Below are 56,163 nucleotides of genomic sequence, written 5' to 3'. Positions count from 1 at the left end.
TCCTCTCCCTCTAACCCTCTCCCTCTCTCTAAACAAGCCATTTTTCGTCCATGAATAGAACCGATCATAGTGGTGGATGAGCCTGTGCTATCTCTCTTCCTCTCTCATCGCTTAAAAGATATGGATATAAAATTTTAGTGTGTTTTTTCGTTTGGAAAGGAAAATTTGTCAATCTATTGCTTTCCAACCACCTCTAACCTACACTCACCGTACCATTGGATTCTTAATCTCATCTCATCGATCTACAAGGAGCAAGAAGAGATGTTGCAAAATGGTGGGTGAGTGTGCCTTATACGTAGTCCAACTGGTACATGGGCCCCACACACCCCCAATCGCAGGAGCTCCAACTGTCATACGTGCAACTTCATACGATTCCTACGTCTCAGATCTTCAAGATCTAACCATCCATGCCCATTCACAGCTAGTGCATGGACCCCACATGCTGAGTTCTTCATACTCTATTGACCCCTCTGACGATGTGAATGTCAACTCTTCCTAAAGCTTCGAGTCGATGTACTCGCCTATTTAAGTCTGTGAAATAGGAGACGGAAACCTTCTTTGACTCAAAATTGGTGGAACCCCATCTATGACACTCTCTCATGGCTGCAGTGGAAACTTTGAGCAAACCCTTTCAAGAAATGTGAAAAAAAATACCACATTTATGTTTGGTCTTCCCTTGGACCATATTCCAGTTTATTGACCAAGAGAACACACGACCTGGCTTATCCTGTTAGCCCCAATTTTTCCCTCCTTATATTTTCTTTACGCTTCTTTGACTGTTTAGTACCTAAATATGATATTTTTTTGGGGGGTGGGGGGGGGGGGGGGGGGGGGGGGGGTGATTGTAGGGGTCCCTAACCCCCATCTACCATGCTTTGGATTATTGTAGTGAAATTATTTGCTTAAAAAAAATGGTGAAATACCTAAGCTTTGGTTTGGCTACCAGATCGAACCAAATATCGTACTAACCTCCATCATCTTATATTTGATGAGTTGATGGTACTCTATTAAATAGTGGTTCTTTTTGGTCAACTTTAGTCAAGATGAATTTGAGGGGTTTCTAATGTATAATTTAAAAAAGAAACTCAACAATTTGATTTCATAGTAGGAGTTCATAAAATTACGTGACACTACCATCTGTTAGTGCCACATCAACTTTAAAAAACTGCAGGTTTGATTTCTAAGACAATGTTGCCCAATATCCATTTCTTCCCCTCTTCCCCATCATTTTTCATCCAACCCGACTTCCCTCTCTACTTAACTCTTCTATTCATCGTTGCATGTCGCCTTCGATTTCATCCATCGTCGATCTCACACAGGTACAACTCACCCATTGTGCTTTATCTCTCTTGCTCCTTCCCCTTCCCACCTAGGTTTCAACCCTAACCTCTACCATTTTCTCACCCAACCAAGCACCGCTCCCCCATCTCACCACAAAAACAACGCTGCAACATCTTATGTGACACTTGATTATGTGGTTCCTAAAGAATTTTATGGTTCCCTCAATGAAATTCATCCTTTTTGCTCTTTTCTCACTTCAGTGCACTTGCTTCTAGTTTACCTACATCTCGAATCTCATGTTTCTCTATTTGCTCTATCAATGCATGAAGCTTTTCTCCAAGTTTCTTTACTCATGGTGTTAGCTCTTTTCTATGTTGCTTTTCAGTCTTACTCATTGATTTAACCACCTTAGTTTCCATAGTGCAACCTTTGGATGTTTTAAAGTTATTATTGGACCATTGGTTCCACCTTTTTTGGAGTAGCTTCTTCTGATTCTCTTTCATGCTTAATCTCCTATGTTTTTCTTATGCTTCAACATCAAAGGGCTTCTTTCGCAATTCTATTATAAGGCTCTAAGGCTTCTTTCTCTCTGTTAAACTCTTTATTGGCTACGGTTGGCATTGTTTATAGTTTCTCTCTCCCAATCTTTACTTTCACAACCCCGACAAATTCTTCCAACTTTTTAAGTTACTCAATCTTCTCTAATACTTTCTCTCCTATATATTCTTTATTATAGAACTCATTGGCTAATGTTCTTGTTGTTTCAAGCCCCCCTTTCGCCAACCTGCAATTTGATGTGGAATCTTGGGCTCTTTAGTTTTCTCATGAATCCCCTTTTCATAATGTCGTTTCTTAAGACCTTTTGAACACTCTTCAATTCTAACTCACCTCTATCTGTCTCCTTCACCACAACTTGTTCATTTTTGCTCATTCTCTTAATTTAAGACTTTTTAGATTCATTCTGAATTTTCACTCCATCCTTGCCCCTTTTAGAAACCTTATTCCATCCCTTTAGAAACCTTGCTCCATCCTTGAATTTTCTCTTCATTTTGGTGAGATGATAGAGTGACACTTGGCTAAGTGAGAAAGTGGGAGAGGATACAACAAGAATCAAGGGAGAGAAAGGGAGCAAGAGAGAGAAAGAGCAAGCAATCCATGCCTAATGGCTTGTGGTTGAAATAGGCGATGGACGATATCGACACTGATGAGCAATAGCCGATGGCAAAAATGAGCAAAAATAAATGGTGGGCTAGGTGAAGAAATTAGAGGGAGAAAAGAAGAAATGTGCATATTGGGTGGGGATTGTTTCAAAATGCAAAACCTACGATTAATAGCTAACGTGACATTTTTTTATACATTTTGTGAACCTAGCAAGATTCCTTTTTTCTTTTTTTTTTTAGAAGCAATAAGTTTTATTCCTCAACAAAATGGATTACATCAACTCATTCAAGACAATAGAATGAATGCACTCAGGCATTTCCTCAATGTCTAACAAATCTTCATGAAAATTAAAAGCATCTTTGGCAAGCCTATGAGCAGCAACTTTAGCCTAATGTTTTACATGTTGAACCGACCAGTTTGATGACAAACTCAACATAGCTCTTGTATCCTTAATCAGTAAACCAACCTCGCTCCAGTTACTAATCTCTTTGTGAAGAGCATTTACAATGTAAAGCGCATCCCCTTCAAGGAGAATCTAGTTGAGGCCAAGTTCCTAACTAAAAGTAGCTACCATCATAACAGAATAGATTTTTTATATTAGAGGATTTGCATTCAATACCCTAGTTGCTCAAAGTGTTCCAATGACTTTTCCTTCAGAATCCCTTATAATGACCCTAATGCCAATTTTACCTCTAGACTTATCAATGGTTGCATCTCAATTCACTTTGTAGCTTCCTATTGGAGGTTTCTCCCATGGCTGAGCCATTTGTATAGTGTTTGGTCCGGAAGAAAAGAGATTATCTTGAGCACTCATAAATGCTTGTAAGTCCTTCTTAGCCTGCTTAATAAACAAATTTGGATGAGTGAAGCCTTTCCCATGTGTAACTGAGTTCCTTCTCGTCCAAATCAACTTAGCAGTCAGAGCTACTTTTTCTAATTCATCCCCATTCAGTTTGTGAAACCACTGATCCAATATCTCCATAAAAGATTCACTTTGCAAGGACATTTTTTGGATTTTGTAGCAACTTTGACTCCAAACACCCTTAGAAGCCATACAACTCCACAGAACATGTCCCACTGTTTAAGAGTTCTTGTTGCATTTGGTGCAAACATCATCTCTTATAACTTTCCTTTTACTCAAATTGGAGAGAGTGAGAAGAGCATTTTTGCAAGCTCTCTAGATGAACAATTTCACAGCATTGGGGACCTTTAATTTCCATATAGCTTTCTATAGCCCCTTAGAACTTTTTCCTTCAAATGATTCTCTTGCAGATCAAGTTGTCAACATCATCTGTAGATGGTATGCACTTTTAACAGAAAACAGGTTATTATTTGAATAATGCCATACCAATTTGGCCTCTTTACCTCCTATACTGATTGAGATACTTCTTATAATTTCAACTTCAGTGAGAACAGATTTTGAAGGAGATTTTCCTTCCACCATTTAAGATCACCATCTATTAATTGAAATACCTTAGCATCAGCATCTAATCCAATTGTAGGGGATTGGATCATATGTGTGGATGGTCTTGGGATCCACCTATCTTTCCAGACTTCCACTTTCTTTTCATTTTCAATCCTCCAAATAATTCCTTGCTTCACAAGTTGCTTGCCTGCCATAATACTCATCCACAATAGAGAGGGTATGCTTCCAAGTTTAGCATCCAAAAAATCAATTTTTGGGAATAATGTGTGTTTGAAGATACAAGAAGCTAGTGACTCAGGGTTTTGTAAAATTCTCCAACTTTTTTTAGCAAACATAGTCAGATTGAATCTCCTAAGATCCCTGAAGCCTAACCCTCCTAAATTTTTTGATAGCCCCAATTGATTACATTGCACCCACTAAATTTTGGAATGATCTTCAGTGTATCCCCACCAGAACTTCTTCATTAATCTGTTCATTTTCTTTGTAGTTGAAAAAGGAAACAAAAAGATCTCCATGGTGTAAGTTGGAATGGCTTGGAGAACAGATTTGGGGAGAATTTTCTTCCCTACTGAAAATAAGAAATTTGTCTTCTAGTTGCTCATCTGAGCCCAAATCTTATCAATGAGAGAGTGAAAAGTTGAGGTTCTTGATCTTCCAATTACTGCAGGTAATCCAAGATAATTTTCGTAGGAGTCGTAGTTTTAATCCCTGCAATCTTCACAATGTTCTTTTGAATATTAGGAGTATTTCTGCTGAAGAAGATAGAAGTCTTCTCTTTGTTAAGCATTTGACCAAAGGTTTTTTCATAGATTTCTAGTATGTGGTTCAAGCGGCTTCTAGGGAATTTACTTTGCAAAAGAGAAGGTTGTCATCAACAAATAGAAGATGGTTGATGCACAAATGACTCTTCCCAATTGGAACTCCTGAAATAATCCCTCTTTCCTCTGTCTGGTTGAGAAGAATTGTAAGAACTTTAGCACACAAAATGAAAAGATATGGTGACAGGAGGTCTTCTTGTCTAATTCCCCTTGAGAGATGAAAAATTTGCCGAGGAGTCTCATTAATAAGGATTGAGTAGGAGACAATGGTTATACAATGCATCAAAAAATTAGTTCACATTTGATCAAAGCCCATCTTACATTACATTACTTCTTCAAGAAAACTCCATTCCACTCAATTATAAGCTTTATTTATGTCAAGCTTGATAGCCATATATCCAAATTTACCATGCATTCGAGTACTCATAGTATGCAAAGCTTCATAAGCTACAAGGATAGTGTCAGCTTATCAATCTGCCTGGGATAAAAACACTTTAGAAGAAGATGTGGTAGAAAGATAAGCAAAAAAGTCTGTGAATACTTCACCAATTCTTGAGAGGTCATTGACAAGAAAGCTCTGGTTGTCCCTTAAGTGAGAAATCTTGTTGGTCTTTCTTTTTTGATTTACAAACATGCGATAGAATTTTGTGTTCCTGTCACCATGTTGTAGCCATTTATGTTTAACTATTTGCTTCCATTTTAATTCTTCATCTTCTAGAATTAAATCCACATCCCTTTGTAGTTGTTGGATCACTTCAGTATGATCTCCATCCCTTTGTTAGCAACACCAACATTCCATTTTTTAGGGCCTCTCTGCAATTCTGTAGCTTTGTTTTGATGACATAGTTTCCAGCTTCTCTAGTAACTTGTTAGCCTTATGCTTCACAAATGGTTCTTGCACAATCCTCTTTCAATGACCAAGCAGCTTCATATATGAAGATTTTCCTCTTACTCATTGTGCTATGTTTTGTGCTTGAGTCTGAAATGTAGAGAGGACAGTGATCATATTTCTGAGATGGCATTACTAAACAGCTAACATCATTGAAATCCTAATACCATTTAAGATTAGCCACCAGGTAAAATTCTACTCCTTTGTCCATTTGTCACTGAGTGAGCAATATTCAAAGGTGTCCCTAAAAGCCTCCATTTGTTTGCAAGGGCTTTTAGCAGCTCTAGATTTTTCATGCTAGTTGGTAATCTCATTAAAGTCCCAAAAACAGATCCACGGTACAACCTCCTCAGGGTTCAGGTGCTTTAACAACTAGTCAACCTCCAAGATAAATCTCTATTCCTCTCAGTCACCATTGCATTGATGTTCCATTTGGTATAATTATTTAATTCAACCTCAATACCATGTTTCTAAAGAAAAGCTAAGCCCCTACTACTGTCCAAACTGTCCACAACAAAACAATGATCAAACTTCAGTTTCCTCTTTATAAACTCAGTTTTATCCTTGGTACATTTTTTCTCCATGAGGAATATCATGTTGAGGCACTTGTCTTTATTCAGATGACTAAGGACCCAAACTGTTTGAGGGTTCCCAAACTCTCAACAGTTCCAATTTAAGAGATTTATTGGTACTGACGAGGTTGGTTACCAACCTCCACCAATATTTCTACATGGACAGCTTCTAAGTAGGTATAAGAGATCCTACCTTTCTTAGTTGATGGAGATGTAGTAACTCTCATCTCTACTCCCACCACATCTGACCCTAGGGAAGTGGGGATCAACCTTTTTGAGCGTGGACAATATCAGAAACCTCCTAAATGTCAGAGTTCTTTTTATTTCTTGCTCTTCTTTTCCACTCAATAGTTGAGCCTGATTTGCTTCTTAGATCATCTTGTGTTTGCATGAAAATGTTTACCTCATGAGCTTTTCTAGTCATATATGTCTCATTAAGGGAAGCCTTAATAAAAGTAGCTCCCAGTCCTTCATAATTCTCTATCCGTCTCAGCCCAACTTCAGATTTAGTACCATCACAACAAAAATGTTTGATTGTTTTTGGCAGGTCATAACTTCATGAATTTGTGGGGATTCCTCGATGCTGACAGTTTCCATATTTGATGCATCTGGCTCAGCTTCCTTATTTAGTGTAGATTTTATATTCACAGGACAGGCCTCCACCATATCTTCCTTTCTTTCCTTTTAAGGCTGCTTGTTGGCGATACTATTTTGCTCTCATTGAGGCCCTTAACATGGCAATCAACTCCTGTTTTGGCAAGATCTCATAATTCAACCTTATCTGTTGTGCTTTTGGAATTTATGTCATATTGTGTATGTCCCTTACCACATCATCATCTTCTTCTTGTAGGGCTATCGACATTGCACCAGAGTTCACCTTACCACCAATGGTATGCTTACTGACTTTGTTATTGGGTTTTTGAGATGGTGCTCGAAGCCATGCACCATTGATTTTGGTTCCCATCATGTAAAAATCTGGCTAAAGATGCCTTTAAGTAACCTGACTTTCCATGCTTGATAATGCCACATTTAAAACAAAAATTGGGCATCCTTTCGTATTTAAACATTAACCAAACCTTATTGCCCTTAATATTAACAAGGTTGCCTCTTAGGAAAGGTTTGGTGATATCAATATGCACCTTTACTCTAAGGTAAGAGGAATGGATGTTTACACCCCTACCAGGCTGGGCCTAACTCATCCTAGGCGGCCCAGTAACCGAAGCATAGTCAACCCACGAGTCAGGTTAAGAAGAAGGAGGCCTAAGGCCAATACAGGAAGAGCCATTGGAGCTAGTTGCCCTGAATCTGAACCGCCCCAAGAACACTATGAGACTTGGGACCAGGATGGAGCCAAAGATAAGGCAATCAATGAAGCAACTCTTGACTGAGCACCATGATGTATTTGCCTAGAACCACAAAGACATGCCCAGGATAGATAATGCAGTGATCGAACACCACTCTGTGTAAACCTTAAGGCTAAGAAAGTTCGACAAAAGCGCAGAAGCTTTAGCCGATGAAGTTGACCTCCTTTTGGCCGCAGGGTTCATCCGAGAAGCACACTACTCTTAATGGTTGTCCAACGTGGTGTTGATGAAGAAGTCGAATGGGAAGTGGAGGATGTGCGTTGACTTCACTGACCTAAATAAAGCATGCTCGAATGATAGTTTCCCATTACCTTGCATTTACCTAATTGTGGATTCCATTGTGGGCCATCACATGCTGAATTTCATGGATGTTTATTCAGGGTATAACCAAATTCAAATGAACCCCAACAATGAGGAGAAAATGTCGTTCATAATGGACCACGTGCTGTATTACTACCGAGCCATGCTATTGGGACTAAAAAATGCGGGAGTCACATACCAAAGGTTGGTCAATTGCATGTTCAAAAACCAGACAGGGCGCAACATGAAAGTCTGTGTGGATGATCTGCTTGTCAAGAGTAAAGTGCCCGAGTAGCACCTGGTGGATCTGTAGGAATCCTTCGCAGTCCTACGATGAGACAAGATAAAGCTCAATCCTAAAAAGTGTGCTTTTAGTATGGAGTCTTAGAAATTTTTGGGCTTCATGGTTTCAGAGATAAGGATAGAAGCGAGCCCAGAAAAGGTAAAGGCTATAATGGACATGTCACCACCTTGGAACATAAATGAAGTACAGAGGTTGGCCGGACAAATAGTATCCCTCAACAGACAAATGCCTACCGTTCTTCAAAGTATTATGAAAGGTACAAACCTAGGGCGACGAATGCAACTGGGTGTTCGGGAAGCTCGAGGAGTATCTTACTAGCTTGCCACTCCTCAGCCAAGTTGAGTCGGGAGAGGCTCTATACCTGTACCTATATGTCTCCCCATACGTTGTCTCATCAGCTTTGGTATGGGAAGCGAATAGTGCCCAGAAACAAGTGTATTACACTAGTTGGGCCTTCCGGGGAGTGGAGGCGAGGTATCCTCGGATGGATATACTGGCCTTAGTGCTGGTGATGACAACCCGGTGCTTGAGGCCGTATTACAGATGGCTTGGGCCATTTGATGAATTGGGAGATCGAATTGAGTGATTCTGACACTGACTACCTCCTCCGCAATGCTGTAAAGGGTAGATCTTGGCCGACTTCATATCTGACTTCACCGATTTTCTCAAGGAACTTCGAGGTACACCTACAGGAAGGCCCTGACAGGTCTTTGTCGACGGCTTGTCTTGCTGGGCTAGGGGTGCTTATCACTACGGACTCTGGGAAGGAACAAAACTACGCGATTAAGCTCTCTTTCAAAGCTCCCAACAATGAGGTCGAATATGAAACATTGCTAGTCGGGCTTTCAGTAGCTAAGTCACTAGGGACCACATAAGTGGCAGTGAGAGCCAACTCCCAAGTAACCGTCAACCAAGTCCTTGAGGAAGCCACCATGAAGAGTGAAAAGCTGAAAAAATAGTTGCAGCTGGTGTGGAAAAAATGTAACCATTTTCGGTATTTCCATATCCAACAAGTGCTGAGGGGAGAGAACTAAAGGTGCATCTCGCTGGAAAAGGCACAATACATACTAGCCGAAATACTTGATGGGGTATGTAGGAATCATTCCGGCGGGAGAGCATTAGCTGAAAAGGTGGTAAGGGCAGGGTACCCGCACATTCTCAAGGATATGGAAGAATTTATCAGAAAGTGCCCAAAATTCCAGTTGTACACCCCAATACAGAATTTCCCACCGGAGGAACTAACGTCGATCATGGCGCCTTGGCCATTCGCACAATGGGAAATCGACTTGCTAGGTCCTTTGCCCCCAAGTATGGGGGTATAAGGTTTGTAGTTGTCATAGATTACTTCACCGAATAGGTGGAGGCCGAAGCCCTAGCAACAATCATGACGAACAATATCACCCGATTCCTGTGGAAGGTCATGGTTTGCAGGTTTGGAACCCCTCGTAACATAATCTCAGACAATAGGCGACAGTTCAATTCAAGCAATTATCGTGGCTGGTGCACGGAATTAGTTAAAAAAGTTCAAATACTCTTTCCCGAGTCACCCATAGGCCAACGAACAAGTCGAAGCAACCAACTAGACATTACTCAGGATATTAAAGAAGAAGCTAATTAATAAGAAAGGAAGTTGGGCGGAGGAGCTCCTCGGGGTCCTATGGTCATACCGAACTACAATCAAAACAACAACAGGAGAAACCCTTTTGCCTTCACCTACGGGAGCGAAGTGGTGGTACTGATGGAAGTAGGGACGCCAACCTATAGGATTTAGCACTTCAACCAAAACTCTAACGATGAAAAATTGGAAGAACGACTAGATCTGTTGGAAGCAAGGAGACAGGAAGCTGAGATGCGAACGTCGATCAACAAAAGAAAAGCTTAGCACAATTTCAGCAGGAGACTCAGACCCTGGTCCTTCAAAGTGGGTGATCTGATTTTGAGACAAATAGGAACGACCACGCAAGAGGAAGGAGGGAAAGTTAGGGCCGCGATGAGACTGAGTATTTGTTGTCACCACCAACAACAAGCCTGGCTCTTATCGACTCAAAGACGCTCAAGGAAACGAACTACCACACTCGTGGAATGTAGAGTTAAAAAATGTATTGACAAACATTGGAAAATTGTTAATAAAATTATCTTTTTTTTTTTTTTTCCAAATTGTGTGTTTGGTCTTACAAGATATCCACTAAAAGCTGAGTCACTAGACTTTCCACGACCTAACAGGCAGTGATAGTCCCTCGACTACCTTACCTTTGCGCACATAAAAGCTGAGGTACTGGACTCGTCGTGACCCTACAGGTGGTGACAGTCCCTTGATTGCCTGACCTTCCGCACATAAAAGTTGAGCCACTTGACTCGCCGCAACCTAACAGGCGGCGACAGTCCCTTGACTGTCCAACCTTCATGCACATAAAATCCGAGTCACTGGACTCGCCGTGACCCAATAGGCGATGACAACCCCTTAATTGCTTGACCTTCATGCACTTAATAAGCTGAGTCACTAGACTTGCCGTGACCCAACAAGTGGCGACAATTCCTTGACTGCTCGACCTTCACACATATAAAAGCCGAGTCATTGGAATCGCCTCGATTCAATAGGCTATGACAACCTTCATCCATATAAAAGCTGAGTCACTAGACTCGCCATGACACAACTGGCGGTGACAGTCCTTTGACTGCCCGAACTTCATGCGCATAAAAAGTCGAGTCACTGGACTCTTCACGACCCAATAGGCAGTGACAATCCTTTGATTGCTTGACGTTTGCATGCATAAAAGCTGAGTCACTGGACTCACTTGACTGCTCGACCTTCACGCGAATAAAACCAAAAGAAAAGGAACGCAACATACACAATGAAAAGGAAGCAAATAAGTTGGGTAAGAACATCTTTATACATTGAGAAAGTACATCTTATTGACATTCAAAAATAAATATACAGGTGAATAAATGTACAATTAAGAGCCTAGAGGTGTGTCCGGTAAAGCGTTGAGCATCAGGTCCTTGCCCAAGGAGTTGATAAATTGTAGCGTCTGACGGTCCGACTAGAGAGACATCAGATTGAGAGTCCTCGGGTAGGTCTAGGGGTTTTCCAGTAAGTGGCCCCTGAGCCTGTCCAGGCCCTCTTTGTAGCTATAACCCTAAGCCTGGTTGTAGATTGTCTTCGTCATCGAAATCTGCGCAGAAAGATGAGCAAGGGCCCCTTTGGTGTCAACTAACTCGGACCATAGGGCTTCAACGTCCATGTCTTGGGAGACCTGTTCTTCTTGGCAAGTAGCTAAACCCGAACTCTAGAGCCTCTACCTACAGATCTTGAGAGTGTAGCTCACCCTTGGTCGAAGCCAACTTAAACTCCAAGGTCTTAACCTGCTTGTCCCAAGATTTGAGGAGGGTTGTCTTACGCTTCCAAGACTTGGTGAGGTCCAACTAGGTTTTCTGCAACCAGTTGTGCGACCTCACATCTGAATTATGGTGTTTGACCAACTTGTCCTTCTCGCCTTGGAGGTCGCGACCTAACATTTGGAGCCCCTCCAACTCCACCTCTTGGTGGTCCCACCGGTCTCACAAGTTGACCCGCTCCTCTAGAAGGTTGGTCTCGAGGAGGCATCAGGCAACCTCATATTGAGATTTAGCTAGGTCGTCTGTCGTCTTGGAGAAGGGCCTTTTCTTGGCAAAACCTGGCAATCTTTTTCTTCTTAAGCTTTCGACTCGATTACCGTAGGAAGATGGCCTCCTTAACTTCGTCCCCCTCCATGTTCTCCTTGCGGACCTCCCTGCAGCCGCAATGCCTAAACCTCATCTTCCAACTACCCCCCTTTGTCCTTGATCAAGGCGGCCAATTGGTCAATTCCATGGCAGGCCAAAAAAGTTCAGAAGAAGCAAAACGTAAATGGGGAAGAAGGACTATGGCACATTATAGTAAGTAACAACAAAAATGCCTTATTGAGAAGAAGAAGTTTATGAGTTTGTCAGCTTCCTGAGTAATGGCTTTGGTTCGAGCTCTGTCGAAACCCAGACTAGTCCTTGAAGCGCCACCCTCATCAGCTCGGAAGATTTTTCCCTTGCTTCCCACCCCCATCGTCAAGTAGGGTTTCAGTGCCACCCACGTCCCCACCAACTGGAGCTTGTTCAAATGTCCCTGAGGCGTCTATGTCACCCGCCAACTCCGATTCGGGCATCCCCTTGGCTCCAGTGATAGCAGCTATCTTCAGCTTAGTCATCGAAGGGGTGTTCGTGTCATCTACTGGCGCCTACCCAAACACCCTTGTCATTTATGTTAGCCACCGACCTTGACTCCGGCATCACTCTGACATTCTCACCGGTGGTAGTGGTCTCCTACACAGTCGTGGCTTAAAGGACAACTGGCACCTACTCAGCTTTCACTAGGGCATCCATATCAACCACCAGTTCCAACTTAGGACCTCATGGGGAACCCTCACCGACTGTCAAATCATGTTCGACTTGAGCGGTTGCCTGATCAATTAGGGTGGCCGTTAAGACACCTCGAGCCTGCTGCTCACCCGGCGCGACTATATTGACCAAATGAGGGGTTGTCCCCGCAAACTCTTCTAATGCCACCGATGAAACGATCCCAGGCTCAAGAGATGTGCTAAAGGGAGAATTAGGTATGGAGACCCTCTCTTTGTTGAGATCGACGACTAAGGGGTGGCCCAAGGATGACCCCGTGGAATGGGACTAGCATGGAGAAGGGGCATCCCTATCGTCGCCTGGGAATCTCGACACCTTGGTATCGATCATTGTCTCAGAAGCAACGACATGCACCTCAACATCAACTTTTAGGGAGGGAGCCATCTCCTGGATATCCTCGAATGGCATGAGGGGAACGCAAGATTCTCTCAAAGCAGGGGAGAGGAAGGCCAGGAAGAAGGCTATCTCGAGCTCTTCCTCTTCACGGCTAAGGGCCCCAATTGGTCCCATGTTGCCTGGCTGGGTAGAAGATGGGATCAATGGCCGCAATGAAGTAGGAAGTTGGTCGGACCGTAGGACGTCTCCATGATCCGAGGTAGGTCATTGACCTTGGGATGTCTCTGTGGTCCTTAATGAGGACGGGGCTCGTGAACACTGGCCTGGGGGAGGCATTCCAAAGGATTTTGAGCTACCACTACTTGACCCCTCCTCGTGAGCCACCACGTCCTCGATACGGGGCTTTTTCCCCTTCCCCTCCAATGGAGGGCTAGGAGGCCTTTTTCAATCCTGAGAAATAGGCGCCCCCTTGGGATACGACTGCTAGTGAAATGAGGCTGACTTGGAGACACTAGGAATCGGTTGATGTTGGCTCTAGTTAGCAGGGCATTGGTATGGAATTCCTCTTGACGCGTCTCCACCCAAGCATAGACTGCTGCTAGTTGAGCTTGCTCCTACTCAGTCAGAGCCATGCATATCTCCAAACGGTACGAATGGAAAACTCGTGGTGGACTTCTCTAATAGGAAACTCCTAACCTTGACCCGGCACAAAGAAGAACCATTTGAACCAATCATTGACAAGAGAGAGAAGGGTTTCCAGGCGGGCAACCCTGTATCCCATACGGGAATGAAATTTGCACATATTGCCATCGAGACGTTGCATCCTGTGTGTGAAAAGGAACTCCCTGGCAGTCAGGTCTGTGTAACCCTCACCTATGGTCCCCAAAACCATACGCCAAATAATGTAGCAAGACATCAAGATCCCCCATGCATTGGGGCAAAGTTGAGACGGAGCTAGTCGGAGGAAGTCCAAGATAGGGCGACAAAAAGGAAGCTGTAGTCCGTTGGAGAACATCAAGGGTACAATGCCACCTTTGCGACAAAACCCTCCTAGTCTACGGCCTCCTAGTGAGCCGTTGGAATCTCTAAGTTAGTTGAGTCAGGCACTTAGAAAGAAGACTTTATCGACCTTAGTTAGGCAGGAGAAACGATTGAGACTCAGTGGTACTCCTTAAAGTACTGAGAGTCACCCCGAGCCTCAAGAGGACCCAGGCCCTTGGGAACCTTGAGGGCCCCTCCAAACGAGACGAAAGTAAGCCCCAAGATGTGAAATGGGAAGTGTTCTTGGTGCCATTGAAGAGAAGAAGAATGAAGATTAGGGAAGGTCGAAGGGTGAAGGAGGTAAGGGAGCAAGAATGCTGGGGACAATGACATGAATGGGAGAAATGTGAAAAAGGAAGACGAAAGAGTATGAGACTTGGGTTTAAAAAGGGGCCTGCGTTCACTGGACTGCCTAGACAGGAGAGTGTCACTTGTCACTAAAGGTAAAACAATGGGGGACAAATCCCACAATTTTTACTACACGGGGGAGTGTGGGATTGAGCCGTCACACGCAACCCTAGACATGTGAAAATGGATAGGCGTACGCAACAGGAAACCCATCCGTTGGGCATTATAAATCATTGGAACTTCAAGGGTTTTAAAAAAAAAAGGAGAAAGAAGAATGAGAGAAGTGAGAGAAAAGAAAAGACAAAAATTTCCACTGCATATGTGCGGTGGTAACTGAAAGGGATGTTTACACCCCCTATTGGGTTGGGCCTAACTCATCCTAGGGGGCCCAACGACAGAAGCATAGTAACGAGTTATGTTAAGAAGAAAAAGGTGCAAGGCCAGTGCAGGAAAGGAGTCGACGTGGAAAGATGGGATGATAACCCCACTGACATGCACATAGTGGTAGGGCCACAACGCATTAAGGGGTTAGATACATGACGTGGACAGGGATCCTAACAAGAACTCATGTCCCTAACATAATGCATGGAAGGTGGCCACACTATCCAACCTACTACTTAGGACTCAACCCGAGGAAGCCACGACTCATTAAAGGCAACGACAAAGTACCCAATATAGAAGACGGGAACAGGTTAGCACCTGCCTCTCGACTCTATGTATATCTTGTTCATACTGGAATTCTAAAAGAAACAGGTTAGCACCTTCCTCTTGAAATTGTACCCGTTATTTTGGGTTCCATACACTTGGCATGGTTGATCGAGCTTCCTTGTTTATTAACTTGTCTGATACAATTAATCCGACCAGACTAAGGCTTCCACATCTCACCATTGCCTCTTCTTCCATATTCTATAAGAAGTCCCTTGTAGTTTTAAATTATTTTGGGTAATTATTTCTTGAGTTTTAAGAAACTCTCAATTAGGACCTTTAATTAGTCTTTCATTAGTTTTTGTACAATTCAATATGTCATTTGAGCAATATTGCATGTGTCAACCAATAAAATCTGACACCTAATATTTTAGTTCCACATAATCAAATCTATATAAAAATAATAAGTATAAAAATATAAAATTAAATTTTAGAACCCAAAAAAATCTAAAAATCTCAATTTCTTTAAAACTAAAAAATTAAAATCAAAATAAAATTACATAAAACTACATATGAAAAGAAAACTAAAAAAACTGCAACTGATCTACAGAAAAGGAGGGGGGGAGGGACTCTACCTTCTCGAGAATTTCCTCCATGGCTTCAACTCTTCCACATAGATTGTCATGAGTTGCCTCGCTTAGAGAGCGACTCCCCCGCCAACAAATTTCATAATCACAAAGTGACCCACGGCCAACTTATGAATGGAATTGTGCCTTACAAGGTGGCTCACAACCGTCCCACGAGTGGTCTATGCTTGGTGAGGAACCTACTTGCAATTTTCTTAACATTTAAAGATTAACTTTTGGTGAATAAAATATAGATTAACTTAGAGTGCGAAAACCAGTGTTTTAAATTTCGTACCGTACTGCCGGTACAGTCGAAATTTTTTGTTTCGGCCGTCCGGCCGGTACAGGTACTATATATGTTCCGTACCGGCCAAAATACCAGCCAAACCGACCGGTACCGGTCGTATCGGCCTGAATTTCGGCATGTACCGGCCTATATTTCGACCGGTACTGGCCGATATTTCGGCCTGTGTTTTTTTTTTTTTTTCGTTTTTTCAAACTACAAGCTTATTTTTTAACCCACAATTCAGATTAGACTATTTATAATTTTTATATATATGTATTTATATATAATTTATTTATATATAGACTATTATTTTAGAATATGATTTTTATATATATTTATATATATAATTTATTCATATATCGACTATCCTGAAACATTATCCCGAAACGCTATCTCGAAACGATATCAGTATCGAAATATTTCGTTCCAGTGCCTTGACCGGTACGGCGTCCGGTATGGTATTCAAAACATTGGCAAAAACATAGGGAACTTTTAGTGAATACCTGAAATATAACCATAAAATAAAAATATATATGTTCTGCTAGTGTACAGTATCAGTTTATTGAAAAGAAAATAGTAACTCCACAATCTAATAACGTTTAGTTCAGCAACATATAATGTGATTTCAAAATCAAAACCATACTATAAAAGAAGGCCGATGATCAGCACTATTGAACTTAGTCTAAAGAGGAAAATGGATCATATTCTAGAAATGCAGCATTATTCTAATATAACATTTTTTTAGTACTCTTTCTATTGATACAAAGATTTTATCTATTATCATTTTTATTATTATTGTCTCAATATTTCTTAATGTATTTAACGAATCGTGAAATAGTGAGTGGATAATAATAGAAGGGATGATGAATAGCATTATTTTTTTTCATATTGATGCGTATGCATTAGACGTATTTTGAATTTAATTGACATGTTATTGCTAGAAAGATTGGAAAATGGGTATGAGAGAGATACAAAATCCAATTTCTTTTTATCAAATGGTTGGTTGCTCACAAGATTAGAAGAGCTAGAATTCCATCTTTCACTTCACCATATGGTGTTTTATCTACGGATACATATGCATGCCATTTTATCTAGCTAGCTGCTATGTATTCTTCTCATTACCATCTATATGCTAAGCCTATTTCTAATTTTTCCTTTTCTAATGAGCAAGGGTCTGATAAGGTCCCGTTTAGATATAGAAATGGTTTCATCTCATCTTATTTTATTTCATCATTATAATTTTTTCAAATTCTCACATAAAATATAATAAATAATTCAATTTTTTCAAATTCTAAAACAATAATAATATTAAAAAATAATATTCTAACAATATTTTATTCAACTTTCAACTTTCATTTAAAATCATCTTATCTCATTTTACTATCCGAACATGGCCTAAATCTATCCTACAATGGTTCAATTTATTGTTTCATTAGCTTACTTTTGTATTTCTCATATTTTTTTTTGCAGATGATCGGTTCTTTTTTACAACGAGGAGTTTTAGTGCTCATTTTCATCTTCTCCCTTGATATGATTTTACTTTATGATTAAATAGTAAACTACCACAAAAGCTTTTTTCTTTTTCTTTTTTTTAAATGCATGAATCAGGTTCTAGAGCAGGAAGGCAATTACTTACAGAAACTATTGATTTTGGGGAAGATTTTTCCCTTTTATTTATTTGTGTCCTTCCCTTAATTGTTGCAAACTCAGGCCATGTATGAATCTTTGTTAGCTAAGATAAGGAAAGAGGTTGCAAGATGGAAAAGAAAACTATTATCATTTGGGGAAATTCACACTTTTTGAAAGCATTTTAACCTCGATCGTTTGTTCATAGGCACTCCCAAAAAGGTTCTTGATCTGCTGCATCAAGTTTTTGCCAGTTACTTTTGGAGTATGTACACGAGAGGGTCATCCTACAAAAAATGGATTTCAGTGTTTAAAGTTTATCACTTTCAATAATAAAAGAATGCTATTTATCATCTTTTGTTTTTTAACAATAGCAACCATACGTATGATGGGAATCCATCTTAATTCCTCACCCCACATCCATGGGAGCGAATCCTCTCTTCCCTCACCCCACCTCAGATCCTCTCCTCCCTCATCTCTTGTCTCGTTTGGTTACACAGTTCAGAAAAAATGAGATGAGATGTTTTATTAAAAATTAAATAAAATATTGTTATGATATAATTTTTTAATATAATTTTTATTTTAAGATTTGAAAAAGTTAAATTGTTTATTATATTTTATGTGGGAGTTTGAAAAAGTTATAATGATTATATGAGATGAGATGAGATAGTTTGATTTTGTGTAACTAAATCTGTAATCAATTTTCTTTTCATTTAAACCTTATTGTTTTTCACAAAATTTATATTTTTGTTTTCTATGGTTATTATATGTATCTTATCGTGTTTTAAATATGAATTGTATTATTAATTTATTTATGATTTTTAGGTTTTTAAATTTTGTTACCTTTCCAATTGGTTTTGGCTTTGTTGTGAATGCTATGTTTTGATTTTTCTTCTCAATTATTTATGAGAAATGGTACTCTTCATTTTAAATTTTCTCATCCCAAATCAAACCTGTCATGTGACACAATGTAAGTGGCTGCTATTTAAATGATGGACACATAAATTCACTTAAAATGGAAAACACTTTAGAGAGAGATTAGAAGTTTACAAACTCAAAGTGATTTGATATGATATATTAGATTATAAATATATTTTATTGTAAACTAAATCTAACGTATCAAACTAAGTCACGTTAGTTTGTAAACATTTTTTTTGTAAGATCTCTTTATAAATTTAAATATTGATGATGCTTACAAAGGCAACCCATGTCCTTCTAGTTGCAAGGTATACTTAGGTCATTTGATTGCTCTATTATTGCCAGTTTTTCTAATTTTTTATGCTTTGATACTAATACTCTTGCAGAATTATCAGCTCTAAAATCTGGTCTGACTGTGATCTATCAGTTAAGTGTTTCTGAGCTCATTAAATTATATTCTCTCATTATGGTTAACTGATTTATTTAGGCCTGCTGGGTGGGCCCTCGTATCCAATCCCTGCTCGGGCATGTGGGGGCATCCGCCTACATATGGCGGGGGGACGAGCGACTGCTTGCCTTAAGGATATGTCAGGGGTGGGTACCGGGTTGTGCCTTGGCCAGCAAGAGTTTTCACTAGTCCAGCCGACCCAATATATATTAAAAAAATAAGATTTATAATGAAATGACGGTGTTTGGGTACTACAAGGGTTAATAAAACCAATTTCCCCTTCCCCTCTATCTCAATCTCTCTCTCTCTCTCTCTCTCTCTCTCTCTCTCACTCACTCAGCCTCTCTCTCACTCATCGTTGTCCCAACCAACCTTTGCCGTTGTTGCAACTAGTTGCTCCATCTTACCTTGTAGTTGTAAGTATCTTGAACTCGAAACCCTACTTTCATTGAAATTTCGAAATATATTTGTTTTATTTTCTGCAATGAAGGATGTGATTGTTTCAATAGAGGATGTGGTTTTATTTTAGATGTTGTGGAGTTAATCCACCCTTCGGCATCCGGCGGGGGCACCCGCCCAAGCAGGACAAGGCTGGGGCTTGGGAGCCTAACTCGCCCTCCCGCCCATACTGGGGCAGGGCCCTTGGCTGTTCCCTACTAGGGGTGAGTAGCACTCACACATTTAATATTGAATCTTAACCCTTGGTAATATTTTGATATTTGGAGTAATAATTTGCCGTTAAGCATATTTTCTTTTCAGTCTCAAACATGTTTAAAGAGAAAGTAATGATGTAGTAGATAGCCTCACCTCATTTGGAGCTTTGGACAACACGATAAGTTTCCCACCTCTAATCCAATTGCCTAAACATATGCTTGGTATGTTTGCTTGCGATTGTGCAGTAATCCAAGCCTTCATCATTAACTCTAGTTCTTTATTTTTTTATAGACCCATTGTAAATATTTTATTATCAATTTTCACTTTTAATTCCCTTTAGGAGCTTGGTTTTGAAATTTTGGTTGTAGCCTCCATGCTTTCTTTGTATAAGGTATTCATTCGCCAAAAATGAGAGTTATCAATATAATTGGTGTACCGCCTCATTTTTAAAAGTGAAATATTTACAATGGGACATGCAACATCAACCACCGGTTTTTGTTATAATTTCAACAAAGATAAATGTTATTTATTATCTTCACATCATACATCAATATGTGATTTGTCATTCTATTTAAATACATATATTTACACACCAATATGTGTGTTTAAATAGAATGAAAAAATGGCAAATCACATATTGGTGTATAGTGTAAGAGATGATAAGTATAATTTTTTTTCAAAAAAAATATCACCTGCTAAATAATTTTTTTAAAAAAAAAAAAAAATACAAAACCTAAGAATTATAAGTTTGCATAGACTAGTTTAATTCTTCATTCTTTATAAAATAAAAATTGGGTCCTTTTTTTACAACCGTATTTGATCTATTTTTTAAGATAAATTACAAATCCAACTAAATAATTATAATAGTTTATTATTTTAATTAGATAGTTATATTAGCTTTATTATTATAATTAATAAATGGATTCCTTCAAGATTGTTTGAATCTTGCAAATAATATTTAAGGATTATTAAATTGAGAGATTTTTTTATTTTAATTACTCAAGGAAAATTGTATACTATTATTTCACTTTCATAGAAATATACTTTTTGAGAAATTTTCGTCAAAACCTGACTAGTCGAGACCTCTTCTGGACATTCCTGGAATAAAATAATAAAAAAAAAGTTTTATTAATGTAACTAATGAACAATACAAGAAGCTCTCTTTTCGTTTGGACTCTGGAGCCATAATAGTCAGTAGCAACGTGATTGTGTTTTTTGAATTGGAGAAGAAGAGGACGGAGCGTTGGATATGGCGTACCTAAGTATGGGAGAGGCACACCGAAGAATCACGGATTACCTTAACCGCTTCTTCGATGCCGTATCTTCCCAAGACGGAGCTTCCCTCAGTCTCCTCCTCTCCCTCTCCTCAAACTCTCCTTCCCTTCTCTCTCTCGCCGATGCCCTCAACCTCTTCCAGGTCTACTTCTCTCTCTCTCTCTCTCTCTGTCTCTCTCTTACTACTGTGTAAATTTAGGGAAATGACTTTTTTTCGGTGATTTTGTAAAATTATTGCAGGATACTAGTAGAGTGATCAAACAGTCCGATAAATACTCTCAATACACAGAAATTTTCATCCATCTTTTTCGATCACTGCAAACTTACCGACTTGGAAACCTTGCCGATGCCTACCAAGCCTTCGAGAAATCTGCCAAGTAATTTTTTTAGCAGTTTTTTCATGAGTTTTTATTTTATTTTCTGGGATATCTTGATCGAAAACAATTCTTTAATGGTGGAATTGAATTGCAGTGCTTTCATCCAGGAGTTTCGAAATTGGGAATCGGCATCGGCTTGGGCTTTGGAAGCCTTGTATGTGGTTGCTTATGAAATTAGGGTTCTTGCAGAGAGAGTATGTTCTTGTACTTCTAAATTATACTATATGAAGGCGTTTGATATTTATTGGTGATTTTTAGAGAGTTAAATCTGACTTTCTTCGTGTAGGTTGACAGGGAACTGGCTTCGAATGGAAAATCCCCGGAGAAGTTAAAGGCTGCCGGTTCGTTTCTGATGAAAATGTTTGGGGTCTTAGCTGTATGTTTCTCTGATCAAGATCTCAATCCATGTACAATCACATATATATTCCTTAAGAAGTAAAACAAAGTGTTATTTGGCCTAAAAATCGTTGCTGGTCTTGTTTACATTTGCATTTTCTATGCATTCCTCCATTTAGTGATAATAGATTAGAATTATATGTTGGTCTTTGCCCTGTGCAAAAACTATGGCGAGGAAGGAGGTCAACATTATGTTTGCAATCAGCAGCACAAACCTATATGCAGTTTTTCATTATAAATTTGGCTTCAACAAATTCACAAAATAAAATGTAACAGTTTTGGTTCTATGGATTTCCTTTCTCCTAACTCTTTAAAAGAATGTGTATATTGTAGGGAAAAGGCCCAAAGCGAGTTGGAGCACTATATGTGACTTGCCAGTTGTTCAAAATTTACTTTAAGGTGATTTATGCTTCTTTCTGCTGTCTGATGGTTCCTTGCTGTTTAATTTTATCTTCTAATTCGTTTTTGGTGGGAAGGTCAGTTAGATTCATAAATGTAACTTTATCATGAGCTCTTCGTCCGTATGTTTTACTATCAAGAAAAGAGCAATGCATGATTTAATGGCTGAAGGCATATTTACCTTTTCAACATGCTGAAGGAAACATGAGTGGGCTGAGCTACAACATGATAACCTTTTTTCATTTCTTTGCAGCTTGGTACAGTTCACCTTTGCCGCAGTGTAATAAGAAGCATTGAAACTGCTCGAATATTTGATTTTGAGGAATTTCCTAAAAGAGACAAGGTTAGAGTTTATTTTGTTAAAAAATGTATTTTATTCACAATATCTATATCTAGTTGCAACTATTTGTGGGCAGTCCGACTCCTATACGTTCTCTCCCGCCTCATGCTTCAAACAGAATTGTCTTGGATTGAGTTTTGAAAAAGGTAGAAGAATTACGGGCATGTGTGTGGATATCTTGTGTAGGATTTGAAGAGCAATTTAATGCTCTTCTTGTTGCTATCAAAGCTGGTTGCTCATTGGCCTTGAAGTCAGCTTCTAAGAAGGAAAGGGAGTTAAGAAGATTAGAATGTTCCATTAATTATGACACAAAGGAGGGTAGTGTTGGGAGGGACAAATTGAAAGGGAGGGAGTCTCATTTTTCTCATGAAGCCTAAGATTCTCTCTTGGAATTTGAGGGGGATTAATGATGTTAACAAACGTCTTAGCATTAGGTCCCTTCTTCGTATTTGGAAGATTGATATCATATGTTTTCAAGAAACGAAGCTGGGTTTTATTGATAGAAGTATTATTCATAGCTTGTGGGGATGTGCTTTTGTGGGTTGGGCGTATTGGGCTTCTTCGGGAGATTCAAGAGGTGTTCCGTTGATGTGGGATAATAGAGTGGTGGAGTTAGTGGAGGAGTGTATTGGGAATCTTACTGTAGCATATTCTTTTAAAAATATTGAGGATGGGTGGAAGTGGGCTTTTGCGGAAGTTTATGGGCCAAACTTGGATAGGGATAGACGTTTATTGTGGGAGGAATTGGTGGGTTTGTATTATTTGTGGGAATTGCCTTGGTGTATGTGTGGGGATTTCAACATTATTCGGTTCCCAAGTGAGCGTTCAGGAGAACCTTGTATGTCTTCAGCTATGGAGGAATTTTTGGAGTTTGTCTTTGATTTGAATTTTTTGGATCTTCCCCTTGTAGGGGAGCATTTACTTGGTCCAACGGTAGGAGCTGGTCGAGACTGGATAGATTTCTTGTATCTCCATCTTGGGAGATTCATTTTCCTGAGCTATGTCAGAAGAATGCTTCGTGTTTGTTCAGATCACTTCCCAATTTTGCTAGATTGTGGTGGCATACATGGAGGTCGGCAGTATTTTAAGTTTGTAAGCTTTTGGCTTGGAGCTGATGGTTTTGTGAATAGGGTTAAGATTTGGTGGAATTCATATCAATGTACAGGAACACCTAGTTTTATACTTGCTCGGAAACTAAAGGCCTTGAAGACAGATTTGAAGCAATGGAATGCTAAAGTATTTGGGAATATTGATAATCAGAAAAATTCTGTTTTGGAGGAATTGCTTGCATTGGAGGTTGGGGAGGAGAATGAGGTTATGAATGAGGTGGCATTGTTGAGGAAAAAAGAAGTGGTAATCGAGCTTGAGAGGATTTTATTGATGGAGGAGATCTTTTGGAGGCAAAAGTCGACGGCCCTATGGTTGAAAGAGGGTGACAAATGTACCAAATTTTTTCACAGATTGGCTAACTCACATAGGTGTTGTAATGCCATCAAGTTGCTTCAATCTGATAACAGACTGCTTTCATCCCCTTCCGTGCTTTAGGATCATATTGTGCAGTTTTACGAAGCTCTTCTAACTGAAACATCTGAATGGAGGCCCAAACTTGATGGGTTGGCTTTTGATACATTGGATCCTTTTTCTGCGAGCTAGTTGGAGAGACCATTTGAGGATAATGAGGTTTATCAGGTGGTTTGTGGGATGGATAAGATAAAATCCCTGGTCCGGATGGTTATTCTATGGCATTTTTTCAAGCTTGTTGGGATGTTGTGAAAGAAGATGTGATGTGGGTTTTTCAGGAATTTTATTCTTGTCATAAGTTTGAGAAGTCTCTTAATGCCACATTTATTGCTCTCATTCCTAAGATAGCCATGGCCTTTATGTTGAAGGATTTTCGCCCTATTAGCCCTGTAAGTGGGGTTTATAAGATAATCTCAAAGGTGCTTGCTAACTGTATAAGTACGGTGATAGAGAAAATTTTTTCTAAACCCCAAAATGCTTTTGTTCGGGGTAGGCAAATACTTGATTTTGTGTTGATTGCTAATGAATGTCTTGATAGTCGATTAAGGGAGGGTGTTCCTTGTGTTATTTGTAAGCTGGATATGGAAAATGCGTATGATCATGTGAATTGGGACTTCCTTTTCTATATGCTTGGGAAATGTGGATTTGGGGAGAAGTGGTGTGCATGAATTAGACATTGTGTCTTTACTACTCGGTTTTCAATGTTAGTTAATGGAAATCCTTGTGGTTTTTCCATAGCTCTCGCAGTTTTGAGACAAGGGGATCCATTATCATGGAGGCTCTGAGTTGAATGGTGGAGGTTGTTGTTTTTTGTTTTTTTTTTTTTTTTTTTTTTTTTTTTTTTTTTTTTTTTTTTTTGGGGGGGGGGGGGTTCCTTTCTGGTTTTTCAGTGGAAAATGCTAACAATGGTTTTATCGCTCTTTCTCATCTTCTTTCTGCTGTTTGTAATGTTGATCGTGGGTAGATTCAAGCCTTAAGGGCTGTATTATTATGTTTTGAAGTTGTATCTAGCCTTAAGGTGAATTTGGGTAAGTCAGAGTTGGTTTCGGTGGGGGAGGTGCGGAATATTAACTGTTTGGCAGCTCTATTGGGTTGTAAAGTTGCTTTTTTACCTATGAAATATCTTGGCCTTCCGTTGGGGTGTCTTTTAAGGCTCAGTCGGAATGGGATAGTTGAGAAGATTGAGAAAAGGCTGGCAGGTTGGAAGCGAATATACCTATCTAAAGGGAGTAGAATTACTCTTATTAAAAGTACTATTTCCAATCTTCTAACTTATTACCTATCCTTATTTCCATTGCTTGCAGGGGTGGCAAACCGGATTGAAAAATTATTTTGTATTTTTCTGTGGGGTAGAATCGGAGAGGAGACTAAAATTCATCTTGTTAGTTGGAATAAAGTATGTTCTCCTATTTCAAACGGAGGTTTGGGGGGTTCGAAATTTGAGAAGTCTCAACAAGGCTTTGTTGGGGAAATGGCTGTGGAGGTATCAATTGGTAGGGAATCATTGTGGAGGGAGGTTGGGAGATTTTTGCTAAACATATAAATTTTGCTGTTGGTGAGGGTTCAAGGATCCGTTTCTGGCTTGATGTTTGGTGTGCTGATTGGGCTCTTTCTAGTACGTCTCCGGTTATCTTTCGTTTGGCAGCCAATCGGAATGCTACTGTTGCTGATTTGTTAAACCGTTCTAATGGTACAGTGCAGTGGGATGTTTGTTTAACTACAACTGTACAGGACTGGGAACTTGACGAGTTCTCTAATTTTTTCAGTTTCTTACACTCCTTGGGGATTGGGGGTAATGAGAGGGATAGAATGTTATGGAAGCATATGGGTAGTAAAAAGTTTTTAGTATGGTCTTACTATAAGGCATTGACTGCTCAGCATTGTTATCCTTTTCCTTGGAAGAGTATTTGGAGGTCTCATGTGCCTTCCAGAGTTGCTTTTTTCATATGGACCGCATCACTTGCGAACATTCTGACGATCAATAACTTGAGAAAGCGTGGCCTTGTTGTTATGGAGTGGTGTTTCATGTGTAAGAAACATGGGGAATCTGTGGATCATTTACTTCTGCATTACGAGGTGGCAAAGGCATTGTGGGATGGTGTTTTTAGTAGAGTTAGGATGGCTTGGGTGATGCCTATGAAAGTAGTGGATCTGCTTGCATGTTGGATTGGACTTCAAAGTCCTCCTCAAGTGGTTGTTGTGTGGAAGATGGTTCATTTGTGTCTTATGTGGTGTATTTGGTGGGAAAAGAACGAGAGATGTTTTAATAATAAAGAGCGCACTATGGAGGAAATCTGGAAATTCTTTGTGTTCTCTTTATTTCAATGGTTTTCAGCTATAGTGCTTAATGGAGATTCAGCTCATGATTATAGAATATAATTAGGTGTTTTCTTTTGCATACTTCCTAGATGCATGGGCTTCACCTATTTCATTCAATGAATAAAATTCTTTTTACTTATAAAAAAATTTGTTGCTAATCTCACTCCAAGAGGCCGTAACTATTGTAATTTTCTATTCAGGTTACCTACATGTATTATACAGGTCGGCTGGAAGTGTTTAATGAAAATTTCCCGGCTGTAAGTGCTTTAACTTTTAGGCCCTGTTTGGATAGTGAAAGTGACATCTCATCTCATCATTACAACTTTCCCAAATTTTCACACAAAATATAATAAACAATTCAATTTTTTCAAATCCCAAAACAATAATAATATTAAAAAATAATATTCTAACAATATTTTATTCAACTTTCATCTCAACTCATCTCATCTCAACTAAACTCACTATCCAAATGGCACCGTAAGCTAATGATATAATTCTTGCATGTTCGGTGATGTGTTGTATGCATGCACTTGATATAGTTAATGAAATTAATATGATATTAATTTGTTTCTTGGCCTTCAAAAACAGAAAAGACAGAAACAAAGGATGGTTGGGTGGCAATAGTGTGTGACCACAATGTGGTGAGGAACACATATGGAGATCAGGAAATTAATACTTTGCCCCTCCAAATTACCCCTGCTTTTCCAATGTACACCTTAACCTACCAAACTTGGCGATTGGCATCCTAAAATACCAAAGGTGGCAATATGTACCCTTGTCAATGTTCGTAGTAGGGGTGCAAATTGTCAAAACTTTGTAGTAAGGGTGACAGTCGTCAGTTTTGATAGTTTAAGGTGCAAATTGAAGAATGGTGATAGGTTAGAGGTGCAACATGTAATTTCCCCATATCGATAAGTGTTCCTTGCTTTGTGTCAACTTTCTACAAAAAATTTCCAAGTGTGCACAGAAGCCACTTACTTGTCATTATAATGTCAGCTTGCACCAGGCTGCTTGCTGTAATGTTTGATCCAATTGGATTAATTATAATTGCACTGTACGAAGTAGATTCATTTCCTTGCCTGCAAAGTTCTTATATCAGACATTTGAGTTTGTTCCTCTAGTCTACTATTCACATGTCTACTTTTCTGGCGTGGCAGGCTGATCATAAATTGTCATATGCCTTGATGCATTGCAGTCCTCACCGTGAAGCAAATATAAGGTTTGGTTCAGGTGTGCTTACTTGCATATATTTTGCATCTGTATGATGGAGAGTTTAATCCTCCATAATTTATAGAGATTTTTTGTACATCAAACATAAATATGTATTTATGACTGGGTAAGTATTGATCCAAGATACGTATATTTTAGCATTTATGATTTCCCAAAGTGGTGAATAGTAACTTTAACTTTAGAAAGTTCAACGATTATGATGGCCAAAAAATTGGGAAATTAAAACTTTGAAACTGCGATCTTGTTGTGGTTCGATAGCTTTAAAATAATGACCAATATGATGGCATTCCAGAAAGAAAACACAGTACATCGATGATCAGTGTCACTTTACCCAATTAAATGTTGTTTTCACTTGACTTTTGAATTGACTGATTCTTTTTTTTTTAATCAGTAAAAAAAAAATTGACGTAGAATCAATGTTTATGTCTTTTAAGTTTATGCCTTTTTACATCAGAGATTTTTTTAGTTTGTCTTTATTGATGTAGAATCATCCAAACATAATTTGATATGTTTTTTCAACCCTTGGTTTAAGTATAGGCTATTACTTTAAATAGTCTTGGATAATATACTGTCAAATATGAGATTAGTAGGAATATAATTTCTTCTATCCGGGCATCCCTTACATTTTCTGTCTTTTGGAATAGGATGATACTAAAATATCTGATACCTGTGAAGCTTTCCATGGGTATCTTACCTAAAGATTGGCTGCTCGAGAAGTACAACCTAGTTGAGGTATGGCCTGCCTGTTGACTTTTTTCTTTTCTTTTCTCTCTAAGATCTATAAGAGATTTTTTTAATGCTCCATTATTCTCTCAGATAGAGATATTCTAGTGTTGTCTAGTTTGTTGCACATTTGATGAGTAATGGCAATATTGACCTGTACTATTTTCTGGAGAAAAGTTTAGGAACCAATGTTGTGTGTGCTTGTTTGCATTGGGAGTTTGAAGTTGAATCCACAAGGTTTTACATGTCTTACACCATCATGTGCCTAACGATTTTTATTTTTGGGTTACAATATACATTGTTGTTACTTTCTCAGTACAGGGATGTTGTGCAAGCTCTAAAAAGGGGAGATCTCAGACTTCTTCGCCATGCTCTCCAGGAGCATGAAGACCGGTATGTTCTCTTTCATTTTTACAAATTAGGAGGAGAAAGAATTTCTGGAGACTGGAGACTGAGTTCTTTATTTTTATCAGTTTCTTAAGATCAGGTGTATATCTTGTCCTAGAAAAGTTAGAACTCCAAGTTTACCAAAGACTGGTGAAGAAAATGTAAGTTGCCATGTCACGTGCATATATTCCTGAATTGAATCAGGTGCTAGAAGTTTTACTCATGGTTACCACATGCTTGTTGTGCAGTTACATTATCCAAAAGCAAAAGGATCCAAACAAAGCTCACCAGGTGAAGTTGGAAGTGATTGTTAAAGCATTGAAGTGGCTTGAAATGGACATGGATGTGGATGAGGTAATTATATCTCATTCCCCTCTTGTTTTGAGTTTAAGGCTATGCTGTAAATGAACCGAGTCATTCATGAAGAGTTTGAGCTCGACTCATAGATACTTGACTAGAGTTTGATTCATTTAATTCAATCTCATTTATCAAACAGGCCAAACTCATACAAACTCAGCCTTACTCATTTTAACTAGCATAAACTCATAATTTCGTATTTATTATTTTTAATAGTATTATTCTTAACTTTAAAATGAAAACACCATAAATATTTATAAAAGTGAGAAAGGATCTTGCTCCTAATGCTATGGATGTTATTAAAACTTTTATGAATATAAGTCTCGATATAGATATGTATGAATGCATATAGAATCTATATAGAGACTTTTATATAAACTTAAAATGGGCTTGTCTAAAATTAATATGTAAATTCATAAGATATAATATGAAAAGTCTATTTTTGGTACAGAAAATCATTATGATTTACTGGAAACACAATATTAATTAATTTAACACTTACGAGTTCATATATATACTTAGATGATATAGTTTTATCAAGACACGATCTTAATATAATTAACTAATTATTGATACCAAGTTATGACAGTATCTAAGGTTTCTGGATTTTTGCCTTTTAAGGAAATAATAGATTAATCAAGCAGCTCATGAACATACTCGAATCTGTTTAAAAAATAAATAAAATTATTGGGAACATAAATGTAACTTGGTGATAAGCTCGAGCTCAGCTTGTGCTTAAATAAAAATTAGACGAACATATATTAAACATTCAATGTTGGGCTTGACAAGCTTATTTACAACCTCATTTATGACACCTTACTAGATGTCTCTCACTCGGTTGTTTTCTTTGGTAGGAAATCTTATAAGATATTTTTTGGAATTTGTAGGTGGAGTGTATAATGGCCATACTAATATACAAGAATCTTGTGAAAGGGTATTTTGCTCACAAGAGCAAAGTGGTAGTTTTAAGCAAGCAAGATCCTTTCCCTAAATTGAATGGAAAGCCTGTTGATTCGTAGTGTTTGAGCAAAGGTTATTTTATTTTATGCTTAAAAGATTTTCTATCCTGAGGGCAATAGGCCTGGCATGAGTTCCATTTGTTTACCCTTATGGATTCTGTTGTATTTTATGTAGAAAAGTTGGTTTATTGTGACTGGCTTGGGCAAGAAAGGACAATTCAGCATTACATTGTGCTGATTACCAAATTATTTTCTTACTATGACTAATGAAGTTATTGAAGAAACTCACTTACAAATATTTTGGCCTATTATCCTCATAAATAAATTATTTATTACTTGTTAAAAAATATATTGATTGATAGCATGCACTATGCTCATTAATTACTTGTATGATCTCTTTTTCTTTTTGAGTGTTAGTTTTATTCAAGCACTCATCAAACAGCAATCTTTCAGCTCCATACTTGCACCAGAAAATACAAATCCAGCCCATTGACCATTAGTTTGATTACATTATGCTAAGGTGCCTAGTTTTGTGAAGAAAGAGATGTGCTAGGTTTGCATATAAATCTTACATGAGAAAGTTTACACACTGATGTGACCAAATGTGAAACATCAAATCTACTTTACAAGAAAAATAGTTTTACAATCTGACGGAACATATTAAACCATCATGTCAATATATAAACTTTTTTGCCTAAAATTTCTGTATAAACCAAACACTTATCTTATGCATAATCTGGCTTGTATTCTCAAGTTACATGGTCAAGCTACTGTGATGTTATAACTGACTAATCAGTATTTTAGTCAGTATCAATGTATCTGTGATTCTGAGTATATCGGATAATTATATTTTGCACCTTTGAACTGTTATTGTTTTTGAAATATGCACCATAATTTCCAAAACTGGGGATTGACATATTACTCTAGCAAATTTGAATAATTTTTACCCTCGTTTAATATTTGCTAGTCAAGATTGTGTTAAACTTCCTGTTTCTAACCTATATATTTTTTTTAATAAAAAATGTAAATTAACAATATTTGATACTCTTAAGGTGTAATTGTCAGTTTTGTCAATTTAAGATATAGAATGATAGTTTGGAGTTGTAAAATGTCATTTTCTCTAATTTATTTCGCATCAAGTATCTCCATCAAACTATTGTTAAAAGACTAATGGGATGCCACATGCCAATCCTTGATTAGTTAAAATGTGACATCAATATCCACGGTAACCAATCAAAGGTTGACATGTGGCATACTGATGCTACGCGACAATCCTCCCATTAAAAGAATAGTGATTTTTTTTTTGTAATAATTATAAATTTTTGTAAGTAGCACGATTCTTATAAAAAAAGAAGAAGAAGAATGATTTATATGAATACAAGTTTGTGTGCTGAAACCAATTAACTAATGTATTAATCAATTAACTAATGATTTAATTAATCAATCGGACTTTATAGAATCCAAGAAGTTCTTCCTGTTTGTGCAACCTGTTTCTATTAGAGACAGACGGTTTTTGAAAACCTGAAATTCCATACATATTATAGTCCCATGTAATCAAATGTTTATTCTTAGATTTTTTTCAATAAATCAGATAGAATAATATTAAGACTATATAGTTTTAGGATGCGTAAGCTTTTAGTAGGGTCCATCATTAAAAAGTAAATTTTTATTTGTAAATTTAAGACTTATCTACTTTTTTTAAAAAAAAAAAGTGTGCGAGGTAATCTTCTAACAATCCCAAAGTACACCCACTAAGAGCTTTGAAAAGTATTTAAAATGGTTTAAAAGTGCATTTGAAAAAAAAGAAAACAATATGTTTGATAAATTTATATAAAGTGATTTAAAGATAAAAAAAAACACAAACTCGAAAACCTATTTTTTTTTTTTTAAAAAAAAAAAGAAAAAGAAAAAGAGAAAAAAAACTAAGCATGCGTACTTGGACATTCTTGTTACCAGCCACACTTCTTCTTCTTCTTCTTCTTCTTCTTCTTGTCAATAAATCCTAAATGAATTCAGCCTCGTTTGCTCTTATGATGGTCTTGGACACTGAAAATTTTCACACTTGTTTGCCCAAACGTGGTATGTGTTTACCCCATTTTTGGGTTTGACTTCCACTTGACTCAAAATTCTTTTTCGTCCTATTTACAAGCCAATATGATGGACACACCTTTCACACCGTTGACGTAATTTGATTTGTAAAAGAATTTAATTTTAAAATTTTATTACGAATCAAATCTCACCATATAAATAGTAAGGAGAGTGTGTGTTTCTATGTGCGAGTTCGGGAATAAAATAACTCAAACATTCATTAATAATAATAAAAGAAAAAACTCAACAAAATTGAGAGTCTTTATTAAAAACAGTTGAGATGAAAAGTGAAAACCGAAAAAAGAAAAGAATAAATGGAGATTTCAATTGCAACGGTTCTAGCTTCTAATGCTTAAATAGAGGTATAAAAACTCTACAATCCTAAGAAGCAGATCTTAAAACTGTATAATACAAGAACTTGATGCTCTTAACATTTTCGGCTAATCCACTAACTCGTTGGTTTCTTTGACATTGTCGACCTATATTAGAACAGGTTAAGATCATCTAACCTCTTGGGCTCAAGACCCCATGGAAAGGCCACAAGTACTAATTTATTACAATTGTCTTTGTCAAGATATCTTGCAAGAAATTGCCACTGCTGTCATGGCTTATTTCTGGTTCCTTATGAGGTCCTTAAATCAGAATCACATACCTGTTGCTCAACATAAACGGTGCATTTCTGTCCATTTAAACATGGAAGTGGTCATCTAGGCTTAATAAAATTTTTCTTTAGAAATGATATTTTCCTTGATGAATTTACATCTGGATCGGAGAACTGCACGACCGCATCCTCTTTACAAATGAAATTTGGGCATGCTTTCACCATATTTACTTCCAATCAAAACTAACTAGAGAAAAGAACTGGGGAAAAACATTTTGTGCATACAAGAAAGTTCCTTGGCATGATGACGAAGATTGATCAACAGCAACTTTTATCTGCGGTTCCTGAGTTAATTAACCAATGTGAGCATGACATAGAACAAGGCGTCGATATGATGCAACCCCTTAAAAGCTCAAGCCTGATACAATGTTAGATTGCACTTCTAATATGCACTGAATTATCTAAATCTATAACCTTCTTATTTCAGATGTTAGGAAATGATATGATGTCCTGTGCATTCTTTTAAGGTCATATAGCAATTAGCTTTACTTGATTACATGTGTAGTCTGCTGAATTGTGTTGATTGTGAAGGACAAAGAGGCAAACATTGGTCATTTACTAAATCATGACAACATATAGCAGAACAGCGCAAGATACTTTAAGCAATTTACGTATGACAGCATACAGTAGCTGTCAGTCATTCTGAAGCTAAACTTGGATATCTCAACATTGGCTAACCCAATTTCTTAATGCAGAAGTTTGGGACGATCAAGGCAGTAAAAGGCATGGAATAGAAGTTTAACACATTTGAGATAAACACAATTTGAATGACAAGGATATTACCTGTTATTCTTTTGTCTGGTAAGAAGAACAAGCAATCCAAATCCTATCATGATTGCAACTTTTACTACCTGGGAAAAGGCAAACAGAATCTCAGAATATTTCGATTATGGGTCAGAGAGGAAGTCATTGAAGTGCAGCTCAAATAAAATTGAAGTAACCTGTCCCACCGGTCCTCCAGAAGTTTCAATATTCTCTGATCTTTCATGTTTTGAGTTCCTTATTTTGTGGCAAGTCTTCTCATCTTTATTCACCTTAACAGCAATTCCAGCATCCACACTATGCTGAAGATGATGCAAACACAATAACCGGATCATCAGATTGGTTCCCAGTTAAAATAAAGAGAACCATCTCCAACATGGCAGGTCCAAGGTTCCAACTAGATGGAACTTCTTCAAAATATAGTTCCACAAGTAAATTAGTCATTCACAAAGTCTTTAATTCTGTTACATAGACGGTTTAGATCAAAATAATGTATTGTGTCTACTCAAACATTAAGGATAGAATGCTGGCATGAAATTGACATATTTAGAGCGAAACATTAAGGTTTGATTATACAAGATAATATGTCCTGTCCTGAATACTGCAACCATGCAAGTAGCATACATCACAGCAATAAGTAAGATTTTGGGACAACATATGGCACCGGGACAGAATATATATTATATACATATATATATATATATATATATATATATATGGTTTACTACAGATCACACAATGTAAGATAAGAGTGTCTTAATTAGAAGGTTGTATCTACAACTAGTTCCATGAGACACCTCTTCTTACAGTTCCAATACTTAACATAGGCTCCCGGACTCCCATTAAGAAAATAAGCTTATAAAAGTGGACTTATACTTTATCAAGATTAGCGTTGGCAGGTGGTTAATTCTTGACAACGTTTGTAGAATAATTTTTCATTTAACCACTCTTGGCAAGTCTGACATCAGTTATCCACTGTTATAGGGGAGTTCCATTAACTTATATAGCAGTGCTAACTGTCTTTTGATGAGGATGATTACAAATTTACATAAACACCCGTAGTTTGAAGACTAATTGTATTCACTGTATCTTCACTCCTTTCTCATTCTCTTTTACTTCTATTCCTTACACTCTGACACCGGCACAATCAGAACTTTTTGGTTATGTTTGATATCTATCTTCTCCTTTTTTAAACTATGGTTTATACATGGTAAAAAGATTTACCAAGAGAGAATTTAATAAGAAGGGAAAAGTGTCAAATACTATCATTTGAATTTAGAGAATTTGAAACTCAATTATTCACAAATGTAAAGAAACCAAAGGCTTGGAGGAAAGTTCAGATACCTCTTCCACAATGTCTCTCGTAGAGAGATTTAACTTCCCTTGATGGACCTCCGGCTCCATACTGTAACCACCCATTAGATCTATCATTTTTGTACCACCAGTCGTTACACACAAGCGTCTTGCTTCAACTGGAAATATCCAGACACCAGAGCTTTCAAATAAGGAATGCTTATTTACATTATATTCTACTGATTCCAATCTATGTCTTGAAGCTCCTTCACCATCCATTTTTTGAACATTTTTAGTTTGAATTCCCCTTCTACTCTCCTCTATGACTGGATTGGAACAAGAATCTTGCTTATCAATAAACAAATTATGAGGGTGTCTACCTGAATGCTTATCAAGCATCCTCCCTGATACTGTAGGTGTTTCAAATGTTGATGTTTGCATCGAATCTTGATGGCATTTCTCTTCCTCTTTATCTACTTCTTTATGCACTGCCTTGAATTTATTCTCAAGACTTGGCATTGTTCCAATAATCTGAAATTTCTTATTGTTCAACTCTTCCAATTGCCAACTGTCCTGAGATGATTTATGTCCAAGTAAGCTAATTTGCTCCTCTCTTTTCCTGAAATAGGCTGGGCCATGTTTCAACTCCTCTGCAAAAAAAGGATTAGTTGGTCTTCCTGATATTGAGTCTTCTGCTTTAGTAATTCGTTTTTTGCCTTTGTTTAAGTGCCGACTTTTTAAAGGAGCTTCTGTTATAGACTGACTTGACTGAAATTCTGTTGGTGGTGGCTTCACTTGAGACCACATATCCTGCTTCAACATTTACCATCATGAATCATGATGGTTACAAAAAAGAAATTAATATGGAACAATGTGTGGAGAATACTATTGAAGTTGCATGCTAAATGTACCTGAGATAGACTGCTTTCAAAGGCACTTATCATTTTCCTTACATTGCTACGGGTTTTCCCAGGCTGAGTCCGCTTTTGATGGCTATGAGCCATAGTTTCTTCCAGATCATGAGATATTGAATTGCTTGTGGCAGCAACGTCTAATCCTGATTCTACAGAAAGCACTCCAACGGAACAAATGGCTCTTGTAGGAGATTCAGCAGGAAGTGTCTTACTCTCATTCTCCTCCACTGGTTCCCTGTGACTTACTTCAGTAAGATGGACATCAACTCCTTGTGATGCAGGCATTGCCAATAACAACTCTTCATATTGATCTGCATCATTCTAAAACAGGTGAAATAAAAATCAACTGTACTTTTCAAGTTTCTTTCTAGTAAAAGAGTTCAAAGATTACACTGCAAAAGTGGTAATGCTTAACTGGGGCTGATTGATTCTGATCAGGATGTATTCCTTCTATGCTCTCAGAACCAGATTTTTCAACCTCGCTGAAAATAACAGGATTTGATACCAAACAAGCTTTGGAGGCTTCCTCTTTGACACTTACTGCTTCAATTTAAAGAAACCTTTCAGAAAAAGGTATATTCAAGACCACATTGACAACTAAAAACTTGTCATTATTTCTTCATATTGCAATTCTTTTTCTACTCAAAGCTTTCACAATTTTTTCCAATTGGGTGAGTAAGATCTAACCTGAGGCCTCATTGCTTAAGTCCAAAGACAATGCAACATTACCACCAGCAGTAGTATCACTCTTAGGACTATGAATACTATGCTTGAGAAGCTCATCATGTTTCATTTTCAAAGCTGATTCTCTCTACAAAAAGATGACAACCCGCATTCTAAATAAAAAAGTCAAGAAATACCTCACATAGAAAAACTAAAAATGCCAACTTTGGAGAACAATTGAGATGTGGGAAATGAAACAACACCATCATTCGAATTCGGTTGCGCTCGTCTTCATTGAGGACAAACTGCAAATTCATCTGCACGTGACCACCTCCTTCTAGGGGAAAAAGGTCATCCCAAAGACCTCTCTCCACTATAGACTTGGTCTCAACCCCTGCCACAAAATATGTTGATCCTTAAGGTTCCATACTAGATTATATGAACTCAAATGGAAATATCTCTATAAACCTGCTCGTGATATTTCTTTCCCATCAGCATCCAAAAGTGCAACAATCAAGTTGTCTCGGAGGGTTGTTAATGGGCTGTGAAAATCAGAACAACTTTGGATATGTCATGGCCAATAATATAAAGTAGCAAATGTTGAAACCAATAAAATACTTTAAAGTTTAAATACTGAGTGAATGCCGTAATCCTTACAAAGAGAACTCTTCCTTATCTGAAGTTTGGTACTCTATTTTCCCCATGGAAACTGAAATTAGAATATACACTCCATTAACTTCTTTTTTTTTTTTTTTAGAAAAAGGAAACCATTGTAGGCATCTATGAAGGAAGAGAAGATGAAGAGAAGTGTTAGGTGCCAACCTTTTAAGGATAAAGGTGAAGAAGGTGACGACGATGGAAGCCCGAAGAATTCCCGAACTGAAGTTGATGAAATATGCAAATTAGCTATTAAAACTAATACAGATGCAACTCCCCATATTTGAATTGCAGTAATGAGACAGTAGTTAATACCTGAAACCAGGATGTTTCCAGGCATTGTATGTCAAGAAGTTTGTAGGAGAATCTGATCAAATTTATGTTTCAGTTTAAGATTTTTGAATTGATCGGTTTGAGGAAATGCAAAGGCTTGGACTTGGACCCTGCTGAATATGGGTCGTCTGCGAGGGGATTGGATTGGAAAGTGTGGATGTGGTTGGACTTCAGGGAAGTTTTAACACCTTGGTGGGGTCCTTCGTCCTTGCTAACGTCTAAAAACGTATTGGACCACCTCAAAAACTGACTGGGATGCCAAAACTATATATTTTTGTCTCACTCATAGCTAACAATAATGAATCATGAGTCAGTTTTAGGTAATTTATTTGGTAATTGTTTCCTGCAAAATTCACAAGCAAACTTGTCTCCAAGCTTTGTGACGACTTTTTGACAGTTTCCCAAAATCAAACAGTAAAAAAAGGAAGAAGATTGTGCTTCATTTTGTTGTTGATCAATACCATCCTTTTCATGCTAGTGACCATATTTTGAATTTTTTTTGGTTAAATCAGGACCATCAATTTGTTAATAATTTCTTCTCTTTTAATCCAAGGGCTCCAACGATGCTATGGTCCACACTACAAAGCTACACCAACTACTCTTCATTTACTTGTAAAGTGAAAATAGTTTGACTCAATCTTTTGAATACTGTATCGGATACTGTACTGGTCAAGATATTAGAATGAAATATTTCGATACCAGTACCGTTTCGGAATAGTCGATATATGAATAAACTATATATATAAATATATATATAAATTATATTCTAAAATAATAGTCTATATATTAATAAATTATATATAAATATATATAAAAATTATAAATAGTCTTATCTGAATTGAGGTAAAAAAAATAAACTTGTAATTTGAAAAAATGAAAAAAAAAATAATTAAAAGTCGAGATATCAGCCGGTATAGGCTGAAATACAGGCCGAAATATAGGTCGGTACGGCCGGTATTTAAATCGGTATGAAATATATATGATATTTGTACCAGCCCAATAGCCGTTACGGAAAATACTAACTGTACCGACCAGTACGGTACAAGATTAAAAACAATGGCTTGACCACGACATGGCAATGAAGAAGAGAATGATGACATGATGATCCTCTCTTCATCACGCAATACACAAAATGTGATATATTCAGACGATTTCGGTATTGACGAAATAAAATTTGGACTTATTGGGTAAAGCTTTCAAATATCCAACTCTTACATAACCAAATGAAAATACTACTGCTAGATTATAGTAAATCACGTCTTGTTTTTCCTTCACTGACGAACGAGTTCACTGCTTATTGAGGAAAAATGGGCTCTATAATCGATGTCTAAACAGTACGTATAGCCTAACCAATGTAAATCTATTGACTATCTATCTGAAAGTTCAAAATGAGTTCCACAATAAGACCTATATGTGAGAGTCTGTCCCTTGTAGCATGTTCTCTACGGTGCCATTTGAATTCGAAACTCACCTCAATTCATTTCATCTCATCATTACAATTTTTTAAAATTTTCACAAAATATAATAAACAATTCAACTTTTTCAAATCAAAATATTTGGTCAAGAAAAGTATCAACTAAAGACTTGGAATGGATTTTGCTCGAATATACTGTTTTAGTATTGCCTTGTCTTCATCATTTCGTTGCTTCTCTTGACGACTTTTGGGTTTGGCTTTTCTTTTCTCTTCCAAAATCCATTGGAAAAGTTCAAGCTGCTGATCTTCAGGGATGGGCTCCAGGACCTTCAATGGCTCCAGTACTGAATAAGGGAGATATGGCATCTCAGCAATTGGGGTAGCTGGACTCGTAATAGGTTCGGAGGGATCTTCTTTCGTAGCTTTGTGATCATCGAACTTTTTTTCAGCAGATTTGCTATTAGCAATGACTGCATCTTTCTTTCTTGCCCCTGCAAACATGTAAGCTGAGAGAAACGCAAATCAGCAAGTAGCCCTGTGTTTCTCTTGTTAATAGTGTGAGTTTTCATGTCCTTCAAGAGAGTCTGAATAAGAATTTGCATGATATGGAGTGATTCATTACTTCAGACCATCAGCAACTACACAAGGTGGTCAAGGACAGAACATAATAAAGTTCATATACAGATTGTTCTTTTTTTTGTCATTATTTTTTTTTCATTTTTGTATTTATAAAAGTAAGAGATAAATATTATTGATATGAATGAAATAGACATAACTCGTGTACACAGGAAGTATACAGAAGAACACCTAAATACATTCTAAGAGTGATAAATTAAAGACAAGAAATCATGAACATTGTTTCTATTTAGTACAATAGCAAAAAACCAAAGCAATAAAATGTGGAGAAAAAAATTCCTCAGCTCCGCCCTTATGCATTCCTTATCTTCAAAGCAACATGCATTCATTTCCAACCAAATACACCACATGATACACAACGAGGTCATCTTTCACACTGCTGCTACTTGATGACAGCCTTGCATCTTCCAATAACAACCCAACAAATCCACCACCCTCAAAGGTATAACCAAAGCAACATCAACCCTTTGAAAGATCTCATCCCACAACACACTTGTTACCTCACATCCACTCTTCCTCAGATTGTCCGTGGTCAAGATTTTCCCAAAAGCGGTATTCCATACAAAAAAGGCTACTTTAGAAGGCACATGAGACCTCCAAATATTCTTCCAAGGGAACAGAATATAATCTTGTGTTGACAAAATTTTATAGTACGCCTTAACTGTACATTTCTTGTGATTATTAGACCTCCACTTTTTCAATCTATCACGTTGTGCCATAGGAGTCCCCATGGAGTATAGTAGGCTGAAAAAATTTGATACAATTGATAATTTCCAATCATGAAAATCCCTATTAAAAAGAATATTCCACTGATGAGAACCATGAGAAAATATCCTCATATCCGTCACTGACGCTTCCCTATTAGCTGCAATACGAGCCAGAAGAGCCCTTTCCAACGCGTGATCTCCACACCACACGTCTCATAAAAAACTGATTCGATTGCCCTCTCCGGCTACAAAGCAAATCTATTTTTCAAAGCATGGTCACTCTCTCCTTATAAACTTTCATAAACCCACACCATACCCCCCCTCTCATTTCGTTGGAGCACCAACCACCCCGAGCAACTCCATATTTAACGTCGATAATTTCCTTCCACAATGATCCCTCCTCCAAGTGATATCTCCATAGCCATTTTCCCAATAGAGTTTTATTAAAAGTTCTCAAATTACACACTTCCAACCCCCCATATACAACTAGAGCACATACTGTCTTTCATGTAACTAGATGTAATTTCTTCTCCTCCTCCATGTCCCCCCATAAGAACGCCCTAAAAAGTTTCTCCATCCTGTTCAACACTCCTGCAAGCATAGGAAACATAGATAAAAAAATATGTGGAGAGGTTAGTAAGGGTGCTCTTAATAAGGGTGAGACAACCCCCTTTCGATAAATACACCTGTTTCTAACCAACCAACCTTTTATCTATCTCCTCCGCCACCCCATCCATATAGCTCTAGCCGTAAAAGTTGCTCCCAACGGAAGGCCCAGATATTTCATTGGCAAAGAGGACACTTTACAATCCAAAAGGCTTGTTAAACTAAGGATATATGAGACCGCACCCACCGGAACCATCTCGGACTTACAAGATTCACCTTGAGCCTCGAAACTGCTTCAAAGCAAAGTAATAGTGCTCGTAGAGTTTGGATCTGGCTATTATCCGCTTCACAAAAGAGTAAAGTATCATCTGCAAATAAAAGGTGTGAGATGATAATAGAGCCACCAGTGCCATTGCCCACCTGGAAACTAGATAAGAAACCTCCACCAACAACGGCTTGCATCATTGGGCTAAGAGCCTCCATAACTATAACAAACAAAAGAGGAGATAGATGATCTCCTTGCTGCAAACCTTGGGAACTATAAAAAAAACCAGAAGGTGTACCGTTAACTAGAATTGAGAACCGAGCGGTAGAAATACAATGACGCATCCAGGAAATCCACCTATCACCAAAGCCATATCTCCCAAGCAGGTATAAGAGAAATTCCCAATTCACGTGATCATAGGCCTTTTCCATGTCAAGCTTGCAAGGAATACCTGAACCTCTCTCCCACAATCTATGGTCCAAGCACTCATTTGCAACGAGCACCGAGTCAAGAATTTGTCTCCCACGAATAAATGATTTCTAAGGCTTGGAAATAATATGTTCCAACACAGGACTTAACCGGTTGGTAAGAACCTTCGAAATAATCTTATATACGCCACTAAGCAAGCTTATAGGGTGAAAATCCTCAATAATTGAAGCCCCATGTTTATTGGGAATGAAAGCGATGAACGTTGCATTAAGGGATTTTTCAAACTTTTGAACAGAGTGAAATTCACTAAAGACCTGCATAACATCACCTTTCACAATGTCCTAACAAGTTTGAAAGAAACCCATTGAAAGACCACCCGGGCCTGTTGCTTTATCCTTAGCCATACTAGAGATGACCTTGTAGATCTCATCTTCATCAAAAGGTCTCTCCAAAATACTCACACTCTGAGAGTCAATTGCCTCAAAGGATAAGGTCTCAAGTTTCGGCCTCCAACAAGTCGGTTTTGTGAGAAGGGTCTCATAATAATGCATAATAAGGTTTTCTAGTTCGGGAGGAGAAGATAGCACCTGAGTAACTGAATGTAGTGACTCAATAGTGTTACTGCGCCGATGTGAATTAGCCACTTTGTGAAAGTACTTTGTACACTTATCACCTTCTTTCAACCAAAGGATCTTGGATTTTTTTTTTTTTTATAAGTAAGAAGTAAGTTTCATTGATATAAATGAAAAATAGACATAGTCCATGTACACAGGGAGTATACAAAAGAAAACGCCTACATACATTCTAAAAGCACTACATTAAAGATAAGAAATCATGCACATTGTTTCCATTAATGACAATAGCTGAAAACCATAGGAGTAAAGTGTGTAGAAAAAAAATCTAAAGCTCTGCCATTGTTCTCTCACTATCTTCAAAGCACCTAGCGTTCCTCTCCATCCAAATACACCACATAATGCATAAAGGTATCATCTTCCAAACTGCTGCCACCTGGGGACAACCTTGAATACCCTTCCAGCAGGCAAGCATATCAGCCACCTTTGACGGCATAACCCAATCAACATTCACTCTACTAAATATCTCATCCCACAACACCCTTATCACATCACAATGCAATAAAAGATGGTCTATTGATTCTCCGTGTTTTTTGCACATATAACACCAATCTATCACAATGAGGCCCTTCTTCTGTAAGTTGTCCGTGGTTAGAATATTCTCCAGGGTTGCAGTCCACACAAAGAAGGCCACTTTGGAGGGTATGCGAGACCTCCAAATGCTCTTCCACAGAAAAGGTACATTACCTTGTGAAGCCAACATTTTATAATATGCCTTCACTGTGAACTTCTTGCTGCTATTGGTTCTCCATTGTGTTCTATCAACCCATGCCATTGTCTCTCTTGAGGAGTGTAGTAAGCTGAAAAATTCTGCAACTGTAGACAGCTCCCAGTCATGGTTATCCCGAGTAAATAGAATGTTCCACTGATAGGTACCAGGAGCAAACACTAGCACATCTACCACCATAGGCTCCCTGTTAGTTGCAATACTATAGAGAGCTGGGAAGGCCCTCTCCAAAGAGCGCTATCCATACCAAACATCCTGCCAAAACCTGATTCTAGTACCTTGACCAAACACATAACGGATGTTGTTTTCGAAACATTGCCAACCCTCCCTAATATATCTCCACAAACCCAAGCCATACCACCCCCTCACTGAATTAATGCACCAACCACCCCAAGCACCTCCATGCCTAGAGTCAACAACTTCCTTTCACAATGACTCACCCTCCAAATGATACCTCCATAGCAATTTCTCCAATGACGCTTTGTTGAAAGTCCTTAGATTACGCACACCCAAACCTCCACTCGATATTGGGGAACAAACTTTATTCCAATTAACAAGATGGAATTTGTTTTCCTCCCCAAACCACCCCACAATAAAGTCCGAAATGACTTCTCGATCCTATTTGTCACCCCAGTAGGCAACGAAAATAGAGATAGGAAATAGGTCAGGAGATTAGATAAAGTGCTTGTGATTTGTGTAATCTACCCTTCCTTCGATAGATACAACCGTTTCCACCCAGCCAACATTTTCTCCACTTTCTCAATAACCCCTTCCCAAATAGCTCTTGCTTTGAAAGTCGCCCCCAAGGGGAGGCCCAAATATTTCATAGGCAGACAAGACACTTTACACGAGATCTGCTAGGCTGCTAATTTGAGGCACCCCACCCACCGCCACCATCTCAAATTTGTCAAGGTTGACCTTAAGCCCTGACACGGCATCAAAGCATAACGAAAGTGCTTGAAGAGCTTGAATTTGATCCAATTCCGCTTCACAAAAGAGGAGTGTATCATTTGCAAATAAAAGATGTGATACTCCTCCATAGTTGTAGAAGTGCAAGAGTTACCTGATCTCTCGCTCGGGAAGTGAGTGATGTTGAAATCCCCACCCATAGACAATATAAGCCCGCCAACTCTTCCCAAAGTCTTCTCCTCTCTCTATCCAAATTAGGCCAATAAATGCCTACATAAGCCCATTCCCACCCATCTACTACATTTTTAAAAAGATTAGCAACCAAAAAAGTCCCAATGCACTCCTCAACCGCCTCGACCACCCTTTTAAGAGAATACCCCCAGCCGCTCCTACCAAAGGCAAATAAGACCAACCTATATATGAACACCCCCCCCCCCCCCAACAAGCTGTGAATAAGTCAAGAAAATACACCACCACAACCTTCCATGATCGCAATAAAGATTTAATGCGGAGGCGCTTATTGCGATCATTAAGCCCCCACACGTTCCATGAGAGGATCTTAGGTTTCATGGACAATAGTAACTCCCCTCCCTTTCATTCTATCCCTTCCGCTACTCCCTTCCTTCACTTCATAATTTATAGAGCATCTAAGCCTTTTAAGTTCCCTATCTCTCTTAGTGGCGGACTTCGATCGGCTATCGTCAATGGCAACAAGGAGAGCCCTGAATTATTCTTCAAAGCCTGGACAAGACACCCCAAGACAGGCTTGCAGGTCCTCCACTTTCTTAAACACCCAATCCGAAATGAATTGGTCTGAATTCGAATTTTGGGGAAGCATGCGTATAGGTTCAGCGTTTCCCCCGTTCATGCACTCCCCTTCACAAATAGCTAACTGCAAATCTACCTCTTCTGGCTCCTTCATAGAAATCTCATCATTTTTTTCATCATGTTCCATTATTCCAAAAACCACCATATCACCACTGTTTCAAGCCAAAAATTCTTCAGGTGCCACTTGTGAAGTTTGCGACCTGTTCTGTGCAGGTCCCGTGGCGGTGGGTGCTACAAAGGATGACGGCAAGGCCTCGCATCTGCCCAGTTAGTCTTCCCAGTCAAAAAGTCACCATCCAACGTTGTCTGTGTATGCCCAGCCACCATTGTCGATATTGTCGAAGGGACAACAAAGGCGGTTGTTGTCGGAGAGAGAACAGAGACTGTCGTTGACCTGTTTTGTGCAGGTCCCGTGACGGTGAGGGCTACAGGAGTAACAAAACTACTCAACTCCACTCCCTTTTGCTTCGATACAGCTTCAGCTGGCGGCAAAGCTACCGTCGGCACTTCCATGGCCATCGGCGAGGTTGTCTGGGTCTTTACCGGCGACGGTGGCTCAGGTTTGTACTTCGATGGGCCTTCATCGTGATGGGTCTTCTTGCACCAGGAAAGACCCTTCTGCTTTGGCATCCTTTTGGGTTGAAGCCAAGTTCCCCAACCAACCACCTTTGCCTTACCTTTGGACTGGCCCATAACTTGGGCTTTACCTACAGGCCCACCCAATTGACCTTTTCCCACATTCTTTCCCACATACAGGCCAGGGCCAGAGCCCATGCACCACTCCCCTTCAGAAAGCCCTTCAACGCAGCCTTTCAACTTATAAAGTTGATCAGACATGTCCTTTATCCTCCACTGCATATCGTGCAGTTCCTTCAACACTCTTTCTACTTTCTGCCCCAACCATGCTCTGCCATCTCCTTCACCATACTGATTTCCTGCCGAAAGAATATTTTCATCTGACTTTCGTAAGTCTGTTTTCTCTGGTTTTCACACCTCTCGAGACGACTCCAAAGCCTCCCTGTACGACAGAGGCAATGGTGCAAGGAAAGTTTTACCACCTTTTCCGCTAGCCTCCTACAGCACTACCGCAAGGTTTCTCAACCCCGCTCCATCCTTGTCCTCCAGGATAAAAATGAGATTGCGACAGCGTCCCCCACCGTACTCCACCAAGGCCATGTAAAAGCCACGAGAGTTTGAACACCGCTATGCGGTGAAAGCTCTGCCTCCTTCACGGTGAGCAGAGTAAAACTCCTTGCTTCTAGCTTTCGCACATCCCTCCAGTGTTTTCTCGATAACCAACGGATGGTGTCTAAACCCAAACTCAGGCTTTGCACAACCTTCTAGCCTTTCTCTGTGATGAGCACCTCACACCCCTCTCTTCTCACTTCGAACACCATCAATTCAATGACAATACATTTCATGGGAGGCATCTTCCTTCCAAAGAATAATCCACCAGTAGGAACACCGTCAAGAGGCCATAGCCACCATCTTAGAAGAGAAAATATTTTTGGAAGTTTTTACATACAGAGAGAAAAAGGAGAGGAGAGAGAAAAGCTTTTAGGATTCAGTGCTTATTGCTAATGAATAAGAAAGGGCCTTGGATTTTTGATGCCATGAAGCCTCCTCCGACAACAAAACCCTCTCCAAATTTGCCATAACCATGCCCTTCCTCAATAGCACCTCCTTCGAGGTATCTCCCTATAATTCCCTTCCCTCTAAATCCTGCAATTCCTCCAAAAGGGTAGACTTATGATTGTCAATGTGGCAAAAAACTTCCAAGTTCCACTTCTTTAGGTCTTGTTTCAGAGCCTTCAACTTACCTGCAAGAATAAAACTTGGAGTGCTAGTAAACTGATACAATGACCACCAAGCACGCACCATCTCTACAAACTCATCTGCTGTTAGCCACATGTTTTTAAACTTGAAGTATCGATGACCCCTGTGAATGCCCTCACAATCTAGTAGAATAGGATAATGATCTGAGCTGATTCAAGCTAGCTGTTTCTGACATACCTCTAGATAGTGGACCTTCCACGAATGAGAGACAAGGAATCTATCCAATTTCGACCAAACCCGACAATTTGACCAAGTGTACTCGCCTCCTACTAGGGGTCCATGAGGTTCAGATAAAAAATGAATTTGGAGAACTCCTCCATGGCCACAGAATTTTGATAATGCTTTGATCACTCACTAGGAAAGAGGATAATGTTAAAATCACCCCCCATGCATCACGGTACATCCCATAAGAAGTATAAACTCGCCAACTCCTCCCACAATCTTCTCCTATCCCTGTCCACATTAGGACCATAGGTGCCTACAAATGCCCATTCCCATCTATCAATAACATTTTTGAATAGAGCCGCTACAGAGAAATCTCCAATACACTTCTCAATCGCCTTAACCACTCTTTTATCCCACATTAGTAACACTCCGCCTGAGGCTCCCAAAAAGGCCAAGTAAGACCAACCCATATACGAGCACCCCCATAAGCTCCGCACAATTCTTCTATCAATGAATCACAACTTTGTTTCTTGAAAACACACCACATCACCTTTCCACATCTGCAATAATAATTTGATACGAAAGTGTTTATTGCGATCATTAAACCCCCGCACATTTCAAGATATAATCTTAAGCTTCATGTAAACATAGATTGCCCCTCCCTTTCCATCTATCCCTTTCGCCACTCCGTTCCTTCACATCATAATTGACGAAACAAGTTAGCCTTTAAAGTTCCCTATCTCGCTTTGTGGCTGACTTCGAACGGATATCTTCAATTGCCACGAGAAGGGCCTTAAATTGTTCTTCGTAGCCACCACAAGAGACTCTAATAACAGCTTGTATCTCCTCCAACTTCTTGAAAACCCAGGTTAAAGAATAACGAGAATATTTAGGACTGGGAGGAAGTGTACACAGAGGGGTTAGAATAGCCCCCTCCCCATCAGCACAATCATTATCAAATAGAGCCAATTGCAGATCCGAAATTGGATCTGAGCCACAAGCTAATTCAGATTCACCTCTGGGTGCCACAAAAGTTTCAGAGAATCTCACATTTTCGAGAGTGTTGCAATCCCCCAACTTGTTTCCATCAAAACCACCCATCTCCAGGGGTGGAGTGCATATCAAAGATCCCAAAATCGAAAGACCACGCTTTGACATTTCTGATGGCACAAGAGACAGCAGAGCCTCCGACCACCTCGCACAACTGTTTTTGTGCAAACTTTGACGACAAAATGAAGCTCTCAACATTACGCAGGAACGGATCGGTTTCACTAAACTCTGCTGGTGCACATTTTGATGCCCTAGACCTCGCTGGCGAACCCATCACCATTGACGTCGACGCTTGACCCATCGCCGATGGTGGGGGTTGAGGCCCTCGACAACGATGGGATATCGGCGCTCAAAGGCCTGCGTCTCCAAGCTGTCTTCGCAAAGCTGTCTTCGCAGCTTGGGCATGGAACGATTTGGGTTGGGCCTGTTGCTCCACATAGAAATGAGGTTGGGCCTGCGTGATAGGCCGTTGGGCCACTTGAGGACAGGCCTTAGGCACTTAAGGCCAGACTAGAGCCAAGCCCTTACCCTTAGACCCATCGGCTCTTGACCCAGCCTTAGGCACCTGTAAACCAACTTCTTGACCCAGCCCATTGCAAGGGCTTCTTCTTGACCCAAACCTAAATTCCTCTTCACCCCCTCCTCAACGCATCGTTTTAATATAACCATATTAGTTTGCAAAGTACCAACTCGCTTCTCCATTTCAGCCAAGGCGTGCAGCAAAGTTTCCATATTCAGCCTCAACACACTCCTGCCATCCCCTTCGCAGTGTTGTGCCTTCACCAAAGAACAAGAATCACCTGCCCTCTCTGCATGTTTTGGAGCTTGAGACAGTCTCTCTGTATGAGGAGAAAGATTGGTGCCCTTGCGACGGAGGAAAAGGCAGCCATGGGCTACCTTTGTTCCCCCCCCCCCCCCCCCCCCCCCCCCCCCCCCCCCCCCAAAAAAAAAAAAAAAAAAAAAAAAAAAAAAAAAACATAGGAGGTTGCAGAGATTTCCTTCAGCATATCTCCAAAGTTCCTCCAACCTACCCCCTTCCTCCCTTCCGATATCACTATCAAACCACACTGCTTCACTTGTCTGAAATTCGATAAGGAGAAGAATCTCCCATAGGAGTTAAGCTGCCTCTGCACCACCAAGACCTGAGACCCAATTCTTTGCAATATAAGAAAATCGGAAGAACCCCCATAGGCTACACCTTCCTTCACCATGGCAGCCAACCACCCCAAAAATTCTTGGTCAATGGAGATGTGTTTCACAGCGCAACAACTGCTCTTTGTGATTCTCCACCACTTTTCATTAACCTTCTTAATCTCAAAAAACTTTTGATCAATGATAACATTCCTACTCGACTCCATCACGACGCAACTACTCGTAAAGAAATGAAGAAATTGTGCTAAGCATCATTGAGCTCGACCACCATTAATAGGAAATTAACACCGTCGAAATGAGACATCATTTTTTCTCAAATGTACGGAGAGAAAAAGTTGTAAAACTTTGTGCTTGTTTTGGTGCCTACAAATGCCCATTCATACAAAGATTGTACTTGTGTAAGTTCAGATGTTATAAACAAAAACATGATCATGGCTAGATCTCTTCATCAGAATCAACTTATTTACCAACCATTTTCTTATCCTTACAGATAATCAAATGGAAGTTTTGGAAAAAGGAAATTTTTGATCCAACCATCTAACATTTCCCATAAAATGGATGCATATCTGTTGGATAAATGGAAAATTCCCCCCATCTGTTAAACTCTTAGCACGAGGACCGTTCATACTTAGCACTCTTCTTTGTCTGGCTAAATAGTGGACTGAACAATAAGCAAAAATGTATCTCCAGTTCTACATAAACGAGAATGGCGACAAAGTCGATACTACTAAGAAAGAATTGTCAAGGTTCAAATTCCACTAGGTGCAAACAATCTCTAAGGGCCATTGGCGGATTTTCCCCTTGAATTACCTGAGGTGCACTTGCAGAAAACTCCTTGTCGAGGGCCTGTGTACTCCCAGGATTAGTCGGGATGCAGTTCTCGGACACCCGATGCCAATAACAAAAAAAACTAAGAAAGAATTGCCACTGGTACTGGCAGCACCATCTGCTCATCCAACCTGCTTCTCCCCTGATGACAAATACTAAACGCAAAGAGTGCTTCTGAAGAAGCATTTTGGATTGTTACCAACTCAACAGCCACGTCAAAAATATAGATTTAGCTGATCTACTGTTCTGTTTTGGTCTAAATATGAATTCGGAGCTTCTTGCATGCTAAATATGAATTCGGAGTTTTTGGATGGTTGGAATATGTTGATGTAGTTTATCTCTATAACCTTGTCATCAACTTTAAATGTTTAGTAATATTATAAAACTTCCTTTCAGACAAAAAAAGGAAAACGTTGGGGAGAAGTGGCAAGGATAACTCAAAATAAAATTAAAAAGAAAAAGAATCAAATAGCCATAGGTCAAAACAGCACATAATCAAAGCCAATACAGCCTTAAAGAACTCCTAATAACCAATTCGTCAAACACTTTATAGGCTAAAAATGCAAACCGACGAAAGCCCATCCGAAATCAGATCACTTCAAAGAATCTTCTACCTATAGCAAAACCCATTACCCAGTAGTCCACACCAGAAACTGATCAATTCAACACCTATAGCAAAACCCATTACTCGTACGTCCACAGTGTCACTAAATCCATATTTTTTTTTAACCAACCTCTGAGCCACATTCAAGTGCACGAAGCACATACATGATGCATACATGCAGACAAAAGAGGGAGGAAGAGTAGGGGCTGACCTCCGAGAGCGAGATTGAAGATCAAGAAAGAACGCCAAATGGGTTTGCAGCGGTTAATGAGCGACTCTTTCGGAGGAAAAGACGGTGGAGATGGCGGCTCCATCGAAAGTACTGCTGGTCTGTATCAACGTGTGCCAAAAAAGGGCTTTGTCCGGGCGATTTTTGTTTTTAGAAGTATCTGGTTTTTGTTTTCCTTATGAGAAATGCTAGGAAGCCCGATCTGGGCTGCCCTTTTTCTCTGCCGTTTGACGCGGGAAGGCTCTCTCTCTCTCTTTTTTTTTTTTTTTGTCTTTCCATTTTTTCTCATTGGATGAAATATAGGGAAAAAATATTAGGAATAATATAACTGTTTAAGTCTATTTTTTTTCTTTTCTTGTATTTCCTCTTACTTTAGCATCATTAATTTAATAAAGTAATATTATCATGTTAACTGTTTGTAAAATGAAAAGAAGAAAAACTAACATTTTATCATCTAGAACTGTTATATAAAGACATTATACAAAATAAACTTACAAATTAATAAATTTAGTTCATAATAAAAGTAACTTTACAATCTGATATACAAATTGATAAACTGATAGATTTTATTCTTTTCATTTTTCAAACAGTTAACATGATAATGTTACTTTATTAAACTAATAAAGCTAAGTCACAGGAAAAACATAAAAAGAAAAAAGTGGACTTAAACAATTATATTATTCACATGAATAGATAATTTTTTTCGTGTATTTCACCAATGGAGAGAAATGGGAAGACAAAAAAAAGAAAAAGAAAATGAAAGGCCAGTTGACTTTCCCACGTCAGACGGGAGAGAAAAAGGGGAGCCCAAATCGGGCTCCCTAGCATCTCTCTTTTCTTATTCATTGCATCTATGCATCAATTGCAAGAAATGCACATATGGAGTCGTAGAGTAATCCTAAATATAGTAATGGGTCATGCAGTTATAATATACACAATTGCCACACATTCTTTTTATAAAAGTTAAAAAGAGTATGATTCACCGTTAAAAAGTTAATTTTTTTTATGGAAATCTCATATTTACTCATTTTTTTAAAAGGAGTGTGCGGCACTTATATACTTTATAACTGCAAATATCATTTCTCATTAAAAAATAGTCCCTACAAATGTCAAAAGTTTGAATGAAATGGTGCGCTTCATTTTAGCCATACGTAGGGGTAGCAATTCGTGTTTTCAAATTGTGTTCATGCACGTGTTATGTTAAGTCATGAACATTTAATTATATGGATCAATCCGATCCCGATCCGTTCAACTAAACGTATCAAACTTTTAAACTCTAACTCGACCCATTTAGATAGCAAGTCATGTTGTGTCACTTATTTAATAATTAATTAGAAATAAGTCAACACAACACGACTTATTTAAACCAGTTTCATGTAAATGGGTTGAACTAACACGCATAACCCATTTGACTCGATTAAAATAATTCCACATAAAAATTAAAATCTATACTTATTAGTAGCCACAATATTTTAAAAAAATAAGACTATCTACTAATAAAAAATATCAATATTTTTCAAATTTTAACATATAATAAAACCAATATTACAAACTCTATAATAACAAATATGAGCATAGGTCAAGGATTATAATTCTAACAATGAAAACATAAGCATACTGAGAAATACCAATATTACAACTCAACAATAATAAAATTGTGATTTTGAAATAAAATCTTAATGGGTCAAAAACTGGTTGATTTTGGATTAAGCAGGTTGACCTATTATTAACTCATTTATAATTAATGTCTTAACGAGTCAACACATTTCCACCCGAACTCGTTAACATCAAATCCAAACCCTCTACTTTCGTGTCGTGTTCGTATTGAGTTTACGGGTCATATCACATATTGCAACCCATAGCCGTATGGGCTGAAACATTCCTAAATTTTCAAACTTGACATTGTGGTGAAAAAGTTGTGTTTCATCTTTCCCTCCCATTCCCCTTGCTCCCTTTACCGCCCTTCTATCCTCCTCCCGAGCTAAAGCTCTTTGGGCTCTGACGTGTGGCTTTGACGACGGGCTCCATATTCAGCTTCTTCGTCCATATGGCATATACTATACGACTTCTCCTGAATTTGAGTTGTAGCACAACGCAATGCTAAGTGAAATTTGGGTTGTGATTATACTCTGTAATTTGGACCCAGTTTGGTTCTAAAATGACGAGAAAAAGATATAATTTTTTTTTATTTTTTTATTTTTTTTATTTTTTTAAGTAGGGTGAATCTAACTTAACCCTTATTTTCTTTTCCTTGAACTCGTAATGGGTTAGAGTTAGGTGATTCTTCTCAAACATAAAGAGTCGTAACTTCCCAGATCGAGTGTCCTATGGCTAAATTATTGTAGCTTTTGTCTTTTCCACCATTACACCTGGTTTAGATTGCATATAAATGATAGAAAGGTTACTCCCGTATCCCGCAATACATATGTTGTGGAAGATAAGTGTGTTACGAATGTGTTTCGCACTCCTGCCAACAATGTGTAATGACCTGCACTAGCAAAACTAGAGAAGGGCTCGGGGTGGTATGATATACCTCCATTGCCTAAGTTAGGATAAGCTCATATGATATCTTAACTCTTAGAAAAAATGGTTTTTGAAGTTCCCTTAGGTGTCTGCTTCCTTCTCATATATATAGAGTAGTGCTTAAGTGATATAACTTGCTTTAACAACTTGATCCCTCCAATCTAGGTTAGATCGCAGGTTGTTAGCACATTGAACCTACTACTATGCCAGGTAGGATTAATATCCTAGGCGATCAATTAGGCTTGATCTTTCTGGAAATGGTTTGTAGTAATCTTTTCTGCTACCTTATTGATCCATTACTAATGATGGCCAGGCCAGAATCTTGTATGAGCACGTTTGTAGGTTATGATCTTGATTAGGTGGGCTTGTGGTCCTGGTTCGATAGGCCTTTTAGGATACAAGAGTTTGGCTCACTTTCCAAGAGAGGATACATGTTCCTCTAGTTACTCCACAGATTCCTATCACAGGGATGTGATGGGAATTTCAACTTCATGTACACCGTTTCAGTGCCCTTACACTTACTTTATTTAATTTGCAATCGTTTTCTTGACGACACACATACCCATGTATGGGGAGGTGTGTGTTTTTTACCTTCCATATCCCCTTGTGCAATGCGGATCAAGGGATCTACTCGTATTCTGCTAAGTTTGCGACACCTATCATTTCTTGACTAGGAACCAATCAACTATCACCATGTCCCTTTAAATCTCATTCTCTTTTACATCTCGATTTCTTGTTGTTTCATTCCCTCTCAAACTTTGATTTGTTTTCTACTATTGTGTTTCCCTTCAAACCCTAACTCTTTGTTCTTTGATTCTTTTCTCAACTCCTAGTTCCTTCCTCTCCAATGGCTCCTCGCAATGCTTCCCGCTTTGGTGCTCGTGGCTCCCATTCCCCCTGTCCCCATGATTCTTTCAGCTAGTCTGGGGGAGCCGGCTCGCTTCGTCCCCATGATTTTGAGGGGTATCATTGGTTGGTGACTACCTCCCAGACCGACCTAGATCTAGTGCGAGATAGTTATGGCATTCCTGATTTAATTGCACTAAACTTATCAGAGACCAGTTCTGGAGTTGTTGGCTCAAAAGGGTTCACCGCACGAGTTGTTCTGTACATGAGCATGTTCTTTTTGGGACTCCGTCTTCCCTTTTGTTGCACTGCTCACGACGTATTGGATTTTCTGGGTTTGGCTCCCTCATAGCTCCTCCCTAACACCTGGAGGATTCTGATGGTGTGTTACGTGGCGTAGTGCTAGGTTTTGAAATATGACCTTATTGCTTGGGTGTTCCTTTACACACATGGTGTCAGGTGCCTTGGTGGAAACCTATGCACCTTCTGATCCTGGACCAACTATAGGGTGGTGGGCTTAGAAGGTTGTTATTCCCATGCCAATGAGTGATAGAGGAAATTCTTCTTCGTTTAAGGTAGTGTCTGGGAATTCCCATCGAGCGAAGCTGACCATCGAGAGTTTTTTGGCATTATGGGGTGCTGTCCTTTAGGACCACGACCTCGCCATTACCATTTCTAATCACGACCAGGCCCATTTGCACCTTGTTAATGTTTGGGTTGAGTAGAACGATAGTGCCACTTGGTCCGACATTCTTTTTACTCGTGCGAATATTTTCAGGTTCTTGGTATTGCTGAACTGAGCCCACATTTTGGCTACTAGGTTTTGGATAGACCTTCTCAATCTCGAGGGCAAAAAAAGGCTTCTTCCATCCTTTTGGAGCAAAAAGGGAAAAAGCCTCGTTAGGAAAGTGACTTGGCCTTCCAAGAGGATGAATCTACCAGCCAGTCAAGCTTTATCAGCAAGGCTTCCATTCTATTGGGTGGTGGTGCCCAACAACAGCGTGTTTCGCCGCCACTAGAAGGTAGTGGGTCAGCTAGACCAACTTCTCCCACCTCTGAACTTTTGGAGGAGATTACAAGTCAGGCAGAGGCTACCTTTGCATTGGTATTGGATGTCGAGTCTCCTAGGCTGGTTGACCAAGAGTAGTCTCATCAACCATCGCCTACCTATGGACGCTTGGATGAGACTCCTGGCCAGGAGGTGGACATTGAAGTGATTCTAGATTTTTCATTTTTTGAACCTGCTACTAAGGTTCTAGCGGGCCCTGAGATGCCCTTCAATGATATGGGCAAAGTGTCTTTGGCACCGGATGGAGATCTTGGGGCACTTGGTGGAGAGGTGTTGTTCCGATCGGATGGTTAACCCACTTCACCGTCTGTGCCATCCACGTTCTCTGGCGGCGTAGCTACAGAGATTCCATTTGCTCCTTAGGGTTATCTTCTAATGATCCCTAAGGAACATATTTTAGTGGAGGTCGAGTTTCCATCCCTTCCTTGCCATTTAGCACCTCATCTCTTATGGGTGAAGTTCCTTTGACTCCTTGCCCATATGAGACCTTAGCCCGAGCTCAATCTTGCCACGTTTCCCTAAAGCTTTGCTGCTTAGTGGCTTTGGTGAGGCTGGTGGCTCCAGGCTTCCTTTTGCCAGGGGGAACTCAACTTCTCTGGACTGCCTAGTCCCTTAGGATTTCATTCCCCAGAGCCTACCCTACAAGTTGATAACCACAAGAACGAGTTTGTTTGAGACACCATGCAGAGACTCAGAGTTCCTTCATCCTGATTGTCGTGCCTTGTTCCTTTCCGTTTTCTAATCATGATTAGTTTTATGTCTCAGGGGGTTGACCAACTTGTTGCCTGGATAGTTGTGCAAGGCTACTTGGAGGAGGAGAATCGCTCCTTGCTTTCCTTAGTCGAGAAGGTCCCTTGTGCTTTTTTATGGCAAGGGCAAAAAGAGACGAGATGGCGGGGGCTCTCTCCCAAGTGGAGTGTTACTCACACTCTTTGTAGGATCATGTCGTTGTTCTCCACGAGAACGTGATCGATCTTCGGTACGACTTGGAGAAGTCCCATGCGGACACGACCCGATGTTATTTTAATGCCATAGTCTTGGAGGAGCAACGTGAAACACTTTGAGGATCTTCTCCAATGCTTGAATAAGGAGTGAGAGTAGACCAGGCAGCTCAACCTTGACTATGACTCCAGGTTGGCTCAAGCAGAGGATGCTTGTTGGGCGTTGGGTATAAACCTCAACATCACTTATGGCAAGAAAGCCCATGTTGAGGCCAGGTTCGACGAGGTGAACAAGAAGCTCAATGGTCATGACCAACAATATTTGTAACTAGACCACATCAAGGGGACCTATTGGTTAAAGTCGGCCACCTCCGATCATAAAGTGGTTGAGCTGGAGGCTGACTTGGGAGCTTCCAGAGGCGAGGTTATCCACCTCTCTCCCCAACTTGTAGTGGCTAAGCTTGTTCGTGATAGAGCATGGGGGTCGGGTTATAAGCTGGGTCTTCAGACGTTCAGGGACTATTTTCTAAAGAACCCCTGCATCGACCTGCAATCCTTGAACTTGAAATACATTAAGGCTGATCCCGCTGCTTACCAAGTCTTTGACACCTTAGGTAGGGATGTGATGCCTGAGGCCTTAGATAA

General features: G+C 39.1%; 3 protein-coding genes across 18 annotated transcripts; 1 reads left to right on the top strand and 2 right to left on the bottom strand.

The window, feature by feature from the left end:
* Positions 1-20,574: 20,574 nt before the first annotated feature.
* LOC121250505 (enhanced ethylene response protein 5) lies at positions 20,575-30,040 on the top strand. The gene is made up of 13 exons (XM_041149636.1): positions 20,575-20,885; positions 20,984-21,120; positions 21,215-21,314; positions 21,407-21,496; positions 21,850-21,915; positions 22,169-22,258; positions 26,296-26,352; positions 27,253-27,314; positions 27,970-28,057; positions 28,365-28,441; positions 28,522-28,596; positions 28,684-28,789; positions 29,680-30,040. Exons 1-13 carry the CDS (start codon positions 20,718-20,720, stop codon positions 29,809-29,811), a joined length of 1,248 nt encoding a protein of 415 aa, XP_041005570.1. The 5' UTR covers positions 20,575-20,717; the 3' UTR covers positions 29,812-30,040.
* A 2,237-nt stretch (positions 30,041-32,277) lies between these two features.
* On the bottom strand, positions 32,278-37,284 carry LOC121250617. Of its 13 annotated transcripts, none has more exons than XM_041149785.1 (13): positions 37,105-37,283; positions 36,955-37,011; positions 36,790-36,841; positions 36,601-36,692; positions 36,396-36,526; positions 36,157-36,280; positions 35,885-36,012; positions 35,467-35,790; positions 34,936-35,368; positions 34,607-34,734; positions 33,442-33,564; positions 33,284-33,351; positions 32,278-32,784 (listed from the first exon to the last, which is right to left on the bottom strand). In XM_041149785.1, exons 1-13 carry the CDS (start codon positions 37,127-37,129, stop codon positions 32,772-32,774), a joined length of 1,698 nt encoding a protein of 565 aa, XP_041005719.1. In that variant the 5' UTR covers positions 37,130-37,283; the 3' UTR covers positions 32,278-32,771. The 13 variants fall into 13 exon arrangements, with proteins under 13 accessions (XP_041005719.1, XP_041005717.1, XP_041005718.1 ...); XM_041149783.1 differs by having other exon boundaries at positions 34,607-35,205; positions 35,320-35,368; positions 37,105-37,282; XM_041149784.1 differs by having other exon boundaries at positions 34,607-35,205; positions 35,320-35,365; positions 37,105-37,282.
* A 1,179-nt stretch (positions 37,285-38,463) lies between these two features.
* On the bottom strand, positions 38,464-50,374 carry LOC121250904. Of its 4 annotated transcripts, none has more exons than XM_041150147.1 (3): positions 50,122-50,374; positions 49,289-49,461; positions 38,464-39,042 (listed from the first exon to the last, which is right to left on the bottom strand). In XM_041150147.1, exons 1-3 carry the CDS (start codon positions 50,222-50,224, stop codon positions 38,866-38,868), a joined length of 453 nt encoding a protein of 150 aa, XP_041006081.1. In that variant the 5' UTR covers positions 50,225-50,374; the 3' UTR covers positions 38,464-38,865. The 4 variants fall into 4 exon arrangements, 3 of the variants coding, with proteins under 3 accessions (XP_041006081.1, XP_041006082.1, XP_041006083.1); XR_005937872.1 differs by having other exon boundaries at positions 38,985-39,042; positions 49,289-49,480; XM_041150148.1 differs by lacking the exon at positions 49,289-49,461.
* Positions 50,375-56,163: the final 5,789 nt, after the last annotated feature.

This window comes from Juglans microcarpa x Juglans regia, chromosome 2D (genome assembly GCF_004785595.1).
Source record: "Juglans microcarpa x Juglans regia isolate MS1-56 chromosome 2D, Jm3101_v1.0, whole genome shotgun sequence".
In the NCBI taxonomy this organism is placed as follows: Eukaryota; Viridiplantae; Streptophyta; class Magnoliopsida; order Fagales; family Juglandaceae; genus Juglans; species Juglans microcarpa x Juglans regia.
The sequence above is the reverse complement of the archived record's forward strand: the minus strand, read 5'-3'. Positions and strand labels throughout refer to the sequence as shown.

Excerpts from the sequence above, each read along its gene's own strand:
- LOC121250904 (XM_041150147.1), bottom strand. The coding sequence starts at position 50,224 with ATGGAGCCGCCATCTCCACCGTCTTTTCCTCCGAAAGAGTCGCTCATT. Across the intron at positions 49,462-50,121 it reads CTTCAATCTCGCTCTCGGAG|TATTTGTCATCAGGGGAGAA; the intron begins GTCAGCCCCTAC and ends CTTTGCGTTTAG. Across the intron at positions 39,043-49,288 it reads TTTCTGCAAGTGCACCTCAG|CTTACATGTTTGCAGGGGCA; the intron begins GTAATTCAAGGG and ends CGTTTCTCTCAG.
- LOC121250617 (XM_041149774.1), bottom strand. The coding sequence starts at position 37,129 with ATGCCTGGAAACATCCTGGTTTCAG. Across the intron at positions 37,012-37,104 it reads TGGAAACATCCTGGTTTCAG|TTCGGGAATTCTTCGGGCTT; the intron begins GTATTAACTACT and ends CATCAACTTCAG. Across the intron at positions 36,527-36,600 it reads GAAAGAAATATCACGAGCAG|GGGTTGAGACCAAGTCTATA; the intron begins GTTTATAGAGAT and ends ATTTTGTGGCAG.
- LOC121250505 (XM_041149636.1), top strand. The coding sequence starts at position 20,718 with ATGGCGTACCTAAGTATGGGAGAGGCACACCGAAGAATCACGGATTAC. Across the intron at positions 21,121-21,214 it reads GCCTTCGAGAAATCTGCCAA|TGCTTTCATCCAGGAGTTTC; the intron begins GTAATTTTTTTA and ends ATTGAATTGCAG. Across the intron at positions 28,058-28,364 it reads AGAAGTACAACCTAGTTGAG|TACAGGGATGTTGTGCAAGC; the intron begins GTATGGCCTGCC and ends TTACTTTCTCAG.